Consider the following 71,738-nt stretch of genomic DNA (forward strand, 5'->3'; position numbering starts at 1 on the left):
GGAGGACCGCGGAGTGGACAGCCGGTACCGCGCGCTCCCCTTTCCCTTGTTCTAAACTGGGCTGGAGAAGTTCATAGGATTTGCTCCGTCTGTACCGCGTGCGCTGTGAGCGTTTTCATCAGGGCAGCAGCAGGTGCGAAGGAGCGCGCTGGCGCCCTCTGGCGGCGATCCTAGGGGGCGTCCGCGCCGTGCCTACCCCCCGGCCTCCGGGAGCCTCGAGCCCCAGCGCAACTGTGATTCTGCCAGTTACAGCGATCATCATAGCGAAATGAAAATGCTCCGATTATTTGTTTATAAATAAAACCGTTCCTCCTGGAAAATGTGCCAGGATGACATTTTGTGAAGTCCTGTTTCCAGTCTTCGTGAATTAAAATTCTAGATGGGAAACTACCAGACGGGAGAAGATAATTGAAAAGGATAGTTCAAAGGACTTCTGACTTGTCCAAGAAGAGACGCAATTCCAGGTTAATCTTCAGAGTGAGTCAAAGCAACGTAAGTATGATCTTTTTCTATGAAAGGCAAAGAATAAAATGTGGCAGAGGGTTTCTTCAACTCCTTACCTTCCCAGTTCTGTAGAATCACCTTACAAAAATAGAGGGGCAGCTGTGGGGTGGCGGAACGAACACGGTTTTTAGAAGCAGGGGCTTGGGTTTGAGTTCTAAATGTGCAGCGTACTGGGGCACTTAACTTCTCTGAGGCTTAGGTGCCTCATTTCCAAAGGGCATGAGAATATCTCCTTTTTTTTTTTTTTTTCCTTTTTTTGAGACGGAATCCCGCTCTGTCGCCCAGGCTGGAGTGCAGTGGCGCGATCTCGGCTCACTGCAAGCTCCGCCTCCCGGGTTCCCGCCATTCTCCTGCCTCAGCCTCCCCAGTAGCTGGGACTACAGGCGCCCGCCACCACGCCCGGCTGATTTTTTGTATTTTTAGTAGAGATGGGGTTTCACCGTGTTAGCCAGGATGGTCTAGATCTCCTGACCTCATGATCCGCCCGCCTCGGGCTCCCAAAGTGCTGGGATTACAGGCGTGAGCCACCGCACCCGCCCTAGAATATCTTTTTATAAGGGGAGTTCAGGCTGGGCTCCTGGGCTCAAGCCTGTAATCCCAGCACTTTGGGAGGCAGAGGCGGGCGGATTGCTTGAGCTTAGGGGTTTGAGACCTGCCTGGGCAACGTAGGGAGACCCCATCTCTATGAAAAATTAAAAAAACTAGCTAAGCAAGGTGGGGAGCACCTGTAGTCCCAGCTACTCGGGACGCTGAGATGGGAAGATGGCTTTGATCCCAGGAGTCTGCAGTGAGCTATGATCTCACCACTGCAATCCAGCCTGGGCATCAGAGTGAGACCTTGTCTCAACAGAAAAAAAAAAAAAAAAAAAAGAGTTCAAACTCCAACCACAACTACCATGGACTGTATCTGTGCCCATAGCCATTGCCTTTCCCTGTTACCATGGATGACCTGTATGACCTGATCGCACTTCCCAGCCAGCTCCTGGGGTCCCATTCCATCTGGGCCATCGCGGATATTGCTCCAGCAATTCTTCCTCTCTCTTCCGCATCATCAATTTCACCTCTATAACTAGATATTTCCATTAGCACACAGACATGGTAGGATTTTTCTTATCTCAAAAAAAGCCTCTTGGCCCCACCTCCCCTGCAGGCAGCACTGATTTCTCTCTTCACTTAGGTAGCAAAACGCCTCTACTGTCCATGCTCGCTGTCTCCACTTCTCCCATTCTCCCGTGACCAACTTCATTCAACTTGGGTTCCACCCATTCGCTGGGGCTGCTTTTCCCGAGGAAGCCAATGGCCTCTACGGTGCTGAATTCAGGGATTGGTTCCCAAAGTACTGGGATTACAGGCGTGGAGTCTCTGTGCCCAGCCTATTTGGGGAAATTTGAATATGCCTGGGTATTAGACAATGTTGAAAATCGCATTAATTGTATTATTTTTCATTGTGGTTCTATATGATTATGCTTCAATTGTGATTATGTATTAAAATAACCATTTTAGCCAGGCGCGGTGGCTCACGCCTGTAATCCCAGCACTTTGGGAGGCCAAGGTGGGTGGATCATGAGGTCAAGAGATCAAGACTATCCTGGCCAACATGGTGAAACCCCGTCTCTACTAAAAATACAAAAATTAGCTGGGCATGGTGGCGCACAACTGTAGTCCCAGCTACTCGGGAGGCTGAGGCAGGAGAATCACTTGAACCCAGGAGGCAGAGGCTGCAGTGAGCTGAGATCGTGCCACTGCACTCCAGCCTAGGTAACAGCGAGACTCTGTCTCAAAAAAACAAAAACAAAAACAAACCCATTTTATTGTATATAATTTTTTAATATACAGATACTGTATATAAAATTAACTTTAGAGGTAAATATCATAATGTCTACAATTTATTTTAAAATAATTCAGCACAGGCTGGGCACAGTGGCTCATGCCTATAATCCCAGCATTTTGGGAGGCCGAGGTGGGTGGATCACTTGAGGTCAGGAGTTCGAGACCAGCCTGGCCAACAGGGCGAAACCCCATCTCTACTACAAATACAAAAATTAGCCGGGCGTGGTGGCGGGTGCCTGTAATCCCAGCTACTTGGGAGGCTGAGGCAGGAGAATCACTTGAACCTGGGAGGTGGAGATTGCAGTGAGCTGAGATCCTGCCACTACAGCCCCGTCTGGGTGCCAGAGCGAGACTCTGTCTCAAAAACAAAAAACAAAAAACAAAAAAACTTCAGGACAGAAAGAAATACATTTTCATGCTGTTTCCTAAAAAAAAAAAAATACATGAAGCGAAACTGGCAATACATTAACAATTATGGAATTGGGTGATGCATATACGGGTGTTTGTTATACTACTCTACTTTTCTGTATGTTTGAATATCGTAGTAATTTAAAAGTATCTGGAAGTGCGCTCTGAGCTTTGGTGGAAAACCATTTGCAGGAGACTTTTTTTTTTTTTGAGATAGTCTCACTCGTTGCCCAGGCTGGAGTGCTCTGGCGTGATCTCGGCTCACTGCAGTCTTAACCTCCCTGGCCCAAGTGATCCTCCTGCCTCATCCTCCTGAGTAGCTGGGATCACAGGCACATGCCACCATGCCTGGCTAATTTTTGTATTTTTTGTAGAGACGCGGTTTTGCCATGTTGCTCAGGCTGGTCTCGAACTCCTGAGCTCAAGTGATCTGCCTGCCTGGGCTTCCGTAAGTGCTGGGATTACAGGCGTGAGTCACCGCCTGGCCTGCAGCAGCTCCTTAAAGTGCTGTTGATTGGAAGCAACCTGCTCCACCCATGGCTGCCCACCCAGTGGGAGCCCCCGGGGACTGCTGGCAGGTCAGGTCCCTACGGCTCACGTGGACTCAGTCACTCCCAGGCTCCATGCAAGGAAGCATCACCAACAGCCTGGTGAGAACTGTGCTGCCTCCACGCGGCTCTTGCGGTGGCTTCTGAAAGATAAAGGGCACACCTGGGGTGGGGGGAGGGGGGAGGAATAGCATAGGAGATATACCTAATGTAAATGACGAGTTAATGGGTGCAGCACACCAACACGGCACATGTATACATATGTAACAAACCTGCACGTTGTGCACATGTACCCTAGAACTTAAAGTATAATTAAAAAAAAAAGGCACACCTGAAATGCCAGCTGCTTCCCTGAGACAGGCGGCTCCCTCAGCCAGCTCAGCTGTTCTAGCAAAAAGGCGTTTGATTCTGGGCCAAGCCCAGAATAGGGAGTGTCTCCTCATACTATGCCTCTGGCTTCCTGGAGTACAGATTTATGGCTTTTGAATGTGGGAGGAGAAAAAAAAAATCCTTAAATCTAAGTCAAAAGCCTGCTAGAACTACTCTCTACAGCTAAACAGAAATGAGCTACAAACTCCTGTCGTGCGGCTTAAACGGAGAAACTTGTGAAGGGATCTGGTTTTGGGTTACTGACATGCTCGAAGGTGCTCATGAGTGGTGGTTTTCCTGTCTTCAAAGTAAATTTTAGGAACAATAAGTTCACTGTGATCATTATCTCTAGGTTATGGGGTTATGGATGGATTTTTTTTTTTTTTTTTGAGATGGAGTCTCACCCTGTCGCCCAGGCTGGAGTGCAGTGGCGTGATCTCAGCTCACTGCAACCTCTGCCTCCCAGGTTCAAGTGATTCTCCTGCCTCAGCCTCCCCAGTAGCTGGGACTACAGGTGCCTGCCACCACGCCTGGCTAATTTTTGTATTTAGTAGAGACGAGGTTTCACCATATTGGCCAGGCTGGTCTCAAACTCCTGACCTCAGGTGATCTGCCCATCTCAGCCTACCAAAGTGCTGGGATTACAGGCATGAGCCACAGCGCCCAGCCAATTTTTGTATTTTTAGTAGAGACAGGGTTTCACCATATTGCCCAGGCTGGTCTCGAATTCCTGACCTTGTGATCTGCCTGCCTTGGCCTCCCAAAGTGCTGGGATTACAGGCATGAACCACTGCGCCCGGCCGGATTTTTCTTACTTATACTTTCCTGTATTTTTTACATATTTGGCCATAACCACGTACCCTTCATAGAGTAAGAGAAAGCAAAGTAAGGTGTTTTGTCCATGCTTATAGACCCAGGCAAACTGAAGCAGAAGGGGACTTTGTTGTTTGACAGCAGGGTGGGCTTCAGGTACAGCTGGACCTGGGGGTCCCAGTGATGAGCATGGATCTGGTTTCTTTCTCTCTCTTCATCCTTCAGGTCTCACCTCTTGATTGGGCTGTAGTTTTGGGCAGATGCTTCCCTCCTGGTCCCAATACAGCTGTGGTAGCTTCAGACTCATGTCCTTCCAATTTCAAGTCTAGTGGCAACAATTTCTATCCTGTGATTCCTGACAAACTGTTCTTTGCGTCTCTTTGGCTCCAGTTGGCTCATAGATCTGCCTAAAATTGAAGCACTGTGGCAAGGCAGCTGGCAGAACTGCTTGACTCACACCCGTCTCACATGCGTCACTCCTGAGATGGAGTTGGAACCCTCTGTCCCAAGCACACGGGCTAAGAGTAGGAGAAGGATAGTTTCCTGGAGGGAATTTGGTGTCCAGCTGTCAAAACAGGGGGAATAGACAGGTAGCAAGAAAATCACAAATGCTGCCTTCCTACCTACTTCCAGAAAGGATTTGCAGTAATGCAGGGAGAAGAAAACTGAGGCTAAGGAAAACTGCTGTAATTAACCCAGAGTTTAGCGCTGAGCTTCCTGGTAGCCAAGGCAAAAGGGAAAGACTTGTTCACAAAATGCTAACGCACCAGGATTAAACAGGAAGAATCAACACTTCTGATAAAAAATTTCCTATGACTCCAAGGCTCAGGGCTGTTTTCTACTTCTGCTTTATTCTTTCCTTCTCAATCTTTCTTTCCTTTCTTTATTTTCTTTCCTTTCCTCCCTTTCCTCCCTTCCCTCCCTCCCTCCCTCCCTCTCCCCTTCCCTCCCTCCGCCTCCCCTCCCCTCCTCTCCCCTCCCTTCCCCTCCCCTCCCCTCCCCTCCTCTCCCCTCCCCTTCCCTTCCCTTTTTTGAGTTGCAGTTTCCCTCTTGTTATGATTTCGGCTCACTGCAACCTCCGCCACCTGGGTTCAAGTGATTCTCCTGCCTCAGCCTCCCAACTAGCTGGGATTTCAGGCATGCGCCACCATGCCCAGCTAATTTTGTGGGTTTTTTTTTTTTTTTAGTAGAGACGGGGTTTCACCCTGTTGGTCAGGCTAGTCTGGAACTCCTGACCTCAAGTGATCCACCCGCCTCAGCCTCCTAAAATGCCGGGATTACAGGCATGAGCCACCGCACCAGGCCCTCCTTCTCAATATTTCTTAGTTTTCATTTTTTTCCTTTCATAGACAATCTTCATTCCCTTTTTTTCTCATGTCACTGAGATGAGTCCTTATCCCATGTCTCTGTCTAGAGCCAATATGTGGCCTGCTGACCTCTCTTCACAGTTGGATGGGGAGCCATCAGAACTTCCAGGGTTTGGACTAGCTCTGTGAGAACACGCTATTAGATACTCCTGGAGGGAGGTGGTTAAACTTAAAGGAGGTTCAAAATTCATTGCCAGGACCGGGCGTGGTGGCTCACGCTTGTAATCTCAGCACTTTGGGAAGCTGAGGCAGGTGGATCACCTGAGGTCAGGAATTCGAGCCCAGCCTGACCAATATGGCGAAACCCCGTTTCTACTAAAAATACAAAAATTAGCCGGGTGTGGTGGCACATGCCTGTAATCCCAGCTACTCGGGAGGCTGAGGCAGGAGAATCGCTTGAATCGGGGAGGCGGAGGTTGCAATAGCCAAGATCGCACCATTGCACTCCAGACTGGGCAACAAGAGCAAAACTCCCTCTCAAAAAAAAAAAAAAAGAAAGAAAAAAAAGAAAAAAAAATCATTGCCAGTGGAGGATCTGCCAGAAACAAGGCTCAAGAGACCTAGGGTTCAGTCCTGTTTCCCTTTCAAAGTCAGCCGCCCTCCCTGGACTCTTTAACTGAGAAAGGAATGAACTGGATCAGCTGTTGACCCCAACATTGCCACATGACTCTGCAAAACACCCATCACACTGTGGGAACGTGAAATTCTCACTAACGCCCATTTCACAGTGTCTTTTGCATCAAAAAGGTTTGCAGAGATTTTTCTTTCCAGATCACATAGTTTCTCACAGATCCTGAGTGTTTCACACTCAATTCTTTTTCCTGCGTTGAAAACCAGAGGAAGCACATCTGCCCAAGGCCGCTGCAGGCCTGGGCTTGGGTCTCGGTTGCCAGAGCAACCAGCAGCTGCAGGTGTGCAGGGCCGGCCCGCAAGCCGCTTATTTGCCTGGCGGGGAGACCTGCTGACAGATGCTATGGCCGCTTGGGGAAAAGAACATGTTGAGCCGGTGATCCCTTCTCACCCACTCCGAGACTTTTAAGTTTACAAAGTAGCTACAGGGGATTGTCAATCCCCAAAAGTGGGAGGGAGAGGGGACCTTTTGGCCTTACTCCTGTTTGGGACATTTTCTTTCCTAGATTTTGTCCTATTTACACCTTTTTAATTGCCAGCATTTTTCTGGAAAAGCCAGAGAGGAGAATAATTTGACTGTGGGAAGGAAATTATTTGTAAACCTTCCTGTAGAATCTGTCCAGTCTCTCTTTGGTGTTACTCTTGTAGTCCGGATTTTAGTATTTTAATGTGGAGTTTTATAGTCTATTGAGTATCTCTCCTTTTTGCTACAGGAACGTGTGCCAGTGGGCAGCAACCTGGGGAAGGCTGGTTAAAATGCAGATTCTGGGCTGGGCGCTGTGGCTCATGCCTGTAATCCCAGCATTTTGGGAGGCTGAGGTGGGCAGATCACCTGAAGTCAGGAGTTTGAGACCAGCCTGGCCAAGATGGTGAAACTCTGTCTCTACTAAAAATACAAAAATTAGCTGGGCATGATAGTATATGCCTGTGTAATCCCAGCTACTTGAGAGGCGGAGGCAGGAGAATTGCTTGAACCCAGAAGTGGGAGGCTGCAGTGAGCCAAGATCACACCACTGCACTCCAGCCTGGGCGACAGAGCAAGACTCCAAAAAAATGCAGATTCTAGGGCTCGGTCTCAGCATTACTGAGACAGTCTTGTGGGAGTGAGTCCAGAAATCTACATTCTAAATAAACAGGAGGTCATCTGATTTTTTTTTTTTTTTAAGATGGAGTCTCTCTCTGTTTCCCAGGCTGTAGTACAGTGTTGTGATCTTGGCTCACTGCAACCTCCACCTCCTGGGTTCAAGCCATTCTTCCACTTCAGCCTTCCGAGCAGCTGGGATTATAGGCATGCACCACCACACCTGCCTAATTTTTGTACTTTTAGTAGAGACGGGGTTTCGACATGTTGGCCAGGCTGGTCTCGGGTTCCTGACTTCAGGTGATTCACCTGCCTCGGCCTCCCACAGTGTTGGGAGCACAGGTGGGAGCCGCCAGGCCTGGCCACTCATCTGATTTAGTTGGACCCAAGACCAAAGTTTAAAATCATGTTAAGAACTGGGTATATATTGGCCAGTAACCTCGGCATTTTAGGAGGCCAAGGTGAGAGGATCGCTTGAGGCCAGGGGTTTGAGATCAGCCTGGGCAACATAGAGAGACCTCATCTCTCTAAACAATTAAAATAATTAGCCAGGTTTGGTGGCATGAACCTGTAGTCCCAGCTATTTGGGAGGCTGAGACCAGAGGATCAATCGGGCTCAGGAGTTCCAGGCTGCAGTGAGCTAGGACTGCGCCACTGCACTCCAGCCTGGGTGACAGAGCAAGACTCTGTCTTAAAAGAAAACAAAAACAAAACAAAAACACAAACTGATGGAAAATGAAAGGAGAATGACACTAATATTGTTCACGCCACCAAGCTTGCCTGCCCACTCCTGCAGGTGGGCGCTTCCCTGGGCACATGTTTCTTGCCTGTCCGAAGTCCTTCTCCCTGACTTTGGGAATAGCACCCCAATTTAATTTTGGAGAGTCATCCATTCAGCCCCCACTCCACGTGGAGCCAGTGGTGGGAGGAAAATCACTGTGCCTGCAACCCACCCAAGCCAACTCCTCTGTCCCAGAGGTCATTCCTTCTCTTTTCTCCCCGTTTCCTCCCCCTCTCCCTCTCTTTTTCCTTCCCTTCATCTTTACCTCCCTCCCTTCCTTCCTTTCCTCCTCCTTCCTCCCTCCCTAGAGTTTGGGTCCATCTCTGTTGAGTGTCACCAGAGAGCTCTGATCCCATAGGTGCACAGTCTGCGGGGTGCTGTGTCTCGCTGAAGTGGGCTGTCCCTCTCCCAAGTGAGGACCATTGCGCAGCCTTAATTATTTCAGTCTTTCATTGGGGAATAGGGTCTCATAAGAATTTACCCAGGACATATTGAGACTCTGCCTCTAAAAAACAAACAAACAGAAAATAAAACTCCCAAAAACTATTGGCAGAGGTAGAAATAAAAAGTCTATTGAACAACAACAACAAAAATAGACCAGGTGTGATGACTCACGCTTGTGATCCCAGTACTTTGGGAAGTTAAGGTGGGAGGGTCCCTTGGGACCAGGAGTTCAAGACCAGCCTGGACAACACAGTGAGACCCCCATCTCTACAAAAAAAAAATTTTTTTTTTTTGAGACGAAGTCTTGCTCTTGTCGCTCGGGCTGGAGTGGAATGGCACAATCTTGGCTCATTGCAACCTCCGCTTCCTGGGTTCCAGCAATTCTCCTGCCTCAGCCTCCCAAGTAGCTGGGATTACAGGTGCCTGCCACCACGCCTGGCTAACTTTTTGTATTTTTAGTAGAGACGCGATTTCGCCATGTTGGCCAGGCTGGCCTTGAACTCCTGACCTCAGGTGATCCACCAGCCTCGGCCTCCCAAAGTGTTGGGATTCTACAGGCGTGAGCCACCGCGCCCGGCCAAAAAATTTTTAAAAAATGATTAGCCAGGCATGATGGCATGTGCCTGTAGTCCCAGCTACTGGAGAGACGAGCAGGAGGATGTCTTGAGCCCGCCAGTTTGAGGTTACAGTGAGCTATGATTGCATAACCTGGGCAACAAAATGGGATCCTGCCTCAAAAAACAACAACAAACCCCCAGAAAACAAAATAAACCCTTTCCTTGGTTCTGTCTACGGAGGTGACATTTATCTCCTACTCTGAATGATGGCTCCCTAAGACCCCTCATGGAGCCCAAGAGCATCCAAAAGAGGATCAAAAACTTCATCTGACACCAGTTAGACCAGTTCCTGGTCCACTACATCAAGAAACTGGAAGTGCTGCTGATGGGCAGTGAGTCTGACTGTGCAGGGACCGCTCGCCGTGCCTCCTCCAAGAACCAAGAACCGCAAAGCTGTTTCAGGAAGAGGAGCCCAGCTGCCGTCAGAGTCAGCAATCCCAATGCTGGGCTGCCCCACCAAGAAAATGAATGGGCAGCCATGTGTACATTTTATTTGTGTTTAAATAAAGCCATAAAATCTGAAAGAAAAAAAACAAACCAACCAGGCGCAGTGGCTCATGCCTGTACTGTAATCCCAGCACTTTGAGAGGCTGAGGGGGGTGGATCACCTGAAGTCAGGAGTTCGAGACCAGCCTGGCCAACATGGTGAAGCCCCCATCTCTACTAAAAATACATAAATTAGCTGGGCATGGTGGCGGGCACCTGTAGTCCCAGCTGCTCAAGAGGCTGAGGCAGGAGAATAGCTTGAACTTGGGAAGTGGAGGTTGCAGTGAGCCCAGATTGCATCACTGCACTCCAGCCTGGGTGTCAAGAGCGAGACTGTGTCTCAAACAAAAACGAAAACAAAAACAAACAAAAAGAGTGAAGAGTATGCTCGGGCTGTCTAGCATTGTAGAAGGGCACCTCCACTTTGGAGAACTTTCTTTTGGCTGCCTTGTCTCTCTCTTCTCTCCTAAGTGGACCAAGGGACAGGCTTCCATGGCTTTCTTCCAAGCTAGAAACACCAGCAGGTCACTACTCATGTTGTGTATTTAGAAACCTTATTTAAAAAATTGGATTGCAAAGTAGAGAGTAGCTCAAAGGATGAAGCGGTTTTTTCCCCAATGATTTTTGTGAGTCTATTACCAATGGCCTAATTTTGCTTTAATCAAAGGTTTTTATGATGCTAACTGATGATGTCTAAACACAAATAAAGGTTTTGTTTTGTTTTGTTTCTGAGAATAGTGGCTTAAAAAATACTAACATGGAAAAATAATGGATGATTTTGCTGATAGCAGTACTGTTTGCAGATTTGTTTGCAGTACTGTTTGCAGATTTGTTTGCAGTACTGTTTGCAGATTTGTTTGCAGTACTGTTTGCAGTTTTATGGTGAAATAAAATAATTTAGCAGCTAAGGCGAGTTTGTGCCTTGCCTTAGCACATGGTCACTTACGAACTGTGCGGTGTGGGTCTACACCTAGAACTTTCCCTCAGAACAGAGATTTAACAATTAGATGACACTCAGGAAGCTTCCTTTAAACAAGCAAATATTTCCAGTTGACAACAGGAATGTAAACACGACTCCAATCAGTGAATATGCTGAAAGCTCTTTCCTATCTGAGGTATTAGCTGTGCTCAGTGGAGAGGGTAACATTTCTTCCTTTGTCTCCTCACATACTCATCTCCAATTAAATTACTTACCATCAATTCATAGACCTTTAGGGCTAAGCTAATTTTTAAACACTGACAAAAATTCTACAAAGAGCATCCATAAAACAGGTTGGGAGAGTGTCCTCAGAAGTTGAACCTAGAACCATGTCCTGGGTAGTATTCTCTGCATTGCCTTGTGGGGTCGTGTGTGGGAAAACATTCTTTTTTGTTTATTTTTTGAGATGGAGTCTCACTCTGTCTCCCAGGCTGGAGGAGTGCAGAGGCGCGATCTCGGCTCACTGCAGCTTCCGCCTCCCTGGTTCAAGCGATTCTCCTGCCTCAGCCTCCCGAGTAGCTAGGATTACAGGTGCCCACTACCACACCCAGCTAATTTTTGTATTTTTAGTAGAGATGAGTTTCACCACGTTGGTCAGGGTGGTCTCGAACTCCTGACCTCAGGTGATCTGCCCACCTCCGCCTCCCAAAGTGCTGAGATTACAGGCGTGAGCCACCGTGCCTGGCCACACGTGGAAAAAACATTCTGATCTGGCTGGGCGCGGTGGCTCACGCCTGTAATCCCAGCACTTTGGGAGGCCGAGGCGGGCGGATCACGAGGTCAGGAGATCGAGACCACCCTGGCTAACACGGTGAAACCCCATCTGTACTAAAAATACAAACAAACAAACAAAAAAAACAACAACAAAGAAAACATTAGCCGGGCGTGGTGGCGGGCCCCTGTAGTCCCAGCTACTGGGGAGGCTGAGGCAGGAGAATGGCGCTAACCTGGGAGGAGGAGCTTGCAGTGAGCCAAGATCGCGCCACTGCACTCCAGCCTGGGCGACAGAGTGAGACTCCGTCTCAAACAAAAACAAAAACAAAAAACCAAAACATTCTGATCCATGAACCTTTGGATTTCTCTGGGAGGAAACAGGTCTCTGCTCCTTAATAATAAGCACTTCGCACTTATTATGGGGCTCTTGGGAGAAGGCAAGAGGGAGAGACGGAGGATGTTGGTCTCCATGCAGGATCACGGCTGCCGGGCACGGTGGCTCACGCCTGTAATCCCAGCACTTTGGGAGGCCGAGGCGGGCAGGTTGCCTGAGCTCAGGAGTTCGAGACCAGCCTAGACAACAGGGTGAAACCCCGTCTCTACTAAAATATAAAAAATTAGCTGGGCACGGTGGCGTGTGCCTGTAGTCCCAGCTACTCGGGAGGCTGAGGCAGGAGAATTGCTTGAATCCAGGAGGCAGAGGATGCAGTGAGCTGAGCGCCGCCTGGACGACAGAGTGAGACTCCATCTCCAAAAAACAAACAAACAATAAAAAAGATCACGGCTTCTCTGGAACAACAGCTCAAGCTGTGTGTGTGATAGTTAACTTTATGTGTCAACTGGGAGGGTGTTTTTGTATGAGATCAACATTACAGCCAGGCATGGTGGTGCACACCTGTAATCCTAGCTACTTGGGAGGCTGAAGTGGGAGGATTGCTTGGGGCCAAGAGTTTGAGGCTGCATTGAACTATGATTGTGCCACTGCACTCCAGCCTGAGCAACATAGCAGGATCTCATTTTATATTTAAAAAAATCCCAAAACATATTGGTAAACTCTGAGTAAAGCAGAGGCCCTCTCTAATGTCGGTGGGGCTCATCCAATCAGTTGAAGATCTAAGTAGAACAAAAAGACTGGCCTTCCCAAGCGAGGGAAGTTATCCGGCAGAACGCCCTGGGACTTCTCTGCACCTTCCGCTCTCCTGGGTCTGGACTGTGCTGGCCCACGCCTTGGGTTTAGGACCTGCCAGCCTCCACAATCACGAGCCCATTCCTCAACGTGAATCTCTTCCTCTCTCTACACACATCCTGTTGGTTTTGTTTCCCTGGAGAACTGTAATACAGCATGTCCCGCTGATCCTGGCTTATTTGTACCAGATCTTAGACTTTCAGTCAAGGGGCCCTCATAGATAAACTGCTCCAATCTTCCAGGAAACCCCTATACCAAAAACTCATGCTGCTCGGCCCGCCTCTCAGCGCCTTCTTGGTGTGCTTGGGCGCCATCTAGTGCCTACCACAGGCACTGCGATGACCTACCCGCCTCACTTTCACCTCTATCATCACCGGTTTAATTCTCTAAGCACATATTAGACCTCCATATTCGTGTGCATCATTCGCTCTTCTGTTCGCTCAACAAACATTTAGCGAAGGTTTGTTTATGCACAAGGCATTGCCACAGATGCAAGACCGCCCAGCAGGTGGATTCTCCCCTTTGTGGAACTCACAGATCAGCTGGAGACAGGGAATAAATGCAGATTACAGTCAGGTGAGAGCAGGGCCACGTGGAAAGCATGATAGGGAGCTCAGGAGCTAAGGGGGTGAGCAAGGGGGACTGCGGGGAGGGCCACTGTCGATGCAGTGTTTACTGCGTTCCAGGCGTGGAGTGGGCTCTGGACACACAGGGGTGACGATCACTCCCTGTAGCAGCATCCAGCCTGCTGGGGCCTCCTCTGCCCTGCTTGCATTCGGATTGCGCTCTAGGACAGTTCGTGATGGTCCCCAGGCCACAGCACCGAGAATGACTTCCTTGCATTTGCCAGAGTGTGGCAGTGGTTCTTCAAAAATCAGGCTCTGCACTTTGAAGCTCCAGGCGAGACACTTGGGCTGCAGCTCCTGAGGGCTGCCTTGCTGGGAAGGGGTGGGGACGTCCCGCCGGGGATCAAGGTGAAGGTGGGTGTGCGGCCGGATCCCTGCTTGTTTCCTGCTCCCTAGGGCCTAACTCCTCACCCCTCACTCTGCTGAGAATTGATGAGGAGGAAACAAGGGGAAGGCTTTGGGTCCTCGTACCCCTGTTGTCCAGGCTCCCGCCCCGTTCGGACCACCAGCGCTTCCCGGCTCCCCGTCATGCTTCCCCATGGGACTCCAGTCAGCAAGGATCCCGCTGAGTTCACACGTGCTCAGGGAGTGGCCCTGAGACTTGGGTGCTCCTTCCCATGAGGCTGACTGTGCTGGCGAAGCCACTGTAAGCCAGTAGTAATGATCACTCCGAGCCTACTGTGTGCTAGATGCTGAGTGCTGTTACGTAAGTCACCTCTAACCCTTCTTCTTTTTTTTTTTTTTTGAGACAGAGTTTCACTCTTGTTGCCCAGGCTGGAGTGCTGTGGCACAATCTCGGCTCACTGCAACCTCCACCTCGCGGGTTCAAGTGATTCTCCTGCCTCAGCCTCCTGAGTAGCTGGGATTACAGGCATGTGCCACCATGCCCGGCTAATTTTGTATTTTTAGTAGAGATGGGGTTTCTCCATGTTGGTCAGACTGGTCTTGAACTCCCGACCTCAGGTAATCTGCCCGCCGCGGCCTCCCAAAGTGCTAGGATTACAGGCGTGAGCCACCGCGCCCGGGCAGTCACCTCTAACGCTTCTAAACCTTTCTAGGTGGTGTTCTTGTTTCACACGGATGTGGCAATTGGCTCAGAGGGTTGAGGTCATTAACAGGAGAAGTGAGGCGGGGGCGGTGGCTCAGGCCTGTAATCCCAGCACTTTGGGAGGCCAAGGCAGGTGGATCACTTGAAGTCAGGAGTTTAAGACCAGCCTGGTCAACATAGTGAAACCCCATCTCTACTAAAAATACAAAAGTTAGCCGGGCGTGGTGGCGCGCGCCTGTAGTCCCAGCTGCTCGGGAGGCTGAGGCAGGAGAATCGCTTGAACCCGGGAGGCGGAGGTTGCAAGATCACACCACTGCACTCCAGCCTGGGGGACAGAGCGAGACTCCGTCTCAAAAAAACAAAACCAAACAAAAAAACCCCAGCAGAAGTGAGCATGGAGCTGACTGAGGTTGGCCTGGTTCCAAGTCCCTGTCCTCATATACCCATTCCTGCTGCCCAAGCAGGCAGTTGTGGTGGATGGGAGAAGGCAGGGGGGTTCCTTGCGAGCTTATGGCTTCTCTCTCTCTCTCTCTCTTTTGAGATAGGGTCTTTCTCTGTTACCCAGGCTGGAGTGCAGGGGCGCCATCATAGATTGTTGCAGCCTCCAACACCTGGTCTCAAGTGATCCTCCCACCTCAGCCTCTCGAGTAGCTGGGACTACAGGCATGCACCACCATGCCCGGCTAATTTTTAGATTTTTTGTAGAGATGGGATCTTGCTATGTTGTCCGGGCTGGTCTTGAACTCCTGGCCTCAAACAATCCTCCCGCCTTGACCTCCGAGGTGCTGGGATTACAGGCGTGAGCTACCATGCCTGTATTGCATCTCTTTTTTTTTTTTGAGACAGAGTCTTGCTCTTGTCAACCAGGCTGGAGTGCAATGGCGCAATCTCAGCTCACTGCAGCCTCCACCTCTCGGATTTAAGCGATTCTCCTGCCTCAGCCTCCTGAGTAGCTGGGTTTACAGGCACGTGTCACCGTGCCCGGCTAATTTTTGTATTTTTAGTAGAGACGGGTTTCACCATGTTGATCAGGCTCATCTTGAACTCCTGACCTCAGGTGATCCACCGCCTCGGCCTCCCAAAGTGCTGAGATTACAGGTGTGAGCCACTGCGCCTGGCCACGTCTCTCTCTAGAGACCTCTCCACCCTGGGGACAAGCCTGAGTCTTGGCCCTAAGGAGGGGCTTGCACTGCCTCACCCACCCATTCCTTCGACAGACTCTGACTCCATGCCAGTCACTGAGGCCTAACCTGGGTTGAGGGAGACCCAGGATTCTTCTTTCTGAGAATCTTGCCATCTATGGGGGATGTCACCATTATCCAGCCCTAGTCTGTCATTCACAGGTGAGAAGACTGCAGTCAGGGAGGTCGGGGGTGCTGAGCCCTGGTTTCCTGCTGTGGGGTGCATCACTGTCATTCCCCCTGGGATGAAGTGGCATCTGGAATGCCGCCTTTGAGCTGTACTTCTGCCTTCCCATGTTTATTCCTAAGCTCTGCCCAGTGCTTCTCACAGAGTGGGCATCTCTTAGACGTTCCAAAATTGTGGACGATTGCGCAACACAGTCTCCTCTGGAAGGGCCATGTGGACCGTGGGAATCGAGTGACGTCTGGTCTTCAGTGTGGGAGCCTCCTGGTTACAGGTGGCCTCCACCTCTTAGCAAGACAGGAGCTGCGTGTGTCTTCCGATGCCCAGATCCTGCTGGGATAGCAGCGCTCCCTGTTCCACGAAATCCTCTGGCGAATCAGACAGTGGGTCCTTGATAAAATCAGTAACACGTGCCCCAGCTCTCCCCGCCGGGACCGCAGTAAATCTTCACATTTTTGCTACATCACTGCTTCTCTGACAGCTCAAGATGTTTTTCTGCTTCTGAGGATCCCTTTATTAAAAGCCTTGGAGTCCCACGGACGTGTTAAGCAGCGCTCCCTCTGGCGCCTCCCTGCCTTGCCATTTTCCCAGCTCAGCTTCTGCCTCTCTGCGTCTCCCACAAGCTTTCCACATCACTCATTCTGACATTTGAAAGTTTCCAAGCTTGTTCTGAAATGCTACAAACACTGCCATTGTTATGTGCCAGGCTTGGAATGCTGAGAATCCCAGGACGCTGGAGATGGGGCCTCGAGCCTTGCAGGGGAGCTGAGCAGCTGCACAGGGCCTGGGGATGTGGGCTGAGGACGAAGGCTGCTCCTGTTCCTCTGTGGACCGCACCAGGTCCAGTGGCTGCTGCCTTCCTGGCCTTCCTCCATTCCCACTGCACCAGGCCGTGGTTCTGTGCTTCCCACAGACTCACTCCAGCCACTCCGTTTACTGAGGAAAATCACCCCTCTTTCCCACATTGCATGGTTTCTTCTGCTTGGAGATAGGTCTGCTTGCTTGTGACAGGTTCTTTAGTTTTCAGGAGACGATATCAGAGAAAACAAACCTTGACGTGTTTGGGTTTTGGGTGTCCAGCCCTGAGGTCTGTCTTCCTACAGCTTTTTTTTTTGAGACGGAGTCTCACTCTGTTGCCCAGGCTGGAGTGCAGGGGTGCAATCTTAGCTCACTGCAACCTCTGCCTCCCGAGTTCAAGCGATTCTCCTGACTCAGCCTCTTGAGTAGCTGGGACTACAGGCACATGCCTCCATGCCTGGCTAATTTTTGTATTTTTAGTAGAGACGGGGTTTCACCATGTTGGCCAGGCTTGTCTCGAACTCCTGACCTCAGGTGATCCACCCTCCTCAGCCTCCCAAAGTGCTGGGATTACAGGTGTGAGCCACTGTGCCTGGCCTGTCTTCCTATAGTTCTTATGCTGGCTGAAGTGCTGTTTTCATTAAGATTCATATCCAGTTGGCTTTGCCCACAGGTGCTATTTTTGCAGGTACGCAGCGCTCTTGCAGGCCACTGGGACCTGCTGGTGTCTGGAGTGCCGCCTTCCAGCTGTGCCGCTTTCTGTGCCGCTTTCTCACAGAGTGGGCCCCTTTTAGTTTCCAGCACTCTGAATGATGGCGCAAACACTGCTGTACCCCAAATCTTCGGTGGCACACCACACTCCAATTCTGCTTTAGCCGCACAGGTTTCAGCAAGACACCCTGCCGGTTTCATTTTTACTAGTTGTTCTCAGACTTTTGGATTCGTAGGCTAGAAAACTGAAAACAACAGGGTAGACATAGGTAATCAAGTGTGATTTTGCCTAGTGAAGACATAAACAAAACCAAACAAAATGATGTCTACAATCACAGGCACTCTCATGTCCTACAACAAAGCAGATTTAAACGCCAGAAAAGTAGGAGGAAGAGAATAAAACCAGAGTGAAAGACAGCGCTTGCCAGGAAAGGACAGATCTCACGCTGACAATTTCACTGCGGAGGGATGGAAACGTGGCCGAAGCCCAGCAGCTGTTAGTGAGCCAGCATTTCATTCATTCATTATTTATTTTTAGAGACAGGGTCTCACTGTGTTGCCCAGGATGGGGTTCAGTGGTGCCATCACAGCTCCACTGCAGCCTCAGACTCCTGGGCTCAAGTGATCCTCGTGCCTCAGCCTCCCGAGTAGCTAGGACTACAGGCATGCGCCACCACACCCAGCTGATTTTTTTTGTTTGTTTGTAGAGATGGGATCTCACTATGGTGACCAGGCTGGTCTTGAACTCCTGGCCTCAGGCAATCCTCCTGTCTTGGCCTCCCAAAGTGCTGGGATTACAGGCATGAGCCACCTCACTCAGCTGAGCTAGCATTTCTGAATCTTGGGTCTATGATGGAAGCGGAAGGCGGCACTCCAGACCCCAGCAGGTCCCAGTGGCCTGCAAGAGCGCTGCGTACCTGCAAAAATAGCACCTGTGGCCAAAGCTAATTGGATATGAATCTTAATGAAAACAGCACTTCAGCCAGCATAAGAACTATGCCACTGCGCCTCAAACTTTAACGTGTGCGTAAATTTCCTGTGGAGTCTTGCTAAAATGAAGATTCTGAATCCTTAGGTCTAGACTGGACCCAGGATTCTGCCTTTTCACAGCCTCCCAGGCGAGGCTGGCGTTGCAGCTCCTTGCTCCATGCTCTGAGTTGCAAGGTCTACTCTACACGATGCCAAAAGCAATCTTGTGGTTCAGTCATGTGAGTGAAGAAAAAAGATTAGGTAAAATGATTATTTTGTATCATGCAGACAAAAAAATCATTTATCAGCTAGATTCTCTGCTATTTCATACACATGGCCAGAGCTGACAGAGATTGCCAGTGGACTACTGGAGATTAAAGGTGGTGATGAGTGAGGACCCTCTTGACCGCTTGTGTCTGTAAGGATGGTGAGTGCTGAACAGCCCCCAGCCTCCAGCTCCAAGCCCAGCACTAGCTTGACCAAAAGTGACCAGGGGTTTAACAGCCGGCTTCCTGAACTCTACTGGTCTACCAGCCACCTGCACCCCTCTCCCACTCCCCCCAACAAACTCAAAACCCAATAAAACAAAAACCAAACGGATGTGTATTGGGAATCAAATGTGGCAGGAAGGGCCCCTGGCAGAGGCAGTACTCTGAGGAGAGGAAGCCATGATTGGGTCAGCCTTAAACATTCCTACCATTCTGCCAGTGTCCAGGCTGCTGATGAAATCCTGGGCAGGTGCAATGATGCACAGGTGTCCTGGGGTGAGGTTGCATGTGTGTTAGGTTGGGTTGAAGACTGAGGAACAGAAGGGGCGGGTCAAATGGTTGTGTGAGAGCGTTGGCAGGCTGTGTTGACTGAGACCCGCAGTGAGAGGTAAGTTTTTGTGGTTTATAAATTTTAATTTCAATTTTTTTTTGAGATAGGGTCTCTCTTAGTCACCTAGGCTGGAGTGCAATGGGGCAATCACCACTCACTGCAGCCTTAATCTCCCAGGCTCAAGTGATCCTCCCACCTCAGCCTCCCAAGTAGCTGGGATTATAGGTGCGCAATATCATGCCTGGCTAATTAAAAAATTTCTTTTTGTAGAGACGAGGTCTCATTATGTTGCCCAGGCTGGTCTCAAATCCCTAGGCTCAAGCGATTCTCCTGCCTCAGCCTCCCAAAGTGTCGGGATTCTAGGTGTGAGCCACCACGCCTGGCCGAGGGGGTGTTTGACATCTTCACTCAGCACACACATTTACAGGGTTGATATCCATTTGTACAAAACAATACTTAGTTTTACTGCATGTGACATATTCTAATTAAAAAAAAAAATTCTAGGCCAGGCCTGATGGCTCACACCTGTAATCTCAGCACTTTGGGAGGCCGAGGCGGGTGGATCACCTGAGGTCAGGAGTTCGAGACCAGCCTGGCCACATGGCAAAACCCTGTCTCTACAAAAATACAAAAATTAGCTGGGCGTGGTTGTAGGCACCTGTGATCCCAGCTACTCGGGAGACTGAGGCAGGAGAATTGCTTGAACCCAGGAGTCGGAGGTTGCATTGAACCAAGATCGCGCCACTCCAGCCTGGGTGACAGAGCAAGACTCTGTCTCAAAAAAGAAAAAAAAAATCTAAAATGCTGGTTCTGATCTATTAAATTGATTTCAGGTCCCACGACTGGGCTGTGACCCAAAGTGTGACAAATGCAAATTTTGGAGGCCTTTTCTCATATTGGTAATATGTGAGTCTTTGATCTCTTACTGTGGGAACTCAGGTGACCTCAAATCTAAGAAACCTAATTTACGAAATATACACTTAAAATTATGATTTCTTTAAATTCTACCCTGGAAACGCGTAGTGAAGGGATTTTTGCCATCTATTTCTTTGGTAAATCTCAGAGCATCTAAAAAAAAGATTAAGTGGACAAATGAGTAAATTAGCCTATCTACAAATATGTAAGTCCTTGGATGGAAGTTTTTAGGACAAATAAATTTAAAGAAAAGCATTAGATGTTATTGGTAGGTATAGTCCAAGTAGATATGAATAAGAAAATAGTTTTGAAATTAAAATTTATAGTATTATTGGTAGGTGTAGTCCATGATATTTCTGAAATTTAATTTTATAGCAACAGGAAAACATGAATGATTTACAAACAACTTTTGAATATATCAACAATGGAAGTGATAAAAACATTAAAATTTACTGAGTCATTATATGATATGCTGTATTGAACATTTTATTTATTTATTTATTTATTTATTTGGGATAGAGTCTTGCTCTGTTGCCCAGGCTGGAGTGTAGTGGCGCGATCTCGGCTCACTGCAAGCTCCACCTCCCGGGTTCATGCCATTCTCCTGCCTCAGCCTCCCTAGTAGTGGGACTACAGGCGCCTGCCACCACGCCCGGTTAATTTTTTGTATTTTTAGTAGAGACGGGGTTTCACCGTGTTAGCCAGGATGGTCTCAATCTCCTGACCTCATGATCCGCCTGCCTCGGCCTCCCAAGATGCTGGGATTACAGGTGTAAGCCACCACGCCTGACTGAACATTTTACTTTTAATTTAAGTTTTTTTTTTTTTTTTTTTTTTTTTGAGACAGGGTCTTACTGTCACCCATTCTAAAGTGCAGTGACCTGATCAAGGCTAACTGCAACCTCAACCTCCCGGGCTCCAGCAATCCTCCCACCTCAGCCTCCCATGTAGCTGGGATTACAGGCGCAGGCCACCATGCCCGGCTAATTTTTGTATTTTTTGGTAGAGACAGGGTTTCACTATGTTGCTCAGGCTGGTCTCGAACTCCTGACCTCAGGTCAACTCTGTGGGCATGGGGGACATTTCTGAGAGCCATGGGCAGGGCAGATCCCTCCAAAAGTGCCCACAAGACTGCAGAACACTTTGTTCAAATAAAGTCTTAACCTAAACGCGAAACATGAAAGAAGAATGAATGAATTGTTCTGGTAAACTGAGATGGGGGCCAAAGTCCATCCAGTTAGCTCCTCCCCTCCCCTGGGGTCTGAGGAGCTGTGGTTTTGAAAACCATGGATCTGGTTGAGCGTGGTGGCTCATGCCTGCAATCCCAGTGCTTTGGGAGGCCGAGGTGGGTAGATCACCTGAGGTCAGGAGCTCGAGATCAGCCTGGCCAACATGGTGAAACCCCGAATCTACTAAAAATACAAAAAATTAGCCAAATGTGATGGCAGGTGCCTGTAATCCCAGCTACTCTGGAGGCTGAGGCAGGAGAACCGCTTGAACCTAGGAGGCAGAGGTTGCAGTGAGCCAAGACCATGTCACTGCACTCCAGCCTTGGTGACAGAGTGAGACTCCATCTCAAAAAAATACAAAAAACAAAAAACAAAAAAGAAAACCATGGATCTGGCCAGATGCAGTGGCTCACGCCTGTAACCTCAGCACTCTGGGAGGCCAAGGAGGGCGGATCTGAGGTCAGGAGTTCAGGACCAGCCTGGCCAATATGGTGAAACCTGTCTCTACTAAAAATACAAAAATTAGCCGGGAATGGCGGCGTGTGCCTGTAGTCCCAGCTACTCGGGAGGCTGAGGCAGGAGAATCACTTGAACCCAGGAGGCAGAAGTTGCAGTGAGAGAGATTACGCCACTGCACCCCAGCCTGGAAGACAGTGAGACTCTGTCTCAAAAAAAAGAAAACTGTGGATCTCGTTCTAGCCTCTGTTTTTACACCTGATAAACATGAGGCTGAGAGAGTGAGGCTACCTCCTCAGAGGTGCACAGTGACTTAGTGTCAGCATTTGGACCCACTCTAGGGTCCTGGGCTCCTTGTAGAATGTTCTCCCTCCTCCTTGTCCACCTCCTCCTCATTTGCGGTTATCCAGACACACAACTGCTGAGAAAGTCTTTTGTTTCCTTCTTTATTTATTTTGAGGCAGAGTCTCGCTCTGTCACCCAGGCTGGAGTGCAGTGGCATGATCTCAGCTCACTGCAGCCTCCACCTCCCAAGTTCAAGCCATTCTCCTGCCTCAGTCTCCCCAGTAGCTGGGATTACAGGTGTGCACCACTACCCTGGCTAATTTTTATATTTATTTATTTATTTGAGATGGAGTCTTGCTCTGTTGCCCAGGCTGGAGTGCAGTGGCATGATCTCAGCTCACTGCAACCTCTGCCTCCTGGGTTCAAGTGATTCTCCTGCCTCAGCCTCCTGAATAGCTGGGACTACAGGTATGCGCCACCAAGCCCAGCTAATTTTTGTATTTTTAGTAGAGACAGGGTTTTACCATATTGGCCAGGCTGGTCTCGAATTCCTGACCGTATGATCCACCCACCTCGGCCTCTCAAAGTGCTGGGATTACAGGCGTGAGCCAGCGTGCCCAGCCTTGTATTTCTTAGGTGAATAGATTTTGATTTGCAGAATTCAAAAAGGAATGCGAGTGAAGTAGGTGAAACAATAAATTTAGCTTGGAGGATCCTATGAGCCTTCCCCCTGGTGTGCTGGTCACAGCTAGTTTTGCCCAGCACCCTTTTGTCCTCTTTGTCCTCTGCTCTCCTTTGAACATCAATCAACAAGGGCCTGATGGCATTGACAGGCTTGCCCTGGTGACTGACCACGTCTCGGGTTGAAAATGTGCTTTGGCGCCTTTTAAAGGACGATGGCATTTGTCCCAGTGTGTTCCAGTGAAGCGCCTCGCAGGACCTTGATAAACTTGACTGTCCGTATCCATCAAGGTGCTTGTGCATTATTCCTACAATTGGGGAGATACCTTACCCACCTCCTTGCAGATCGTTCTAGGGAAAGGTGTTTGGTCATCTGTCTGGGAGGCTGAAGACTGGCCCTTGCCACAGGCAGGGTGCTGAGAGCTGCCCCTCTGCCCAGCCTCGTGCTCCTCTGCTGAGGGGTCAGCTCAGGTTGTCTGGAGGCACTGCCCTGCGCCTGCTCCTCAAGCCGCTTGATGGCACTGTTAGAACTGGAGAAGGGAGGCGGCTTCTGAAACAGTTTCCTCTGTTCTGATCGGCTCCAAACTGTCATTTCCACCCACCTCCTTCCTAACTGAACAGAACAAAATCACTTCACAGCCTGTTGCTGCTGCTCTGCTCCCCCAGCCCCGCCCCGCCATCCGGGCAAAGATCTAGTAGCCCCTGTGCCCTCTTTCCCGCACTCATGCACCCAGGCTTCCATCCTGTCTCTCTAGAGCTTTATCATCCTGTGTGTTTTGGGGGCCTCTGCGGTGCCAGGGGCTCTGCAGGCAGAGAGAAGGCCAGGAAAACCTTATAAGAACCCGGGAATCTAAAAGAGAAAGCAGAAGTGCCTGACATCCTTCTGGCCACATGACTTGTTTTCTAGAAGAAAGAAGAAAATAGCAGTGGGAGAAGGTGCTTGGGAGGAATGGAAGGAATGTGCAGAGAGGGCAGGAAATGGGGTCTCTCAGGCGGAATCTTGGCATTAGGTTGCAAGGCTTAATGTGTTCTGTTCTTGGCTTCCCAGCTGCCACTGTGTCTAAATCCCTCTCGCAGGGTCAAGGGTGGGTGGAGGCGTGGTCTGAAGGGACGCTTGCCTTCATCTACTTGCTTTGGCCTCTTCTGGTTCTCAGTTCTGTCTCTCTCTCTCTCTGTAGCTCTGTCACCCAGGCTGGAGTGCAGCAGTGCCATCATAACTCATTGCAACCTTAAACTCCTGGGCTTAAGCAGTCCTCCTGCCAGGAGTTTACTACTGGTACATGCCATTACACCCGGCTAATATTTAGTTTTTTCGGAGGGATGGGGTCTCACTAGATTGCCCAGGCTGGTAACTTCTGGGTTGAAGCTAGATCCTCTCACCTCAATCTCCCAAAGTGCTGGGATTACAGGCATGAGCCACCACATCTGGCCTCTCTTTCTTTTTTTTTGCAGTGGGGGGGGGGGGGTGGGGGTGGCTGGTGGGGAGGAGGACAGAGTCTCACTCTGTAACCCAGGCTGGAGTGCAGTGGCACGATCTCGGCTCACTGCAACCTCCGCCTCCCGAGTTCAAGCCATTCTCCTGCCTCAGCCTCCTGAGTAGCTGGGATTACGGACACGTATCACCATGCCCAGCTAATTTTTTTATTTTTAGTAGAGAAGGGGTTTCACCATGTTGGCCAGGCTGGTCTCGAATTCCTGACCTCAGGTGATCCACCTGCCTTGGCCTCCCAAGGTGCTGGGATTACAGGCACGAGCCACTGCGCTTGGCCCTCTCTTTATTTATTTATTTATTTATTTATTTATTTATTTATTTATTTATTTTTGAAATGGAGTCTCACTCTGTTGCCCAGGCTGGAGTGCAGTGGCATGATCTCAGCTCACTGGAACCTCCGCCTTCCGGGTTCAAGTGATTCTCCTGCCTCAGCCTCCTTGTTGTATTTTTAGTAGAGAAGGAGTTCCACCATGTTGGCCAGGCTGGTCTTAATTCCTGACCTCAGGTGATCCACCTGCCTCGGCCTCCCAAAGTGCTGGGATTTTGGGCATGAGCCACTGTGCCTGGCCCTCTCTTTTTTTATTTTTATTTTTAAATGGAGTCTCGCTCTGTTGCCCAGGCTGGAGTGCAGTGGTGTGATCTTGGCTCACTGGAACCTCTGCCTCCTGGGTTCAAGTGATTCCCCTGCCTCAGCCTCCTGAATAGCTGGGACTACAGGCACGCATCATCACGCCCAGCTAATTGTTGTATTTTTAGTAGAGAAGGGGTTTGGTCTTGAATTCCTGATCTCAGGTGATCCACCTGCCTCAGTCTCCCAAAGTGCTGGGATTACAGGCATGAGTTTTCTTTTCTTTTCTTTTTTTTTTTTTTTGACACAGAGTCTGTCTCTGTCACCCAGGCTGGAGTGCAGTGGTGCTATCTCAGCTCACTGCAACCTCCACCTCCTGGGTTCAAGCAATTCTCCTGCCTCAGCCTCCCTAGTAGCTGGGATTACAGGCGTGCGCCACCATGCCCAGCTAATTTTTGTATTTTAGTAGAGATGGGGTTTTACCATGTTGGCCAGGCTGGTCTCCAACTCCTGACCTCAAGCAGTCCACCCACCTTGGCCTCCCAAAGTGCTGGGATTACAGGCATGAGCTACTGCGCCCAGCCCCTTTTTTTTTTTTTCCAAAATTTATTGTGTATACTTAAGGTATACAATGTGATGTTATGAGGTACATGTACATATAGTAAAACAGTTACTAGAGTGGAGCAAATGAACATAGCCATCATCTCTCATAGGTACGTATTTTTTCCCTGTGGTAAGAGCAGCTACAATCAACTATAATCTACTCATTTAGCAAAGATGTTGGATACAGTACACTGTTAACTAAGTGTGTCTTCATATTGTACATCAGATCTTTCCACTTGTTCATCCTGCATAGTTGCTGCTTTGTGTCCTTCCGCATTCACCTCCCCATTTCCTCTGCCTCACCCCCAATACTGGTAACAACTGTCTTATTCTCCATCTCTGTGTATTTGGCTTTTTTTTAAAAAAAGATTCCACCTGTAAGCAAGGCTGTGCAGTATTTGTCTTTCTGTGTCTGGCTTATTTCACTCAGCATAATACCCTTCCTATCCTCCCTCCATGTTCATTCTTGTTGTGGATCTCCTTTTTTTTTTTTTTTTTTTTTTTGAGACAGAGACTTGCTCTGTCACCCAGGCTGGAGTGCAATGGCACAATCTTGGGTCACTGCAACCTCTGCCTCCTGGGTTCAAGAGATTCTTGTACCTCAGCCTCCCGAGTAGCTGGGATTATAGGCATGCACCACCACGCCTGGCTATTTTTTTGTATTTTTAGTAGAAATGGGGTTTCACCATGTTGCCCAGGATGGTCTTGAACTCCTGGCCTCAAGCGATCTGCCTGCCTTGACCTCCCAAACTGCTGGGATTGCAGGTGTGAGCCACCACACCCACTCTTCCTTGCTTTCCTTGCCTGCTTGCCTGCCTTCCTCTTCCTTCCTTCCTTCCTTCCTTCTTTCCTTCTCTTTCTTTCTTTCTTTTTCTTTCCTTCCTTCCTTCCTTCCCTCCCTCCCTCCCTCCCTCCCTCTTTCTTTCTTTCTCTTTCTCTCTCTCTCTCTCTCTCTTTCTTTCTTTTTTTCGCTCTTGTTGCCCAGGCTAGAGTACAATGGTCCCATCTCGGCTCACTGCAACTTCCGCCTCCCGGGTTCAAGCGATTCTCCTGCCTCAGCCTTCCTGAGTAGCTGGAATTACAGGCATGCACCACCATGTCTGGCTAATTTTGTATTTTTAGTAGAGACAGGGTTTCTCCATATTGGTCAGGCTGGTCTTGAACTCCCAACCTCAGGTGATCCGCCCACCTCGGCCTCCCAAAGTGCTGGGATTACAGGCATAAGCCACCGCACCCAGCCTCTTTCTTTCTTTCTTTGTTTCTTTGTTTCTTTCTTTCTTTCTTTCTTTCTTTTTCTTTCTTTCTTTCTCTCTCTCTCTTTCTTTCTTTTCCTGGCTGCCTGCCTCCCTTCCCTTCTCTTTCCTTCCTTTCTTTCTCTCTTTCTTCATTCCTTCTTTCCCCATTCCTGTTGAGTGCACACATTTTCTTTACTCATTTGTCCATAATGGACATCTAGGTTGCTTCCCTATCTTGCCTGTTGTGAACACAGGAGTGCAGCTACCTCTCCTAGGTGGTGATTTTCTCTCTTTTGGGTATATAACCAAAAGGAAGATTGCTGGATCATGTGGTAGTTCTATTTTTAATTTATTTAGGTGGTTCCCAGTTCTTGCTGCCACTTCCTTTTCCTTGGAGAGATGAGTAGGAGACAGGCTGAGGATACCCGTGAGCTGCTTAAGAAGAGAGCCCCGCTGCCCACAGCTTGCATCCTAAATCTCAGGCCCCGCAGCTCTATGCCCTACTTACCTCCCCTGGCTCCCCTTCCTCCAGAGGAAGGAGAAAATGGGAGGGCTTTGCTATGAGAAAAGCATTTTCCCCAAACAATTACCAGGAAATACTGTCTCGATTGCTATTCCTGACATGTGCTGCCCTCTTGGCAGAGTTACTGGAAGGCTTATTACACCTTGCAAATGCTGATGGGGCACAGTTCCCAGAGTTGGAAAGGCTCACCCAGCGCAGGCCGCCAAGGCCTCTTGGTTTCCTCCCACAGGTGCCAGGTGTGTGCTCCACACCCCTCTGTTGGCCAACCTTGACCTTGAGCAGAGGCCCCGGCCAGCTCTCCCAGCCTGCTTGCAGGTGGGAGGCCATTCTCTGCTGACTCAGGCCCAGACTGGGGCAGGTGCATGCCTTCAACCCCGTGAGTAATACCGGCTTCTCATCTTCAAAGGGCCTTCCCAAGATTAACCAATTAGTCACCCCCAGGAGAGCTACAAAGCAGGTTATTATTGTCTTTATTAAGCCCATGGTGGAGGAGGGAAGTAAGTGGAGTCCCTATCCCAGGTCAGTGAGAAAACTGGCAGATGAGTGTGTGGATTTGGGCACAGGAGATGACAGCCACTCGGGATTTCTCAGGGTGTTGGGGTGGGGGACGAACCAAAGGCAGGTAAAGTAGAGGCTGGAGCTTCTCACTGGTCGGGGTGGGAGAGACCACAGGGAGTATGTGGGGAAGGACTGAGAGGCTTAGGCTGATGGAAAAAGGCATCTTACTGAAACCAGAGCCAGTGGATGAAGAGACAGTTTGGCCTCAACTGACCCACAGAGGCCTCTGCCCTATGTTCTAAAGGATTCGGAAAACCGCTGATTGTGCTTGAGTCACTCTGCCTCTCTGAGACACCCAGATATTTGTGAAATGAGCCTTGGAACACTTTCCTTTTTGTATCTGTTTGAGGACTTTGATGGACTAAAAATGATCACAACACACGTCATTCAAGCACGTTGCAAATAAAAAGTGTACTATGAAAGCTTAGAAGGGAAGAGGTGGACATTGTTCTGGTTCACTCTGAGCCACAGGTGTGTCTCCTTCAGGTGCACGATGCAGAAAGTTAGAGGGTTTTAAAAGGTAAATCCAAGGCCTGGTGACAGAGTGAGAACCGATGCACCTTCTGGAAGCCAGACAGCAGAGTGAGCCTTCAGTCAGTCCTGTCTGCAGCTGCTTTTTATAAACTTGGCATAAATATGTGCTTGGGAACGCCAGGACAGTGTGTCTGGAATATATTTTCTACCATTAGAAAACACACACATACATCACACATAACACACATGCACACAACACACATACATACAACACACACATACATGCACACATAGCACACACAAACACAACACACACAACATGCATGAACACACACAACACACATGCACATACACAACACATGCACATGCAACACATGTACACACATACTCATACACATGACACACATAACATATACATAACATGCACACATAACACGTACATACAAATACACAACACACAAGACACATACTCATATACACATAATACATATGCACACACAACACACACATAACATACACATACACACATAGCACACACATAACATACATACACACCACACATAACCAACATGCACATAACGCACACACATACACATAACACAAACACAACACATATGCACACACACAACACACACAACACACATACTTATACACACATAACACATATGCACACACATAACATATAACATGCAACCATAGCACACACATAACCTACACACATACACACAACAAACACACATACAGATATAACACACATACACACATACTCATACACACATAACACACAAGCACACACATAACATACATACACACCACACATAACAGACATGCACATAACGCATACCATACACACATAACACACAAACACAACACACACAACACATATGCACACACACACCACACACATACAACACACACAACACACATACTCATACACACATAACACATGCACACACATAACATGTAACATGCAACCATAGCACACACATAACCTACACACACATACACACAACACACACATACACATATGACACACATACGCACATACTCAAACACACATAACACACAAGCACACACATAACATACACATACACACATAGCACACACATAACATACATACACACCACACATAACAGACATGCACATAACGCACACCATACACGCACACATAACACACAAACAACACACACAACACATATGCACACACACAACACACACATACAACACACACACAACACACATACTCATACACACATAACACATATGCACACACATAACATATAACATGCAACCATAGCACATACATAACCTACACACACATACACACAACACACACACATATAACACACATACACACATACTCATACACATAACACACAAGCACACACACATAACATACACATACACACATAGCACACAACACATTCATACACAGATACACACATACACATATGCACATACACATAACACACACATACACACATGCACACATGCTCAGAAACAACAGAAATCATGCATGGTACTGAGTGGCTTCACTTGTGTTTTTTCCTGTTTTGCTGCCAATTTTAGAAGGCCGTAAGTCATAGTTGTTGTTAAACTTTGTCAGTTAAAATGTAACACTAAGAACAAAGTCATCTGAGCTGCTGTAGTCAGATGGCTTTTAGAGAGAATTCATGGTGGAAGGCGCGCTTTCTCGTGCTCCGTGACAGCTGCTAAGTCACGTGCCGTGGGTCTCGGGCATTTTCTGGTGTGTGTTACACACGGTGCCCACAGGGTAGTCCTGACTCTTCTGGGCCCTGGGCTCAGCATTTATGCCGCAGCTCCAGAGGGCCGCTTACCAGAGGAAAGGAGATGTGATGAGTCAAACTGTCCCCATGTACTCGGTGTGACCCAGGAACCGAGTGTGGTCTCCTTAGGGGTGATGTGTTACAAGTTCCCCACTTCTGTTTCTCCTAGAAATGACTGCATCCACTTTCTCATAAACCTTGACCCAGCAGAATTCAGAAATTAAGAGGCCCAAAGGGAGTGCCTGGCTTGGTTTGAGGCTGGAACAGCACAACTTCCTCACCCCGACTTGGGAGAATGGAAAAGCCAGGAATGGCAAGCAGCCTTTGTGCTTGGAGACCTCTAAGCTGTACTGTTTGGTTTGCTGTGAGACTGGAAGCCTTTCGAGGGCAGGGCTCTGTGTTTTTCCTGAGGAGTTCTAGTGCTAAGACAAGGCCAGGAACACAATGAGCCAACAGGCCTTTACAAATGCTTGTGCCTTAAAACACATGGAAGACAAGACCCCAGCAGGCCTGCTGGGAGCACAGCCTTCAGTTTGGTGAGGTGGTGGGAGGGTCCTTCCTCTTTCCAGCCCTCCTTTTCTGCCTGCTCTTCCATCTGCTCTTCTTCCTCATCTCATTACCCACTCTAGTGAAGCTTGGGGGCTTTGAGGGGAGCAGGGGGAGCCAGGGTGGGAAAAGGGAGGCTTTCTCAGTGACCAGGTCCCCACACTTTGAGGCTGGGTGTAATCTTTGTGGGGTAAAACTAGAATTTGGACCAGTGCTCTGAAAACTAGAGCATTGCTTCCATCTGTGATCTGATCAGGGAATTATGGGCAGGGCTGACAGATCTGATGTCAAGCTCTGCCCTTGCTGTTCGAGCTACTTTCAGGATAAAGCACTGCTGTCTCTGTCTTTGATTCTCCATTTGTCGGAAGGGCACTCGTACCCCATCTGCTGCATGTGGGGGGACACTCTCTATGCATACCGTCCAGTGCCTCGATAGGAAGTGGAAAGGCCTATTCACTGCCCAGGTACCAGGCCCTCCAGGCCCCAGTGTTTTGTGAATTTGGAAGGGTTTGTGGCACTGGTTTTGAAGTGGGTCATGTTATGTTTCTGCTGGCATGCTCGGTGTTGCCATGTTTCTCTTTTTGGGCCTTCTTTCTTCCTTTAGAACAAGAGGGTTTTGTTGTCGTTGTTTTTGTTGTCGTTGTTGTTTTAGATGGAGTCTCGATCTGTTGCCCAGGCTGGAGTGTGGTTGCGTGGTCTCGGCTCACTGCAAACTCCGCCTCTCGGGTTCAAGTGATTCTTCTGCCTCAGCCTCCCAAGTAGCTGGGATTACAGGTGCTCTCCACTGCGCATATATATATATATATGTATATATTTTTAGTAGAGATGGAGTTTTGCCATGTTGGCCAGGCTGGTCTCGAACTCCTGATCTCAAGTAATCCACCTGCCTCGGCCTCCCAAAGTGCTGGGATTACAGGTGTGAGCCACCATGCCTGGCTTTTTTTTTTTTTAATCTCTTCAATAAATACATATTTCAAAGCTACTGTGCTCACGGCACTGTGCCCAGTCTGCGTACTTTCGTGAGCAAGACAAGCCCCGTCTTCATGGAGTTTTCATTCTAGTGGGGAGTGACAGACATAGGCCAACTCACCCTGCAAATAACTTTCACTTCCAGTGATGACTCCAGCAATGAAGGAATGGTGCAGATTGCTAAGGTGTCCAGCAGGGAAGCCGACTTAGTCTGTGGGAGTGGGTAGAGGGCCCCTGGGATTGCCACCTCACCTCTCGGGGCCTTACCTGTGAAATAGGCGCACCACCATTTGCTTCATAGGGCGACCACGAGTAACGGGTAAAATAATGCACTTTGACTCGTGCTGGCTACCCTCATGATTCCTTCCTAATAAAATCTCCAGTGACTAGTCTCTCATATCTACTGTTTCTCTTCTCTTTTGAATAATGTGATTTCACAATTCAACCTTGCCTGGACAAACAGGAAAACCCATTCCAAATTCCAAGCTGGCTTTAGAAACATTTTCTTGGAGGGTGGTGGGAAGTGGGGTGGGGGTTTGGGAAGGGATGCTCTCCCAGCTCCTTCGTTGCTGTCTCGTTGCCAACTCCAGTTCCCCGGCTTGTGAAGAGCGCGCGTGGGGGGACACGCTCTGATCCTCATACTCCGGGTGCCGCCCACCTGAGACCGCTCTGTCCTCTGGCCACAGCTTCCCAATACTCTGTCTACAGGGAAATATTTTAAAGACTCAGGAAGTGAACTCATTTAAAAAAATGTCCTCCCCCTACTTTTCCAAAACAGTGCAGCCGTCCTGGAAGAAAGCGAACAAAACAAGTGTGACTGTTTAGAAAACGATTGGAAAACCCATTCTGAACAGTATGAGTTTGCATGGCTCTCCTGGGCGGATGTGTCACCCTCGGCTGGGCTTACTCCGGCGTCTGTGTGGAGAGGAGGCAGGGCTGCCCACGCAGTCTTCTCAGAAGAGGCAGCTGATGGCTGAGTGGGGCCTGGGGACCAGTTCCCCTCAAACAACCGCGGGCACCTCACCCTTGCAGACCTCGAACACACAGACAGACACGGATGTGAGTCCACATATGTGTGTGAGGCCGCGTCCAGCTGAAATTAGTACAATGACCTAATCGCTGCCAAGGCGTGGACAACTGCTCTGCATGTGGTGACTATTTTGGGTTTCTAGGTGTTCGCATGTGATTTGTGGCATTCGCAGTGTTGTTATTAATAACACCGTTGGCTGTGTGGAGGCTGAGGATGAAGCCTTTTCAATTCAGCCATCTGGTCAGAATGCTTCTCCTTTGATGAGGGAAAAAACCTTTGCTGTGTTTCAACTGGAACGCTGCCTCCCAATTAAGGTGACAGCAGATCGCCGAGTCGCCCTGTCTTTGCAGGAAGAGCCAGCCAGGCTCTAAATGCCACTCTGTCCGGGAGGGAGAACGCCTTTCCTATTGATTGTGGTTTGGTATGCAGTTCAGGCACTGGCTCGAAGGGACGCTGGGCCAGGAAAGCCAGCGTGCAGTGTTTACTGGGTTGGCTGCCTTGGCGCTCAGGTTTTCCATTGTCAGGCAGTGACAGTGCTGCTCAGACGCTCTCAGGAGACGTTCCCCTGCTTTCATAACAACGAAGGGCTTTTTTGTTTTCTGACTCATCTTCAGAAGATCTCCCCCACTTCGTTTGAAAGTAAATATAATTAGTAACAGGCAGACATACTGTATATAGCCAGCCCTGCCTATGCAAGAGAGTTATAATTAAACATGCATGCTGTCTGCTGTTCACTGTCTGCTAAAGGCCTTGCTGAAGTCACCTGTAGGGAGAGGGGTTTATCTTGAAGCAGCAGCCTGGGGTGAATGCTGCAGAGAGACAGAGGTCTGTCCCACCTTTGAGTCGAATGTCCAGTCTGAAGCTTAGATTGAGCTGTTGACTAAAGGGGAGGTGTGTCCATCGGCCCTTGGCCTGCCTTCGCCTGGGTTCTTCTCCATTCTCCACCTTGGGCAGCCCTGGGTGACCCTGTGTGGTCAAGGTTGGGGCCGGCCCCTCTTGGAGACAGAGTGATGGTGGCCAAGTATGGTTGTCATAGTAACGAAGTGGCTGCTGCCACTGCTGTCGGCTCAGGAGGCACCTGCCTGCTTGCAGGTTACGATCTGCCCTCCCCAGGCTGGGGAGCCAAGACTAATTGCCTTTGTTCCCAGCTCCCTGCCTGGGATGCTGGCAGCAAAATCTCAGCCCCGCCCGGCAGGGCAGGAGCTCAGGTATGTTATCCCCAGGTGACCCTCGGCCCTTCTTCTTGGCTAAGGGTAGGCTGGGTGTTTGGAGGCCACTGTCCAGGCCCGTAGAGAGCTCAGATTCTGCTGAAACCAGTGGCTCAGGCAGCCCCAGGAACACACACACACTTTGTGGGAAGATTCTGGGACCACGGCACGGACAGCGGGCTTTGTGACACAGGCTTGGAGACACAGGAGAAGCTGCTGTGCCTCCTGCTCCTCCGGGGGGTGCGGCGGTGTCCGGATGACTAGTTGGCACAGTCCTTCCTTGGCCTGGATCAAATGCAACAGGCATCATCTGAGCCCCGGGCACCTTTCCCCAAGTTGCTCAAAGTGTTTTCCGAGCAAACAGTTGTTTCATAACACCCGTGAGAAGTAGGTGGGGTGACAAAGCATTCTTTGTCCCTGTCTTGCAGATGGGGGAATTGAAAAGCTTGCCGGTCCTGGTGGTGAGGGCAAGAAAGGGAGAAGGTGCTCTCCTGCCCAGGGCTCTGGGTGTGGAGCACCGGGGCCAACTCGTGCCCCGTCACCAACTCCTGTGGAAATTGGTGCAGCTCCAGCAGAGAAGGAGGCCAAAAGTGGAAGAGGCCCAGGGCTTCTCCCTTAGCACTGGAGGCCTCAGATGCAATGGCAGGAGCTCGGCCGTGGGCCCCACTGTCTGAGGTGTTGAAACTGGCCATTGGCAACTCGAGAGGTGTTGGTGCTCTCCTGCTCAGCTTGCTTGAAGTTACTGGACTCTTGGAGGGGGTCAACAGATGCTTTTTAAGCACCCTGTTCTGGCCCAGGAATTGTTCCATTCCAGTGGTAAATGAGGGGGATGTGGCCCCGCCTTTATGGTGTTCATAGGAGACATAGGAGACAGTCAATACATAAAATTAAGAAGAAATCATTTCAGAGAGTGACATGCTATAAGGACACTAAAAATGCATAATGGGACAGAGATTGGCTAGAGGGGAGGGTAGGAGAGGAGGAACAACTTTTTTATTTTATTTTATTTTATTTTATTTTATTTTTGAGATGGAGTCTCACTCTGTTGCCCAGGCTGGAGTGCAGTGGCATGATTTCGGCTCACTGCAACCTCTACCTCCCAGGTTCAGCAATTCTCCTGCCTCAGCCTCTTGAGTAGCTGGGATTATAGGCGCCCACCACCATGCCTGGCTAATGTATTTTTAGTAGAGACGGGGTTTCACCATGTTGCTCAGGCAGGTCTTGGACTCCTCACCTCAGGTGATCCACCCCCCTTGGTCTCCCAAAGTGTTAGGATTACAGGTGTGAACCACTGCTCCTGGCTATTTTATTTTTTGAGACAGGGTCTCACTCTGTCTCCTAGGCTGGAGTGCAGTGGTGTGATCATAGCTCACTGCAGCCTCAGACTCCTGGGCTCAAGTGATCCTCCTGGCTCAACTTCCTGAATAGCTGGGACTACAGGTGTGCACCACCATGCCTGGCTAATTTTTAAAAATATTTTTGTAGAGATGGGGTTTTGCTGTGTTGCCCAAGCTGGGAACTCCTGGGCTCAAAGGATCCTCCCACCTGAGCCTCCCAAAGTGCTGGGATTACAGATATGAACCACTGTGCCTGGCTGAGCAAAAATTTTAGATAGGGAATCAGAGAAGGTGTCTGCACGAGCAGCTCCGCAAAGGGCAGAAGGACCCAGACCAGAGGACCAGCATTCCAGCGGGAGGAAACAACTGCGGAAAAGCCCTGAGAGGGGAATGAGGGTGGCCTGTCCAAAGCTTGGGGGAGGACGCTGCTCTTGGATGGTAGCAAGAGAGGATGTGAGGGTGGTGAGCAGGGGTGTGGTCCTGTAGGGAGGACCTTGTGGGTTGTGGGGCCGTGTGTGATTCTGGATGCTAGGGGAGGTGATACATAATTCAGGATTTCTTGGGAAGATGGTGCTGACATTCTTTTCTTATGGATTGGATGTGGAGCATGACAGAGGGATGAGTTAAGGACAGTCTCTAGGTGTTTGCTGGAGGTGGAAGATGGAGCTCTTGATTGCGATGGGGAAGGCTGGGGAAGACCACATGTAGAAGGGAGTGAAGAGGGTGGTCTTAGGGATGGCCAGTTTGAAAACCCTGCTTCTAAATGGCTGTGCGTGCAGCCTGGGCATCTGCATTTCATAAACTCTCCCTCTCAGATCATGGAGAAGAAAGGGAGAAGAATGAACTGCACTTTTTGTTTTGTTTTAGACAGAGTCTCTGTCTGTCACCCAGGCTGTAATGTAGTGGCGGGATCTTGACTCACTGCAATCTCCACCTTCCGGGTTCAAGCAATTCTCCTGCCTCAGCCTCCTGAGTAGCTGGTATTACAGGCATGCATCACGATGCCTGGCTAGTTTTTTGTATTTTTAGTAGAGACGGGGTTTCACCATGTTGGCCAGGCTGGTCTTGAACTCCTGACCTCAAGTGATCCACCCACCTCAGCCTCCCAAAGTGCTGGGGTTACAGGCGTGAGCCACCACGTCAGGCCTGCATTTGGTTTTGAATTCGCCCAAGCTTCCCTGGGCTCAAACTCCATGATTTTCTTTTTTTGTTTTTTTTTGTGATGGAGTCTCGCTCTGTTACCCAGGCTGGAGTGCAGTGGCACGATCTCTGCTCACTGCAGCCTCCGCCTCCTGGGTTCCAGGGATTCTTGTGTCTCAGCCTCCCAAGTAGTTGGGACTACAGGCACGAGCCACTACGCCCAGCTAATTTTTGTATTTCTAGTAGAGACTGGGTTTCACCGTGTTGGCCAGGCTGTCTCGAACTCCTGACCTCAGGTAATCCACCCACCTCGGCCTCCCAAAGTGCTAGGATTACAGGCGTGAGCCACCGTGCCCAGCCTAAACTCCATGATTTTCAAGGACAAGACTCCTGCTTCCAGAGCTGGAGGAGGTCTGCTAATGGTGCTTTGCCATCGAGGAAAGGAGACCAGCCGGGGTGGGTGCATGGAGTGCGGTGAACACCCTCCTGCCAACTGGCCTGCTGTCCCTTCCTATCCAGCCGCCTGCCATTCACATCCAGATCCTTGGTGATTTGCCCTTGAGCATCATTATTAGCCTGATCTTTTTTTTTTTTTTTGAAACAGAGTCTCACTCTTGTCGCCCAGGCGTGAGCCACCGCACCTGGCCATTATTAGCCTGATCCTATTACCTGTGAATGAAGAAGGACCGAAGTCCTGCCTCTCTTTGGTTTGATAAAATGGAATGGTAAAAGTTTAGCAATTGGCCAGGCGCAATGGCTCACGCCTGTAGTCCCAACACTTTGGGAGGCCAAAGTGGGCAGATCATGAGGTCAGGAGTTCGAGACCAGCCTGACCAACACGGTGAAACCCCATCTCCATGAAAAATACAAAAATTAGCCAGGCATGGTGGCAGGTGCCTGTAATCTCAGCTGTTCGGGAGGCTGAGGCAGGAGAATCACTTGAACCTGGGAGGTGGAGGTTGCAGTGAGCCAAGATAGTGCCACTGCACTCCAGCCTGGGCAACAGAGCAAAACTTGGTCTCAAAAAAAAAAAAAAAAAAAAGTTTAGCAATTAATTCTAAAAAGAGGCATTTTGAAAAGGATGGGCCCAGTTGGGCACGGTGGCTCACGCCTGTAATCCCAGCACTTTGGGAGGCCGAGGCAGGTGGATCATGAGGTCAGGAGTTTGAGACCAGCCTGACCAACATGGTGAAAGCCCATCTCTACTAAAAAAATACAAAAATTAGCCAGGCGTGGTGGCACGCGCCTGTAATCCCAGCTACTCAGGAGGCTGAGGCAGGAGAATCACTTGAACCCAGGAGATGGAGGTTGCAGGGAGCCATGATTGCACTATTGCATTCTAGCCTGGGCGACAGAGTGAGACTCTGTCTCAAAAAAAAAACAAAAAAGATGGGCCCATGTGAGCAGCAAGAGCTGTCCATCAAAGGGAGTTCCACTAGGCAGGAGGGCAGGGATTCTTTTTGGCCACTAACTTGGCATGCAGCTTTGAAAAACTTGCTAATTCTTCCTTTAGTATATACATTGGAAGCTATAAGATGACTTACATCAGTGACAGTGGCCTGAGCCCACTGTTTTTGTTTTTGTTTTTTTAAGACAGAGTCTCACTCTGTCACCCAGGCTGGAGTGCAGTAGCACGATCTCAGCTCACGGCAACCTCCGCCTCTTGGGTTCAAGCGATTCTCCTGCCTCAGCCTCCCGAGTAGCTGGGATTACAGGCATCTGAGTCCACTGTTGAACCCACCTACTGTATCTCATTGCAGGCTCAAATAATAGCCATTAATGCAATGTAGGTTCCAATCCCAAGTCTCCAAGCAATGATTTTGGGGCAGAGGTTGTACTATACATACACCTATGGATATTTCTTGGCATCTTATTACAATGCTTTGCAATGTGGCATGGGGTTTGTTTCTCAGATTTTACACAGGAAGTTTAGTTACTGATATATAGGTTGAGCATTCCAAACCAAAAACCCGAAATCCTCCAGAAATTGAAACTTTTTGAGCATCAGCCTGATGCTCAGAGGAAATGTTCATTGGAGCATTACGGATTTTGGATTTTGGGATTTGGGATGCTCAACTGATAAGCATATTATGCAAATATTCCAAAATCCAAAAAAATGCAAACTCCAAAACACTGTGATTCCCAAGCTGTTTATTATTTTTTGAGATGGAGCCTTGCACCGTTACCCAGGCTGGAGTGCAGTGGTGTGATCTCGGCTCACTGCAACCGCCATCTCCTGGGTTCAAGTGATTCTTGTGCCTCAACCACCTGAGTAGCTGGGATTACAGATATGCGCCACTACGCCCGGCTAATTTTTGTATTTTTAGTAGAGACAGGGTTTTGCCCTGTTGCCCAGGCTGGTCTTGAACTCCTGGCCTCAAGTGATCCTCCTGCCTGGGCCTCCCAAATTGCTGGGATTACAGGCATGAGCCACTGTGCCTAGCCCCCTAGGTATTTAAATGAGAAGCATATTCAACCTGTACTAAAAACATTGTGTTATGTCTTTCCATGTCCCAGAAATGGATTCAGGGACATCATTTCTATTCCTCATAGAAATGAGCCATCTTTAGGTGTCTGGGCTTGGTGACTCATGCCTGTGATCCCAGCACTTTGGAAGGTTGAGGCAGGAGGATCCCTTGAGCCCAGCAGTTTGAGACCAGCCTGGGCAGCACAGTAAGACCCCATCTCTACAAAAGATAAAATTATATCACTTCTCAGCCTTTTAGCTAAGATCAAGTACAAAAAATAAAATTATTAGCCAGGTGTGGTGGTATGCACCTGCAGTCCCAGCTCCTCAGGAGGCTGAGGTGGGAGGATCACCTGAGCCCAGGAGATTGAGGCTTCAGTGAACCGTGATTGTGCCACTGCACTCCAGCCTGGGTGACAGAGCAAGACCCTGTCTCAAGAAACAAACAAACAAACAAACAAACAAAAAACTCCTTGGGTAATGACCCAGCGGTCACCCATAGTGACCAGTTTTTCCTTGGGACTGAACCACTGTCATTTGTCTGGTGCTTTATAACAGCTTACAAAATACTTCTGCAGCCACTTTCTCATTTGCTTTTCCCCAGTGCTTGTAGCATTATTGGCGATGTATAGATGCAGAAGCTAAGAGAGGTTAAGTCATTTGCCCAAAGTTACGGAGCAAGGGGAGACCTGGACCTAAGCTCCAGTCCTTGGCCTTTGCTCTCAGACTTTCCCAAGTCCCTGCTGTGGGGCCTTTGGTGGCAGCGGGCCAAGGCAGTTCCGGGCACCTGGGCTGATTGTGTGACTGTGAGTTTGGTAAGCCGAGCCTGGCAGGTGTTTGCAATTCCCTGAGCTGGCTCCTGGGAATGCATTCTGTGCCGTGCAGGGCCGTGTTGCAACGTGACTAATGGATGAGAATGTTGAGGAGGAAAGCCATTACTTCACCAATGTGAATCAAGGTCATTCGTCACCTCGGGAAGCACACGGAGCTGCGACGTTCAGGAGGGAGGCACGCTGCTCCCAAGCCAAACCACGATGTGGCCCGGCACCAGTCCCATGCAGCAGGGAGAAGGGGAGTTTCTGGAAGCGAGGATGAGCTGGGCAGCCAGGCCCAGGGCCCTGGCCGTGCATGCATCAGCCCCTCCTGAGAAAAAGAGCTCAAGTACTACATGGGGTCTTACCCATGAGTGGGGCAACGGTGCAGTTTCCAGGAGGCGTTGGCAGGAGCTGACTGGCCACTGACACTGGCTGGGATCTCTAGGGGACGGGGACTGGAGGCTCAGCGGCCTCTGACCGTCTAGCGTCATCTGAGGAAATCAGGCCAATCGTGAGCCACCAGAGTGTCCTCACCGAGACGGCCTCTCTCCCTAGTATAACAAGCCACATTTGCTGCCTTTCTGGGAGAGTTAGAAGCAAGTCACGTGGGTGACTTCTTTTCAAAGTTCTCTGCCTCAGAGGAGGAAGCCCCATGGGTGGAGGCCAGGCCTGAGGCCATCCTGCTCTGGGCCAGAGCGTGCCTGTGTCTGATGAGCGAGGACATGCCTCGTCTGGCTGAGCCTTCCATTTCACACCACCAGCTCGAACCCCCCATCACGGCTTCCTTTTGGGCTCCCCTCCTCAGGGGACCGAGCCTGAAATGTGCTTGCCCTTCATCCCTAAGGCCTGTGTCCCTTCCTCAGAGAGGACTAAGCCCCTCTCCCAGTCTTGATGTTCTCCGAGGCCCTTCTTATTCACAGAACCTCTCTGGCTTATTTATTTGCTTGCTTGCTTCTGATGTCTTCTCTTACTGAAAGGTAAGTTATGTGGGAGATGGAATCATGCCAGCTTTGGTTCACCATTACATCCTCCACACTTTTCTATTCCGATTTATTTATTTATTTTAGAGTCCGAGTCTTGCTCTGTCGCTCAGGCTGGAGTGCAGTGGCACAATCATAGCTCACTGCAGCCTCAAACTTCTGGACTTAAGTGATCCTCCTGCTTCAGCCTCCTGAGTAACTAAGACTACAGGTGTGCATCACCATGCTTGGCTAATTTAAAAAAATTGTTTTAATACAACAGTTAGCTGGGCGTGGTAGTGTGAACCTGCAGTGCCAGCCACTGTGGAGGCTGAGGTGGGAGGATCACTTGAGCCCAGGAGATTTAGTCTGCAATGAGCTGAGATCATACCACTGCATTCCAGCCTGGCAACAGAGTAAGACCCTGTCTCAATTTTTTTTTTTGTAGACGTGGGGTCTCACTATATTGCCCAGGTTGGTCTTGAACTCCTGGACTCAAGGGATTCCTCTGCCTCAGCCTCTAGTGTCACTGGGATTACAGGTGTGAGCCACTGGACCTCGCTCCCCTGAAAAGTTTTTGTGGAGCCTGGCACCAGGGGAACCCAATATCTATCCTTTGAATGAATGAATAAATGTAAGGAAATAAATGAAGAGGAGGCGGGGGTCAGAAGGGGCATGTTTTATATGAGTAGATACCATGCAAAGGTCCTCCTGGGTGCCATCACCAGTGCGGGGCAGCCTGCGAGCCCCTTGAGGGAGGTCTCCCTGACACACTGCCCACTCCTCCTGGGACCGAGCAGGAGTCACATCCAAGGGCTGGGTCATTATCTGATGAATGAGTGGGTTGTGCGGATGAGTAAACAGGGACTGACCCAGAGGTCAGGTGTAACTCAGCCTCAGAAACTGCATGTGTCAATAGGAATCGAAGGGCCGAGGAATGTGTTTTTCGTTGATGTCAACTTGCTGCAAAGGACCACACCTGCTTCTCGACCCAGGAACGTGGGAAAGGGAAAGGCATGGCTTGTTTTGGTGGAGATGGAGATGCTGGTAACAGTGGAGGAATGCCCTCCTTCTGATTCACAGTGGGGAGGTGCTCTGGGCCCCTGCCACTGCCCAAGGACTTCAGGTAAGTCAGCTCGTGGCCCCTAGCCCTTCCCCGCCAGACGCCCTGGCAGACGGCTTGTTCTGACAAGTATGCGCTTTCTGGATGGAACAGCCTCCCTTTTGTCCAAACCCTTCCTTTGAATTTAAAATGCACAAAGAACTTTTCGAAGAGGAAAAGAATGGGATCAGGAAGAGGAGGCTGTGTCTCATTTGGACACTCAAGCCCTCAGCTCCTGCCCAAGAGTTTCTGTAATTTGCTCCCACATCACGTCATGACTTTTGGCTCCCAGCCAGGTGCGGTGGCATCTGTGGCTTCATCCTTCTGGGAAGTCGGGGTCATATTCCCTTGAGTCTTCTCCCTTTCCTCTCCCCAGCTTTTGGTTGTCCTGCTGAGAGGATGCGGCATTTGAGCAGTAGCTTCTGGAGCCCAGAGTGAAGCCCCACCCAGGCACCCTGACAGGACCACAGGAATGCTCCCGGCACAGCAAGCAGGACTCTTGAGAAGCTCAGCCTCCACGCTCCTTGTAGATGTTCAGTTCAAACTCCACAGTTTGTGTGACTCACTGAAGGGCTTGGTTTGGCTCTCGCTGACGAGTCTGTCATCGGTGCCAGGTGACACGCTTTTCCCCTCCTCCCGTCTAGTCCTCTCTCTTGCCCCAGGGCTTCTGGTGGGGAAGTTTAACCTCCTCTTCATAAGCAGTGGGAGGGCTACTGTGCTGCCCTCTGGCCCAAGCTCTGGTATTCCCTTTGCGGTGGTGGGTGCTCTCATTCCTTTGCAATGTGCCCTGCAGTGTGAACCCAGGGGATCCATGAGACAGGGAACTCACGTCTGTTTTCTTCATTTGGTGTAGCATGCCATTGGGCGTTTGCCAGACAGGGCCTATCATGTGGGCCCTACACCTATTCACACACCTGCCATTTGCCTTCAGAATCCTGTTCCCAGTGGGTAATGGGTTTAAAAGCCCATAGCTGAGTTTATCCACATTGGATCCGACCCACATTCCAATGCTCTTGTAAGTCTCCAGTTGGTCAAATGAGCAGTTTGATCCCTTGATCCTTCAAAATACTGGATATATTTATTTTTTCTTGCCTTTTGATCTTTCAAGCTTGAAATTTCTCGGCACATAAAAGTCTTCAAAATGCCCTCAAACTTCTGTCTCCAAAGGCAATTTTTTTTCACTTTTTCATTTTTTTGTAGAGATAGTCTCACTATGTTGCCCAGGCTGGTCTTGAACTCCTGGCCTCAAGTGATCCTTCTCCCTTGGCTTCCCAAAGTGCTGGGATTACAGGTGTGAGCCTCTGTGCCCAGCCACCAAAGGCATTTTTACTTGACTCTGTACAGTGGAGCTGCTTCTCTATTTGGAGGTTGAAGTTTGTGTCAAGTTCTTGAGTTTGTAAGAATAGGACATGAAAGCAGAGAGCCTTTTAATCAGATGAGCAGCTATCTATGTTATGTTTTCACAGATTTTGATTCTTCTTTTCTTTTTTTTTTTTTTGAGATGGAGTCTTGCTCATCCGCCCAGGCTGGAGTGCAGTGGCGCGATCTTGGCTCACTGCAACCTCCGCCCCCCAAGTTCAAGTGAGTCTCCTGCCTCAGTCTCCCAAGTAGCTAGCTGGGACTACATGCGCATGCCACCACACCTGGCTAATTTTTGTATTTTTGTATATATTAGTAGTAGAAACAGGGTAGGCTGGGCACTGTGGCTCAAGCCTGTGATCCCAGCACTTTGGGAGGCTGAGGTGGGTGGATCACAAGGTCAGGAGATCGAGACCATCCTGGCCAACATGGTGAAACCCCGGCTCTACTAAAAATACAAAAATTAGCTGGACGTGGTGACATATGCCTATAATCCTAGCTACTCAGGAGGCTGAGGCAGGAGAATCACTTGAACCGGGGAGTCAGAGGTTGCAGTGAGCCGGGATTGCATCACTGCACTCCAGCCTGGCAACAGAGAGAGACTCCATCTAAAAAAAATAAAAAAGAAAAGAAAACAGGGTTTCAGGGTTTCACTATGTTGGCCAGGATATTCTCGATCTCGTGACCTCATGATCCACCCGTCTCAGCCTCCTAAAGTGCTGGGATTATAGGCGTGAGCCACCGCACCTGGTTGATTTTGATTATTCTAAGTAGGGATAGTCGAAGTCTTCATAGTGTTTGACATTTCATGTATTTATCAGCTGAAACTGATTGTTTTCATGGTTTTGAGGAATCTCAGTGAAATAATTCAGTGTTGCCAGATCCAGGGAATCTTTTCTCCCCAAGGCATTTGCTGTATAATCAATAAATGTATGTATCATATGGAAAGGTATGATTAGAGTACACTTAGAATTAGTTTATTTCTCTAAAGATGCTTTTACCTTAGCTGGGCGTGGTGGTACGCACCTGTAGTCCCAGCTACTTGGGAAGCTGAGGTGGGAGGATTACTTGAGCCTGGGAATTTGAGGCTGCAGTGAGCTATGATCACACCATTGCATTCCAGCCTGGGCCACAGACCCTGTCTCAAAGAAAAAAAAAAAGAGATTTTTATTTTTTTATTTTTTTTCTTTTGAGATGGAGTCTAGCTCTGTCACCCAGGCTGGAGTGCCGTGGTGTGATATGGGCTCGCTGCAACTTCTGCCTCCCAAGTTCAAGCGATTCTTCTGCCTCAGCCTCCTGAGTAGCTGGGATTATAGGCATGCACTACCACCCCCTGCTAAGTTTTTTGTATTTTTAGTAGATAACCGGGTTTCACCATGTTAGCCAGGCTGGCCTCAAACTCCTGACCTCAAGTGATCCACCCGCATCGACCTCACAAAGTGCTTGGATTACAGGTGTGAGCTACTGTGCCAGGCCAGAAAAAATAAAATAAAATAAAGACGAATTTACCTGGTCATTTAAAAAACAACCTAATGAGCTAGGCAATTTTCATTAAGCTTATTTTCATAGGGAGAACAAAACACAGTTCTCAACTTCTTGTCCCCCTTTGTCCCTACTTCCCTGATTACCTCCTCTCCTACTTGTCTTTCTCTTCTTCTCTCCAGGAGCTGAGAACAGCCCCCTTCCTATTTGAGGCTGGCCTGTCCATGCGCACCCTTGGCCTCACATCAGTGGAGGATCACCCATCCCTTCCTCGTGCTGGAAACCCAATGGCTGTATTCCATAAGCCTGCAGGACTCTTGCTCTTCTCCTTATTTAACTACACCAGCTTAGGAGTAGCCTACATGCTCCATCTTCATTTCCTTACCCCATCTACTCCACAGTCTACCATTCTCTTGCTGAGGTTACTTACCTGGCCTCTTTCCTCTACACTCTTTTCCACACTCACTTGTCCAGGTGCACATTAATACCTACACCTGACTATCCTACAGATAACTCGAATTCAAGATGGTGGGGAATAAACTCACCATCTTACTCTATATGTCTGCCTGTCCTTCAGTATTTCTCATGTGGGATAAGGGTGCTATGATTCACCCACTTGTCCAAGACAGAACACCTCGATGTCATTCTTTTTTTAAATTTTTAATTTTTTTTTGAGAGAGAGTTTCGCTGTTATCACCCAGGCTGGAGTGCAATGGCGCGATCTCAGCTCACTGCAACCTCTGCCTCCCCTTTTCAAGCGATTCTCCTGCCTCAGCCTCCTGAGTAGCTGGGATTACAGGCACCCACCACAATGCCTGGCTAATTTTTGTTTGTTTGTTTGTTTGTTTTTGTTTTCGAGACAGAGTTTTGCTTTTGTTGCCCAGGCTGGAGTGCAATGGCATGATCTCGGCTCACCGCAACCTCTGCCTCCCGGGCTCAAGCGATTCTCCTGCCTCAACCTCCTGAGTAGCTGGGATTACAGGCATGTGCCACCATGCCTGGCTAATTTTGTATTTTTAGTAGAGATGGGATTTCTCCATGTTGATCAAGCTGGTCTCGAACTCCCAATCTCAGGTGATCCACCCGCCTTGGCCTCTGAAAGTGCTGGGATTACAGGTGTGAGCCACCGTGCCCAGCCAATTTTTTGTGTTTTTAATAGAGAGGGGGTTTCACTACGTTGGCCAGGCTGGTCTCAAACTCCTGACCTCAGGTGATCCACCCTCCTCGGCCTCCCAAAATGCTGGGACTGCAGGTGTGAGCCACCGCACCTGGTCTGGATGTCACTCTTGACTCCACTTTGCTGCCTTATTCTATCACTGAGTTCCACCTGCACGGTTCCCTTGGCCAGGGATAACGCCGTTTTTCACCCTCCTGACAGCTCCCATTCTTCCTGCAAATCCTCACCTGATGTCACTATGGCTGCAAAGCTTCCCCAACTTCCTCCCTAAGAGAGACACCGTGGCACTTTTTTTTTTTTTTTTTGAGACAGAGTCTCGCTCTGTCACCCAGGCTGGAGTGCAGTGGTGTGATCTTGGCTCACTGCAACCTCCGCCTCCTGGGTTCAAGTGATTCTCCTGCCTCAGCCTCCCGAGTAGCTGGGACTACAGGTGCACGGCACCACGCCCGGCTAATTTTTGTATTTTTAGTAGAGACGGGGTTTCACTATGTTGACCAAAATGGTCTCCATCTCCTGAACTCTAGGAGGCGGGCCCGATCCGCCCGCCTCGACCTCCCAAAGTGCTGGGATTATAGGCATGAGCCGCTGCGCCCGGCCCAGTTGTACTTTTTTGACATATGTATGTCTTCTCTTATTTTCCCCATTACTCTATTGCCATTCTTTGTTTTTCTGCTGCTCTCACTTGCTGGATATAAACATCCTGAGAGCAAGAACTGCTTTGGCACAATTCAGATTCTAGCACAGTGCATAGCACATAGTAGACCCTCAATACATGTGTGGAAGTGAACCCTCCAATATTCCAGGTAAGTACAAAGGGGCCTGGTTATTAGGGCCTCTCCATGGCTAGTGATGGTCAAAGAGAAAAATCGGGCAGGAATCCAAGAAGCACGGTAGCCCTCTTTTCCCCTTTTCTAGGCATCTGGCTGTGCCTGCATTTCCTTTTGTGGCCAAAACATCAGAGCTTGAGGTTCAGCTTTGTCAGTTCCTGACGCTCTGAAACTCTGACCCTCTGAGTTTCATTTTGCCAAAGGACAAGATCCTAGAGGATAATGCAGTCTCGAGCATTCTGTGACCCTCAGACTCCAGGGCCCTCCTCATGCCCACCCTCTCTCAGCGGTGTGCATGAGTGTGGCATGTGCAAGTGTGTGCAGTGTGCCCTGGGTGTGCACATGCTGTTTGCAAAGGCAGACCAAGGTGTCTAGAATGCCGTTTCAGTTGGCCATGGCTAGATGCATCCACAGCGGTGTTTCTTTACTGGGGCGATGGCTGAGAAAGGAAATTGCATTGTTTTGGGGCTGTCTCAGGAAGGACATTTGATACATCCACAAAGTTTAGCCTTCCAAGTGGCCTCCACTTTCAGCCAGTGCATTGGTTGGCAACTCCTGGGTAGGAGTCCGGGTTACTGGGGGAGGGAAGGGGAGGGTCTGTAGGAGGATCGGGGTCCGAGAGAGCTGTAGAGCCAGCAGGCTGCCCTTCTGTGCTGTTCCAGGTGAGAACTGCCATCATCACACACTGGGAGGTTCAGTCATGGCTGTTAGCCGGGGCACAAGCCAACAGATGTATCAGCAACCTGAGATGGCATGGCACCTGGGTGTGCAGCCAGGAAGGGGTGTGCATGTGGAGGAAGGGACTCGGGCCCAGCTCGGCTGCGGGCCTCCACAGTACCTGTTGGGGGTGGGGCTGGTCTTGAGTAACCCCTGAATGGACTTTACCCTGAAGCCGGTTTGTGTAACTCCCGTAATTAGCTAACTAGGTTAGTCATTGCTTACGCCCTCCTGAGTCCTCAACCTTTTTTTATTTTTTCAGGACGATCTCTATAAACAGGTCATACAATATGCCACACGTTTTCTGCCAAATTCCTCTGCAGATACTTGACTCCGTTTTGCGTATTCAGGTGGCTCCAAGGCAGGCCACCTTCTCTTGCTGAGTGTCCTGACCTAGGGGTGATTTCACCGGTGGCTGCAGCCTTTCCCGCCCAACCTGGTTTTACTTAAGGGATAGACTGTGTTATTTTTTATTTTTTGAGACAGAGTTTCGCTCTGTCACCCAAGCTGGAGTGCAGGGGCATGATCTCGGATCACTGCAACCTCTGCCTCCCGGGTTCAAGTGATTCTCCTGCCTCAGCCTCCTGAGTAGCTGGGACTACAGGCACCCGCCACCATGCCCGGCTAATTTTTGTATTTTTAGTAGAGACGGGGTTTCACCTTATTGGCCAGGCTGGTCTTGAACTTCTGACCTTGTGATCTGCCCACCTCGGCCTCCCAAAGTGCTGGGATTATAGGCGTGAGCGACCGTGCCCAGCCTAGACTGTGTTATTTTGCTCACCCATGTATACCTTTATTCACTCCCTCCTGCCCCAAATGTTATTGAACATCGACTAAGCCAGGCACTCTGCAAACTGTATCAATCTAACTGAGGCTCCATCCCCACCCTGGAGAGCTTGTAAGCTAAGCACTATTAAAGGAGTTCGTGTATGAACCAAATCCTGGAGTCCTCCCGCACAGTTATTGATGCAGAGTTGCTCAGCATCTTTCATAGAGAAAATGCAGTCACGTCCAATCTGTCATCAATAATATGAAATACTTATTTTGCTTATATTCAATATCATCAGAGGATCATTCAGAACAGGTGCTACCTAGATTTAAGACTCTTGGTGCTGTCATTATAATCAAAAGCACCTAACGACAGCCCACACATGCTAATGCAAACATAATAATATTAGTGCTTTTGGTTAAAACACGGCTCAGTGAAAGATTTCTGCAGGCCAGAGGTAGTATGCAAGTGAAACTTTCTTTTTAAACCCTTTGAGTAGCCCAGTGAAACAAGAATACTGTAATAAAGGTTATGTGCAGACTGGAAACTTATCCCAGGGGTTTCTCCCACAATACACCTCACCTGGGTAAACATACATTTGCATATCAATGCATGGATTACAGACTTTTCCTTTTCTGAGAAAGAGAAGGTACCCTGTTACACACACAGGAGACCAACAGCCAGGAGCTTTCAAGTCCCATGCAATCTGAGAACCGAGGACTCAGGTCTTCAGAGCCCCAGAGGGCAGTCCTCTATAGCAATCTCTCTCTTCTTTCTCTTAGTGCATGGGGATTCTGTTTTGTAACTCGCGCCACCTTCAGAGATGGCCTACTCCCATCTGGGAGGCTGTGCTGGCTTCTGCAGGAGCCAGCCAGATTTTGAAATTGCATTTGGAGCCAGTCACTGTAGAAAGGCTGGTTCTTGGAGGGGAAGAAAGGCGGCTTTGATAGTTATTGATGAGCTCACCAGGTAGGAATGGGACCTTTCAAATAGGGCAAATTAAATCCCAGGCCTTGAGCTTGGGGCCTGGGATTTGCTGCTGCCGCATTGCAAAGAGCAGGTGGGCAGGCTCTGGGAGTATCAGATGCACAAAGTACAGGTGAACAGGTAACCAGATCGGGATCTCTGCAGGTGCCCTGAGGCTGGGAAACAGCACTGGTGGGGTGGAGAGGCAGCCTGCAACGCGGTGTCCCTCTTGCCTGAAGCAGCCAACAGGTTAACCCAGGTCTGTTCCTGCAGGACTGACATGCGCTGGTTCCAGCCGATGAAAGCAGATGCAAATCAGTGCAATTTCCTCTGCAGCAATAATTAACCCACGGGAACCTTGCTGGAGCAGGTAGTTTCAGGAGAATGGCACTGAAGATGTTGGAGAGAGATTAGCATTTTTCAGCTCTCATCGCAGTGATTTGCGCTGCATTTTAGTGTGTATTCAGTTCCAACTCATTACCATTAAAAAAAACCCCTCATACATTAAATTGCTAGGCAGGGGGAATCGACTTTGTTTAGGTAGATAGAGAGCCTGGGATGCTAGTGGACATTGCTGGAGAACTGGCCGTGAAAGTGTGTCCTCAGTTTCCTGATTTGTCATGGGAGGAACTTGGCCTCTCCAACCTCTAGAACCAGTCCAGCTGGCAACCTACTATTCTGTTTCTTTCCTTCCTTCCTTCCTTCCTTCCTTCCTTCCTTCCTTCCTTCCTTCCTTCCTTCCTTCCTTTTTATTTGAGACGGAGTCTTGCTCTGTCTCCCAGGCTGGAGTGCAGTGGCGCGATCTCAGCTCCAGCAACCTCTGCCTCCCGGGTTCAAGCAATTCTCCTGCCTCAACCTCCTGAGTAGCTGGGATTACAGGTGCATGCTACCATGCCCGGCTAATTTTTGTATTTTTTTTAGTACAGATGGGGTTTCACCATGTTGGCCAGGCTGGTCTCAAACTCCTGACCTTGTGATCCGCCTGCCTAGGCCTCCCAAAGTGCTGGGATTACAGGCGTGAGCCACTGCCCCAGGCCTGTTTGCTTTTATGAATTGGAGGACTGCCCGGGCCCAGGGAAGCCGCTATTCATCTGCCTAAGCTGTAGCTGTTGGATGACGCAGGATCCTCATCTCAAGTTGCTTTGAGGACAAGACCACTTTCTTGGGCCCCTCTGCACGTGGGCAGTCCTTCCATGATGACAGCTGCCCTGTCATGGTGGGATTACTTTGGAGGGTGGATGTGGCCCAGGGAAGTGTGTACTCTCAGTGGGCAGGCCCTCTGTTTTGATCATTTTGTAGCCCAGCACCTAACACAAGGTGCTCGTGACTCAAGACCTTATGTAAAGAGGGAGGGACGAACACAAGGAAGAAAGTTCCCCAGAAATCCTTCCTTACACCTGAACCGGTTCCTTCCTATATGTCCTCAGCTTGAGTCATTTTCTGTAGCTCCCTCTTATTTCCATCAGATACTTGGATACATTTTAAATTGTATCCCCCGAATATCAGTGAGAGAAATCACATCCATGATCTACACTGCATTGACCAGGCCATCCAGACGGAGAGCGGGGATGGCTTGTCTCCCAGGGCAGTGGTGCCACGTGCCAGCCTAGAGGCCTCGGTTTACCTGCATGCACCACGGTCCCTTGAGAATCTGTGCCCTTCCCCTCCTGGTAGGGGATGCTTGGAAGGGGTCAATCTGAGGCCCTTGCTTTCATGAAGGGCCTTGAGACCCACAGCCAGGCTTCTAGAAATCTAGAATTGACCCTGGTTTCCAGAATGACCAGTTTGCATTTCCTTTATCTGCACAAAGAGGCGGATTTCTTGGGGGTCTTCTGGGTGTGAGCGTAGTGAGTGTGAATGCATCAAGGTGCCTAAAAATACAAGGACAGATGCCAAATATAAGCATTTTTACCTTGAAGCTGCCTTGAATTGAGTTTCGCAGGAAAAGTGTATTAAAATAATTCTTAAAAACTTGGAGCTCTTAAATGTTTCTATTTCTGGGGGGTGGGGGATGGGGATAACTGTCTCCACTGCCTGCCTGCCTTCTTTCCTTCCTTCCTTTTTTCTCTCTCTTTCTCCTTTCTTCCTTCCTTCCCTCCTTCCTTTCTTCCTTCCTTCCTCCCTCCCTTCCTTCTCCTTCCTTCCTCTTTCTTTCCTCTTTCTCTCTTTCTTTCTTTTCTTTCTTTATTTCTCTCTCTTTCTTTCTTCTTTCTTTCTCTCTCTCTCTCTCTCCTTCCTTCCTTCTCTCTCTCTTTCTTTTTTTTATAAAGTATTTTAAAAATCAGCCTGGCCAACATGGTGAAACCCTGTCTCTATTAAAAATACAAAAATTAGCCGGGCATGGTGGCAGGTGCTTGTAATCCCAGCTACTCAGGAGGCTGAGGCAGGAGAATCGCTTGAACCCAGGAGGCGGAGGTTGCAGTGAGCTGAGATTGCGCCACTGCATTCCAGCCTGGGAGACAGAGCGAGACTCCATCCCAAAAAAAAAAAAAATGTTAAATGCAGTTTCATTAGGAGACCCCTTAGAGCCGGATTGTGAGCACAAATGGAGGTGCTGGTTCCAACATGGAAGGGCAATTCCTGGTTATGAGGGTATCATCCAGACAACCCACAATAAACCTTAATTTTTTTCGTACTACTAACAAAAGGCAAAGATAAAATGAAAAAAAAAAATCCATAAGAAAGAATGTGGAGTGATCTGAGCATGTGCTTGAGAAGCAGCAGCACATGCTCTGAAAATCAGGACTGCATTTCTGGCTCTGTCTTGTAAGGGTATGTGGCTTTGGGCAAATTACTTGACTTTGTCAAGCCTCAGTTTCCTCATGAGGAGTAAAACCAGGATTATAATAGCATATCCCTCCCAGGCTTGCTGTGAGGAATAACTCAGAATTACATAAAGTGTGTCATAGAATGTCCTGTATTTAGGAAGCACCAAGGCATGGGCGGGAGATGAGATGCCCAGCCCTGAATGATCACAGGACCTCAAGCTGAAGAGGACCTCAGAGGCCATGTAAGCCAGCTTGATGGATAGACCTCAGGGGCCAGGAAGGCTCAGGGTCTGCCAGGGGGCCCAGAGAAAGCTGGCGGAGGTGCTGAAACCAAGCACCGTGGCTCCACACTCTCCCCAGGTGGCACGAAGCAAGCCTCGTGTCTTCTCTTCATTACAGTCTGCCTCTTTGTGCAGGAAGATCACCTGTGTTTGAAATGCATTTTGCTAAATAGGCATCGTAGAAATTCTGATGCTTTGGTGACTCCTCAAATTCAAGACCACCTCTGTAGCATATGACCCCCTCCAGCAATGTAGGAAGACAAAACTGGCAGCTGTGAGACACGGTTTCCATGCCATGATGTGCGAATACAGGACCAATGTCATTTACACAACCCGCTTCTTTTTTTTTTTTTTAGACGGCGTCTCACTCTGTCACCAGGTTGAAGTGCAGTGGCGCGGTCTTGGCTCACTGCAACCTCTGCCTCCGGCTACACAACCCGCTTCTGACCTTTAGAGCTTGCTGGACTGCTTGCCTTCCTTCTCACTTCCACTGCCACCACCAGCAGCTAGCTTTCTTTTGGGGGCCATTTTTACACAGAAAAGCAAGTGTGTACCCCTTTATGCATATTACTGTGTTGCAAAAAGGACCAGAGTATAGCAAGGCTTTGGGGAGGGGAGGAGTCTGGGTGGTTAGTTAGGTTCACCCTCTAGTTGTGTGGCTTCCGTCTCCTGCCTGATTCCAGCGGGGCCACAGCTGAATGACAGACTTTCACACTTGTAGGTGACTGTCCGCAGAGCTTAGGTTATGCTGCAGTAATAAGCAAGCCCCAAATCTCAGTGGCTTAAAAAAGCAAAGGGTTTTTCTACTGGTGATGTACATCTAGCGCAGGTCAGCAGGCGGCGCTGGTCATGGCAGGGACCCAGGTGGTTGGAGGTTCCATCTTGACTCATCCTTCCATGATTGCAGGGATGGGACTAAAGGGAAAGTGCTGAATCACACCCTGGCTCTTAACACATCCACCTGTGAGTGACACCTATCACTTCTGCCAGCATCTCATTGGCCAAGACTTGTCTCACGGCCACACCTTACTTTGAAGGGAACAGGGAAGTAAGTACATGCCTACCACATGCCCAACAAAAGAACAGAAGGGAAGAAGAAGTGGAATATTTGTTCGTTTATTTATTTATTTTTTGAGACAGGGTCTCACTTTGCTGTCCAGGGGCTGGAGTGCAGTGGCTTGATCATAACTAACTGCAGCCTCGAACTCCTGGGCTCAAGTGATCCTCCCATCTCAGCCTCTTGTGTAGCTAGGTCTACAGGTGCACACTGCCATGCCTGACTAATTTTTATACAATATTTTAATAGAGAAGGGGTCTTGCTGTGTTGCCCAGCCTGGTCTTAAACTTTTTTTTTAATAGCTAGTCAGGTGTGGTTATTTTGGGAGACAATGTTAAATCAGCTTAACAATAACCTACAACACTTGGACCAACTATGTCTCAAATTGCTGACCTCAAGCAAGCCTCCTGTCTTGGACTCCCAAAGGGCTGGAATTATAGGCCTGAGTCACCACATCTGGCCATATTTATTCTTAAAAAACCCCTAACTCTTTATGAAATTTTAATTGATGCATAATAAAATATGCATATTTAAAGTCTACAGTTTGATAAGCTTGACACACACATATGCCCATGAAACCACCACCCCCACAATCACAATAATGAATATTCCATCACTGCTGGAAGTTTCCTTGGGATCCTTTGCCATCTCCACACCTGTGACATCCGTACTCCTCAATCCCCAGACAAACACTGATCTGCTTTCTGCTGCTGTATAGATTAGTTTGCATTTTCTAGAATTTGATATAAATGGAATCACACAGCATGTTCTCTTTTGGCCTGGCTTCTTTCACTCAGCATAATTATTTTGAGATTCATCCATGTAGAAGAGGAATATTTGTGATATCTACCACAGCAGACTTTTGGATTAATGGACTTTATTCTTTCCAACAAGATAACTGATGTGGGTTGAATTCTGTCCCCCTCCACTCCCAATTCATATGTTGAAGTCTTAATCCCCTGTACCTAAAAATGTGACCCTGTTTGGAGATGGGATCTTTATTTTTATTTTATTTTATTTTATTTTATTTATATATGTATATTTTTGAGACGGAGTCTCACTCTGTCTCCCAGGCTGGAGTGCAGTGGTGTGATCTCAGCTCACGGCAACCTCCGTCTCCTGGGTTCAAGTGATTCTCCTGCCTCAGCCTCCTGCGTAGCTGGGATTACAGGCGCATGCCACCATGCCTGGCTAAGTTTTGTATTTTTAGTAGAGATGGGGTTTTGCCATGTTGGCCAGGCTGGTCTCGAACTCCTGACCTCAAGTGATGCACCCTCCTCGACCTCCCAAAGTGCTGAGATTACAGACGTGAGCCACCGCACCTGGCCTGGAGATGGGGTCTTTAAAGAGGTAACTAAGTTACAATGAGGTCGTGAGGGTAGGTCCTAATCCAACGTGATGGGTGTCCTTATAGTAAGGGGACATTTGGCCACAGGCGGCTGTGAAGGGAGAACTTCATGTGAACGTGTAGACCTGCACGCCGAGGAGGGGCCTGGAACAGATCCGTCCTTCACAGCCTCGGAAGGAACCGACCTGCTGGCACCTCGATCTCAAATTCCTGCCTCCAGAACTGGGCGACAAGGCGTTTCTGTTGTTGAAGCCACCCAGGCTGTGGCACTTTGTTATGGCAGCCCTAGTGAAAGAATGCAGTCACTTTTATTTCCAAGGGAAGCCGAGTTAAATGGGCTCCCTCAAGAGATCTTCCTGCAATATTTGGGACGTGTCTGTGTGTGCGTGGACAGGGCCGTCTGCAGGCGGACCAGCGTGCGGCGCTGGCAGGCACCTCCTGTGTCACCCTTCAGGCATCCAGGGAAGGAAGCAGATAAAATGAAGCTCTTCATGCCCCAAGTTCCATTTCTTCTTTGGAATGCTCGAAGGCTTCCCAGCTGTTCCGTGTTCAGGCCTGGCTTTCGAGAGGCTTCAGGCCGGAGGGGGGAAGGTGGCTGAAGCTGGTCCTGGGTCTCTTCGAGCCCCTCAAAGAACTCTCTGGGTGCATTAGAAACCGTCCTTGTGCTGCTGGCAGCAGTTGCCATGCTGCTGAAGAATGGTGGCAAAGCCCAAATGGAAAAGGAGGCTTCTGTACTCGTGGCTTCCAACCCCAAAGAACAGAAAGCCAGGGCCCTCATTCTCCTCTGAACTGTTATCTGGATGGTTCACCAGGAGCACAGCTCCTGTGTTCCTCGCTCGCTCCCCCTGAAGGCCCTGAAGACCACATGATGTTGCCTGCCACTGTGGGAGTGACACGCTCCCCTGGTCTCAGCCTGGACGGGTCCTGACAGGTGCAGTGAGAGAACAAAGCGTCATTCTGAGGGTGAGGAATTTCACTCAGCAGCAAACATGTGTTGCGTGTCTGCTTCGTCTCAGACACCGTACGATATGCCATTACATTTACTCCATTTCATCCTTGTGACAATCCTGTGAGATAGGAATTCCCATGTCCACCTAAGAGATGAGGAAACCGAGGCTCAGAGGGACAGGGAACATACAACTGGTGAGGGGCCAAGATGGTTCTAGAACATACATCTTTTAGCATCAAGGAGAGTACATAGGAATCACCTAGTATGTTACTGGGAGGTCCAGACACTCAAATGTGAATTTGCTTCTCTCTCTGGAGAGCTACCAGATTTAGCAAATAAAAGGGCAAGACGTTTAGTTAAATTGGAATAGAATTTCATGTAAACAATGAATACTTTTTTTTTTGAGACAGAGTCTCGCTCTGTTGTCTAGGCTAGAGTTCAATGGCAGGATCACAGTGCACTGCAGACTCCATCTCTTGGGCTCAAGTTATCCTCCCACCTCAGCCTCCCAAGTAGCTAGAACTACCAGGTGTGCACCACCATGCCCAGCTAATTGTTTCATTTCTGTAGAGATGGGGTCTCACTATGTTGCCCAGGCTGGTCTCAAACCCCTGGCTTCAGCAATCCTCCCACGTTGGCCTCCCAAAGTGCTGGGATTATGGGTGTGAGCCACCATGCCTGGCCAACAAATATATATTTTTTGGGTATATGTTCCATGCGATATTTGGGATGTATTTATACAGAAAGGGTATTCATTGTTTATCTGAAGTTCACATTTAACTGGGTGTCCTGTGTTTATCTGGCAGTGCTGCTTCCAGGTGAAGCTTGTAGTTGGTTTAGTGCTGAAGGAGCCTTCATTTGCTGAGGCTGGGACTATATTCAGCTTTACTCATGAACTCTGCGGGCTCTCCAAAACTCTTTCTGAAATCAGCCTCACTATCCACAGTTGAGGTTACCAGGACTGTCAACCTGAGGAGAATCAGCTCTTCCACACTGAGCCCTGAAGATCACATGGCAGAGTGAGCTGGAGCGAGGTACCAGCAGACCTCTTAGGCAGGGCATGCACCCCCCCAGTGTCCCACGTCCCCACTGTTCCCTGTGGCTATATCCGTTCCACTTGACTTACTTTTACTCCTTGTCCAGGTCCTTGTGGCATTGTTCTTTCTTTTTTGAGACAGTCTCACTCTGTCACCCAGGTTGGACTGCAGTGGCACAATCTCGGCTCACTGCAACCTCCGCCTCCTGGGTTCAAGCGATTCTCCTGCCTCAGTCTCCTGAGCAGATGGGATTATAGGCGCCTGCCACCACGCCCGGATAATTTTTGTATTTTTAGTAGATACAGGGTTTCACCATGTTGGCCAGGCTGGTCTCAAACTCCTGACCTCAGGTGATCCACCCACCTCAGTCTCCCAGAGTGTTGGGATTACAGGCGTAAGCCACTGTGCCTGGCTGACATTGCGTTTTCAACTCTTAATCTACACCATATGTCAGAGCATTTCCTTCTTCTTGCAATGACAGCAAAAATACTGAGGCTTCAATTACTTACCCTCCTCTATTTCTGTTTTATTCTCTCTCCCTGTCACCATTTCCATGCACTGATGCCCACGCACAGGTTGTAGGAACCAACTAGTATGTTGCTGGGAGGTCCAGACACTCAAATGTGAACTTGCTTCTCTCCCTAGAGAGCTACCAGATTTAGCAAATAAACAGGCAAGATGCTCAGCTAAATTTGAATTGAATTTCATATAAACAATGAATACTTTTGTTTTCTTGAGACAGCGTCTTGCTCCATTGTCCAGCTAGAGTGCAGTGGCGAGATGATGGCTCACTACAGCCTCCGTCTCTGGCGCTCAAGTTAAGAGCCCTCCCCCATGGCTCAGCCTGCCCTGAGGCCAGTCCTCGTACATAGCACATGGCCGCCTTCAAGACATCTCCAAGAAGCCCTCGCTGAGAAGTCCCCTGGTGCACACACAAAATCACGTTGCCATTTAGTTGAATTTCTTCATTGTACAGGTTAAGAAATGGAAAATGTGACTCTCAAGGATTATACACAACTAAAACTGTGTGAAACTGCGATGAGTACCCGGGCAACAGGGAAGTAGGAATTTCTCACCAATCCACGTGCCAGGATCCAGCCTCAACGCTTGTGAGGATCCAGCCTCAACGCTCTGCACATCTCCAGTGTGGAACAGCACCATGCGCCTAATGAGTTCTTCTCTGACTGATTGATTGATTGATTACTAAAACACTCAGCGCTCCTGGCAAAGCAGTTCTCACTCTGTTGAACAAATTATCTTTATGCACTGCAGTCTCTTGAGCTTAGATGAAGGCAAGCTCACTGTAATCTTCAGATCACTTAGCAATGTCTTGGAACCACTGGATATGAGAAAATATCCAGGCATGTGGAATAGGAAGGGGGAAGAAAAGCAGGACTTGGAGGGACTGTGCTAGTGGATTTCAACTCTATATTTTCTAATCTGAACCAGGGGCAGGCAAACTACTGCCTTGTAGGCCAAATCTGGCCAGTGGCCTGTTTTATCACTGATTGATTGATTGACGGGGTCTTGTCTTGCTCTGTCACCCAGGCTGGAGTGCATTGGCTCGATCATTGCTCACTGCAGCCTCGAACTCTTGGACTCAAGCCATCCTCCCACCTCAGCTGCCCAAGTAGCTAGGACTACAGGCGTGCACTGCAATGCCTGGCTAAAAAAAAAAAAAAAAAAAAAAATATATATATATATATATATATATATATATAATTATCATTTTTTTTTTTTGTAGAAATGGCATCTCGCTGTGTTGCCCAGGCTGGTCTTTAACTCCTGGCCCCAAGCAATCCCTGACTTTATGGCACTTGCTCAGCCTGGTGTGACAGTGTCTGTCTCCTGGAGGCCAGGAGCCCCTGGCATGCAGCCAGCATGCCCCATTTATAATCGTAGCCCAGCACATGGAAGGGACCCAAGAGAATGACAGCAACGTTGGCTTTGCCATTTCAACCCTGAACCTCATTTTACTGTTCTATTCGTATTATCTGGGGGACAAAATTTTCCCACATTCCTTTCTGTTGGTGCCACCATCTCTGTGCCTCCGTGTGCTGCTGACCTGCCAAGCCCATGGCCAGCTCAGCACTCGGATTTTATTTGGTCTCTCGGTATGCGTTCCTTTATCAGCATTTCAAAAAGCTTTTGTGTTTTATCCATAATTGATTAAAGGTTTGTAGCTGTGAATAAAAGATTGATTAAAAGCAACAACAGCAAAACAGCTCTTGTTTTTCTTCACCGTCTGCCTTTCCCCAGAAGAGTCTCCCACCTCCAAGCAGACGGTCCTCGATGTGGATCCACACAACCTTACAAGTTTTCCTTAGACCCAAGAAAGGGAGGTGTGGGGAATGATCGTTACTTGCTGATACTTACCGATATTGCAATACCAGCAATAAGAATACCATCTGGACTTTATCTGTGGTTGGTGTGTTTCATTTTGCATTTTATGTGATGGGTGCTGGGATTTGGACAGGCCAAAGCTCCCACCCTCGCGTTTCTCAGTGTACTGGGAAATGACATCACCTATGACAGGGCACTATGATTAGCAAGGGGAGGGGAGGGGCCAGACCTCAGCCCAGGAGTGGGGCTCGGGGCAGGCCCCTAGGGAGAAGCAGTGGCAGCAGCCATAGCTGGGCTTGGTGTCCCGCTCAGACAAGTGGTGCAGCCAGCCGCAGGATTCACACTCACGTCCTCTGGTAGTAAGCTCTGCTCTCTGCCGGCCCTGACTTCAGAGCAGTGCTGAAGCCGGGCAGTCCCGAGGCACAGCCATATGTTTACAGCTTCTATCTTTTTATTTTTTTTAAGATGGAGTTTCACTCTTGTCGCCCAGACTGGAGTGCAATGGCATGATCTAGGCTCACTGCAGCCTCTGCCCCCCTGGGTTCAGGCCATTCTCCTGCCTCAGCCTCCTGAGTAGCTGGGATTACAGGCGCATGCCAACACATCCAGCTAATTTTTTTTTTTTTTTTAGAGATGGAGTCTTACTCTGTCGCCCAGGCTGGAGTGCAGTGGCGCGATCTCGGCTCACTGCAAGCTCTGCCTCCCAGGTTCACACCATTCTCCTGCCTCAGCCTCCAGAGTAGCTGGGACTGCAGGCGCCCGCCACTGTGCCTGGCTAATTTTTTTTTTGTATTTTTAGTAGAGACGGGGTTTCACCGTGTTAGCCAGGATGGTCTCGATCTCCTGACCTCGTGATCCGCCCGCCTCGGACTCCCAAAGTGCTGGGATTACAGGCATGAGCCACCGCGCCCAGCCTAATTTTTGTATTTTTACTAGAGACAGAGTTTCGCCACGTTGGCCAGGCTGGTCTCGAATTCCTGACCTCAGGTGATCCACTCGCCTTGGCCTCCTAAAGTGTTAGGATTGCAGGCGTGAGCTACTGTACCTGGCTTTTTTTTTTTTTTTTTTTTTTTTTGAGACAAAGTCTCTCGCTCTGTTGCCCAGGCTGGAATGCAGTGGTGTGATCTCGGCTGACTGCAACACCGTCTCCTGGGTTTAAGCAATTCTCCTGCCTCGGCCTCCCGAGTAGCTGGGATCACAAGCACCCGCCACCACACCTAATTTTTGTACTTTTAGTAGAGACAGGGTTTCACCATGTTGGCCAGTCTGGTCTTGAACTGCTGACCTCAAGTGATCCGCCCGCCTCGGCCTCCCAAAGCGCTGGGATTACAGGCATGAGCCGCTGCACCCAGCCACATATTCACAGCTTCTATTTGAAGGATCTCAAAACCACAGGGAGTGCAGCAGTGCACGCCAGCCCTCTCCCCCACCTCCCTTTCCCCACACTCACATTCCTTCCCTTATGCCCCAATCACTGGCTTAGTCAGAAAGACCATTTTAACCTGAGAGTAAACGAAGGAAAGGGATACACAGTCTACTGGCTTCTGTCGCCTCACATTTTAATAGAGGCTTCAAGCAACAATTACCTATGGGACATGTCTGAGAGGCACTACGGAAAGGGGCAGAATTATCTACCAGCTTGATCAATGATACATCTCTCAGGACTTTTGCAGGAGAACCAGCTCCGTGCTGCAGGAGCCGTGTGGAGCTGGGCTTTACTGCCAGGGCCTCATCCTGGATGCTGGAAGGAACCAGAAGATTCAAAGTAGAGTCAGGGTCCCGGCCGCCAGTGCAGGGCAGGCCACATGACCATCGACACTGCCACCATTGCCACCAGCCCCAGTGCAGCCCTGGGAAGGAGCTTGTTTTCTCCTCCTGGGGGACTGCTGCTCTGGTAGGAGACCAGAGGCAAGAGGAGTCCATTCCGGGCTGTGGGGTACCTGTCCTGTCTGCCTCACAGAGTGCCGTAAAACAAAGCAGCATCATGCATAAGCCCATGTTGCCAGCAGTTTATCAGAGCCTCAGATGTGTGGTGTAGATCCCATCGCCTCGAGGCTCAGGAGAACCGGCAAGCGTGTAGTGCCCTGGGCGGGGTCCCAGCTGACCATGATCCCCATCTCTGGCATCTTTTTTGTGGGTCTCCCCTTGTTTTTTTTTTTTTCAGACAGAGTCTCGCTCTTGTCGCCCAGGCTGGAGTGTAGTGGCGCGATCTTGGCTCACTGCAACCTCCGCCTCCTGGGTTCAAGCGATTCTCCTGCCTCAGCCTCCTGAGTAGCTGGAATTATAGGCACCCACCACCACCACCACGCCCAGCTAATTTTTGTACTTTTAGTAGAGACAGGTTTTGCCATGTTGGCCAAGCTGGTCTTGAACTCCTGATCTCAGGTGATCTGCCTGCCTCGGCCTCTCAAAATGCTGGGATTACAGGCATGAGCCACCGCACCAGGCCTGGTGTTTTTTTTTTTTTCTTTTTTTGGAGACAGAGTCTCACTCTGTCACCTAAGCCAGAGTGCAATGGCATGATGTCGGCTCACTGCAACCTCCGCTTCCTGGGTTCAAGCGATTCTTGTGTTTCAGCCTCCCAAGTAGCTGGGACTAAAGACATGAGCCACCACGCCCAGCTAATTTTTTTGTATTTTTAGTAGAGGCAGGGTTTTCGTCATGTTGACCAGGCCAGTCTTGAACTCCTGACTTCAGGCGATCCGCCCGCCTTGGCCTCCCAAAGTGCTGGGATTACAGGGGTGAGCCACTGCGCCCGGCTGCCCTTGGTTTTAATGTGGACGCCTTGTGCTTTTTGCTCAGTATTCCTGGCCCCGGTGATCACAGGGGTTGTGAATTATGGATACAGCAGCAACTGTTTTTAATCTCCCATGAAACAAAACCAGTGTGTCTTCTGCCCCGGAGGCCGCGGGTGAGGAAGGGATGGCAGCTGCTGCGATATGGCTGCCTCGGGCTGACGTCAATGCGAGTCATTCCAGGCCAAAGACTCCACTCAGGAAGCTTAAAAGTGATACTGAAAACAGATTTGCATGTTTTCCTTTCACGGGAACTTGGCTCCTCTCAGTTCCACTGAAGATGTTTTCACCCGCCTGTGTGCAACCGGTGTGTGGAACGAGCACAGCTTGCAATGCAATTGGAAGGCGACTTTAGCTTTTGTCCTGTGCTGCCCCTCTGAAGTTTATTCAGCCAGATTCATGTTCCCAGACCCTGGCAGGCTTGGACTTTTCTGCTCCTCTTAGGAAATAGTCTGTCTGATGGTTGCTTTAAATGGAAACAAAACAAAACAAAACAAACAAAAAAAACCAGTCTCCATTTGGAATTTCAATGTCCAGGCCAAGATATTAGTCAAAACTTCAAACCACTCTTCTTGCTCCAGCTGAGGCTGCTTAGGGCTGGAAGTCTGCATGGGAAAGCGATGAGGCTGGCTTCTGTCCTTTCCTGTGGCTCCTTGTGCCCCTTCTCCCAAGGTTGGAGCTGGGTGAGTGGTTTTAGGGCCCAGGACAGCTCTCACCCGAGTAGGTGCATGGGCAGCTGGCTGTGCATCCTTTGGGTCTGGCTGTGGTTGAAAGCTGCCCTTTCTCCTGCCGGGGCTCCCATGTGGGTCTGCACTTCCTGGAGTCTCTTACTGGTGATCATTTGAGACTCTTTGCTTTGGTCCCTTGGGTTTACCTCGAGCTTTTTGCTGCTAGGGTTTCTGCCCCTCCAGGTGGTCTTATAAGTCAGGCCCCTAGCAGACCCCATGCTGGTTCCCTCTCTGTGTGGCTTCAGCTGGTTCTGACCCTCTTGTGTGGCTTGCCCCCGCAAGCTCTGGGAGGGAGGCCAACCCCAACCCAGTGCTTGCTCCTGGTTCTGGCATCAAAGCAGGCAGGGCCAGACATGGTGGCTCACTCCTGTAAACCCAGCACTTCGGGAAGCTGAGGAGGGAGGATCACTTGAGGCCGAGAATTCAAGACCAGCAACATAGTGAGACCCCATGTCATTACAAAAATAAATATTATTATTTTTGAGACGGAGTCTCACTCTGTTGCCCAGGCTGGAGTACAGCGGTGCGATCTCAGCTCACTGCAACCTCCACCTCCTGGGTTCAAGCAATCCTCTTACCTCAGCCTCCTGAGTAGCTGGGATTACAGGCATACGCCACCATGCCCAGCTAATTTTTGTACTTTTAGTGGAGACGGGGTTTTGCCATGTTGGCCAGGCTGGTCTTGAACTTCTGACCTCAAGTGATCAGCCTGCCTCTGCCTCCCAAAGTGCTGAGATTACAGCCTTGAGCCACTGTGCCCAGTCCACACACACAAAAATTTATTTAAAAAAACCAGGCAGGGCCAGGTGTGGTGGCTCATGCCCAAAATCCCAGCACTTTGGGAGGCTGAGGCTTGTGGATCACCTAAGGTCAGGATTTCGAGACCAGGGTGATCAACATGGTGAAACTCCGTCTCTACTAAAATACAATATTAGCTGGGCGTGGTGGCACATGCCTGTAATCCCAACTACTTAGGAGGCTGAGGCAGGAGAATTGCTCGAACCCAGGAGGCTGAGGCAGGAGAATTGCTTGAACCCAGGAGGCAGAGGTTGCAGTGAGCCGAGATTGTGCCATTGCACTCCAGCATGGGCAACAAGAGTGAAACTCTGTCTCATAAATAAATAAATAAATAAATAATTAAAAAAGCAGGCAGTAGTCATCCTGTACATTAGTTGCCTGTGGTTCTCTAACAAATTACGACAAATTACGATGCTTAACACAGAAATTTATTCTTTCACAGTCCTGGAGGACAGAAGTCTAAAACCACGATCAGGGGGCTGAAATCAAGGTGTGGGCACAGCCCTGCTCCTTCCGCGGCTGTCGAGAGAATCCCCAGCTTGCTGATTCCGGCTCGTGGTGTCTGCCGACAACCTTTGGCCTGTGGCCGCATCACTCAGTCCCCACCTCTGCGTCACATCACCGTCTCCTCTGCATTGGGCAAACCTCCCTTTACCCCTCTCTTGTAGGGAAATGGCTAATTGCATTTAGGGTTCATGTAATCTCATTTAGGGCTAATCCCGGATAATCTCCCCATCCAGAGATCCTTCATTTAATCACATTGGCAAAGACCCTCTTTCCAAATAAGGCCACATTTATAGGCTCCAGGGGTTAGGCCTGACACGGTTGGGGCTTTCATCAGCCTCCTGCAGCCTGACACCCACCGTCTGGATTTCCTGGATGGTAAGGGCTCTGGCCTTCTCTGCCATCAGTGAGAGGGAATCCCAGGGTGAGCTCTCTGAGAAGCTTTGTGGAAACCCACGAATTTGAGGTGAGGGGAGGCCCCCACTTCCCTTCAGGAAGCACAGCTTTCTCCACAGAGACACCCCTCAGGCAATCTTCTCTTCAAAATCATGTCTCTCAACTGGCCCACTCTTTATATTTTTTGGTGGGGGCGGTGAGAAGGCTCACAGGTTGTGGATCAGGTTCTAGACTATTTCCCGTCCCATTGAAAGTAGCTTGGAACCCAAAGCATCACTTTGAACACTCTGCTACCTTTGCTGTGGAGTTCATAGTGGTTGATGCTGTCCAGGGCTGTGTGGGCTCTAAGGCTGTGCAAACTGTGAGGGCTGAAATCTGCCTGATGAGCCTGGTGCCCCAGCCACGGGGTGCCTCATTTGTGGGGAGCATGGGCCCCTCTCGTGAGCAGAGGGGCTGCCTGTGGTTCCCTCTGGGCTCTATCCTGGACGCTGATCTCGTCCCCTTCTCACACAGCCCAAGGACCTGCCAGTGGGTGGCTGGTGATGGAGATGCTGCAACGTGACCACGGAATGCTAGTGATGAATGATGCAAACTCACTTCATCCTCTGGATTTTCAGTGTGCAACTGCTGTGCTGATGTAGCAATCTCCTACTCTGTGGGTTAGCAGATTGTCATTCAATAAGGAGTCAATGCTTGTGTAAACCAAGCAGAGATGGACAAGCTGGTTTAGAAAGAAAATGTACTTCTCATCTTGCAAAATGTGGCCCAGCTTTTAGGGGGGGATAAAAAACAGATTTGTTTGGAAGGTTCCGGAATGTTCAGATAATAAATCCTTTTATCTACTTCTTCCACCTTAGCAGCGAAGACAAGTGGCCTGTCTGTTGACTGCCAAAATAGGGAATGAAAAATCAGAAGACCTGGCTACATTCTAAAGATGTGGGCATGCTGGTTCACAGGAAACCCATTTGTTCACAGGGTTACCTGTGAAAACTGCAGTTCATAGAAGAAACTGACAAATATCAGTAAAGATATCATTCAAAATGACAAAGTCATCACAGGCCGAGATTGTTTAGGGATCTATCAGCACGGCTTGATTATTTTTTTCTTTACTAAAACAGTTCTATCCCCCGTTTTGCCACTCCCAAACCCGCACCAATGACTTGAAAGAAAATTTGTGTCTTCTCGTATTCACTCCCAACTCATCTTATTTTTGATTCTTGGGTCCATAATGTCACTGGCTCAGATGAGTGAGCCTAAGTCTCTCTTACATGGATAGTCCTGGGGGCAACTGGGGAAGATTTGGGACAGCCTTGGGGGCCAAGCTTTCTCTAGGATTATCAGCCTGAAGACTGTTCCCTGCAAGGGTTGCTGTAACAAAGTACCACAGACTAGGGGGCTTAAATAACAGAAACTGAATCTCTCCTATTCCTGGAGACTGGAAGTCCAAGATCAAGGTGTCAGCAGGATCAGCTCCCCCTGCAGCCTCTCTCCTTGGCTTGCGGATGGTCCTATTCTCCCTGTGTCCTCATGTGGTTGTCCCCTGTGTGTGTCTGTGTCTTTTTTTTTTTTTTTTTTTTGAGACAGAGTCTCGCTCTGTCTCCCAGGCTGGAGTGCAGTGGTGTGATCTCTGCTCACTGCAACCTCCGTCTCCTGGGTTCAAGCGATTCTCCTGCCTCAGCCTCCTGAGTAGCTGGAGTGCAGTGGTGTGATCTCTGCTCACTGCAACCTCCGTCTCCTGGGTTCAAGCGATTCTCCTGCCTCAGCCTCCTGAGTAGCTGGGATTACAGGTGCCCGCCACCATGCCCAGCTAATTTTTGTATTTTTAGTAGAGACGGGGTTTCGCCATGTTGGCCAGGGTGGTCTCGAACTACTGACCTTGTAATCTGCCTGCCTTGGCTTCCCAAAGTGCTGGGATTACAGGCGTGAGACACTGCGCCCAGCTGTCTGTGTCATAATTTCCTTTTCTTATGTCAGTCAAATTGTATTAGGACCCACAGTAATGACCTCACTAAATCTTAACTACTCACTAAATCTTAAAACTACCCTTTTAAAGACCCTGTTTCCAAATATACTTACATTGTTAAGTACTGGGGGTAAGGACTTCAACGTATGAATTTTTTGGAGTGGGGAGCCTAGTTTAACCCCTAACAACAGGTCCCAGGCAGTTTTTTTTTTTTGAAACCGAGTTTCACTCTTTTTGCCCAGGGTGGAGTGCAATGGCGCTATCTCAGCTCACTGCAGCCTCTGTCTCCCGGGTTCAAGTGATTCTCCTGCCTCAGAGTAGCTGGGATTACGGGTGTGCACCACCATGCCTGGCTAATTTTGTATTTTTAGCAGAGATGGGGTTTCACCATGTTGGCCAGGGTAGTCTCGAACTCCAGACCTCAGGTGATCTGCTTGCCTCGGCCTCCCAAAGTGTTGGGATTACAGGTGTGAGCCACTGTGCCTGGCCCCCAGGCACTTTACATGCATGATTTCAAGTAATCCTCCCAGTGATACCATAATGTAGATACTACTGTCCCCTTCTACATATATAATGAAAACAAGTCCCCCAAAGAATCGGCAACCTGGCCAACACCACACAGTTAGTAAATGGCAGAGACATGAGTCAAACCAGGTCTGTGTGCCCCAAGTCTGTGTGTGCTCTTCCGATTGCACTGTGCTGTCTGCTGTGGTGGTGGCTGCATGGTGTGAGATGTGGGAAGTAAGGAGGAGAAGGTGTTATATTATAAGTTGGCACTAAAAATAAAGCACTGGGGGTCACATGCCCATGCATAGCCAGCCCGGGACTTTCCTTCCCAGTCTCCTCTCCAATGCCCTATCGTATCCCCTTTCCCCTAGGTTGGCCCTTGTATTCACATCTAATCTCATTGTAGCTATTGGCAGCACCTGGAGAGGTTCCCTCTTCCTAGAAAGGAGGGGCCTCTGCAGGAATGGTGGGTGTAGAGAAGCAAAGAAGGATGCTCATGGCCATGGAGAGTCCCGTCCCTAACTCAGGCCTGGTGTGGGAAACAACCTGGCGGCTGGAGGACAGTCAAAAGAAAGAAGCCCATGGAAGACCAAGACCTCAGTGAGTGGGAAAAAATGACCACACCCACCTCCTCTCCTGGAATCCAGCCCCAGCCTGGACCAGGGCAGCTGAGTTCATACCACGGTTTCCCAGGTGTCAGGAGCTGTATTGTCCTCCTGCCCCCGGAATTCATAAGTTGAGGCCCTAACGCCTAGCACCTCAGAATGTGTATTTGGAGATAGGATCTTAAAGAGGGAATGAAATTAAAATGAGTCCGTGAGGGTACATCCTAATTCAACATGACTGGTGTCTATCTCAGAAGACCGGATTAGGACAGCCACACGCAGAGGGAAGATCAAGTGAAGACTCAGAACGGAGGCGGCCATCTGCAAGCCAATGAGAAAGTCCTCGGAAGGAGGCATCCCTGCAGTCACCTTGGTCTCAGAATCCCAGCCTCCAGAAATGTGTAGATTAAGCCTCGCAGTCTGTGGCACCTGGTATACAAGCTGGATTCTTCCTTTCCCAAAGTGCTGGGATTACAGGCGTGAGCCACCACACCCGGCCACAACTGACTTTTGTATCCTGATTTTGTGTTCAGAAATCTTGTTATACTCTTATTAACTCTAATAAGTTAATAATATATGTATATTATTTAGGGGAATTCCTTTGTAGACATTATGTCACCTGTAATATTAACGGGTTGTCTCTTCCTAAACCTCCTGTTATTTCTTCTTCTTGCCTTATTCCATTGTCTGACATCCTGTGAGACCTTTAGCATAATGTTGAAAGGAGTGGGGTTATCAGGCATCCTCATCTTGTTGAAGGCTCAGAGGGAAAGCCTTCAACATTTCAGTTTCTGATGTTTGCTATAGGCTTATTATTGTTATTATTATTTTGTAGATCTCCTTTATCAGGTTAAGGAAAATATTTTTCTATTCCTAGTTTACTAATTTTTTTTTTTTTCTAATCATGAATGGATATTGAATCCTAGGAAACATTTTTCCTACATCTATAGGGATAACCAAGATTTCTTTCTTCTTTAATTTTTTAAAGGAGAAAATTTTTTTTTTTAGTTAATTTGTTTTTTTAAAGTTAAAGCAGGCTGGCTGTGGTGGCTCACGCCTGAATTCCTAGCACTTTGGGAGGCTGAGGCTGGTGGATCATTTGAGGTCAGGAGTTCAAGACCAGCCTGGCCAACATGGTGAAACCCTGTCTCTACTAAAACTATTAAAAAAATTAGCCAGGCATGGTGGCGGGCACCTGTAATCCTAGCTACTTGGGAGGGTAACGCAGGAGAATTGCTTGAACCCGGGAGGTGGAGGTTTCAGTGAGCTGAGATTGTGCCATTCCACTCCGGCCTGGGCAACAAGAGTGAAACTCCATCTGAAAAAAAAAAAAAAAAAAGAACAAAAGTTAAAGCAAACTTGCATTTTAAAATGTAACCTGTCTTGGTTATTCCATATTAGCTTTTTTATACACTGCTAGATTTAACTTGATAATTTTTAAAAAAGAATTTTCAGTCTAAATTTATGAGCAAGTTTGGCCTGCAATTTGGAGATCTTCCCTTGTCCTTCCAGATGTGCTTGCTCCTCTTACTCCACCTTGCCCACTGCCCAGCAGGGCTGGCCCATGTGAATTTCTTCACTGAGGTCCTGTACCCTCTGGTTGACAGCTGGATCAGGCCAGTGGGGAACCCTGGCAGGAGACTGGAGGAAGGGAGGATACTATGTTCATTTCAGGCTGGTTATATTTTTTGAGACATGAGTTGCTGGCTCTAACCACTCTCTCTTCTTCTGAGGTCTGGTAAGCTTTCTCTTCCCTGGTTCCTATCTCAAGAACAAGATCTCTTGTTGTTCCCCTTCAACCACACATTGTAAATAAATCTTCTCCAAATTATCCTATTTCATTACAATTTTTTATGTTGTTTTTTTAGAGACAGGGATCTCACTATGTTGACCAGTCTGGTCTCAAACTCCTGGCCCCAGTAATCCTCCTGCCTTGGCCTCCTGAGTAACTGAGATTACAGGTGCAAGCCACTGTGCCTGACTTAAATTATCCTATTTCCATATATTATTTCTGTTGGTATGGTCACTGATGAAGCTTATAACTTCCCTTTCTTATAATATTATTGTTGGGTTTCACAATCAAGACTATGATAGTTTCATAAAAGGGGTTGGAGACTGCTTCTTCTCTATGTATACTCTGGAATAGTATGTGTTTCTTGGTAGAACGGGTTAAAACTTTGGTAGGATTTGTTGGCTCTTTAGTGTTGCATCTTGGCCTTTATTTATTTATTTATTTATTTATTTTTTGAGACAGAGTCTGGCTCTGTCACCCAGGCTGGAGTGCAGTGGTGCAATCTCGGCTCGCTGCAACCTCCCCCTCCCGGGTTCAAGTGATTCTCCTGCCTCAGCCTCCCAAATAGCTGGGACTACAGGCATGTGCCACCATGCCCAGCTAATTTTGTATTTTTAGTAGAGATGGGGTTTCTCCATGTTGATCAGGCTGGTCTCGAACTCCCGACCTCAGGTGATCCGTCTGCCTCAGCCTCCTAAAGTGCTGGGATTACAGGCGTGAGCCACCAGGCCTGGCACATCTGGGGCTTTAGTGTTGCATCTAAAAACTCATCACCAAATCCAAGGTCATCTACGTTTTCTCCTACGTTATCTTCTAGGAATTTTATAGTTGTGCATTTGTGCACTTTACATGTAGGCCTATGATTCATTTTGATTTTTTTTTTTTTTTTCGAGACAGAGTCTCACTCTGTCACCCAGGCTGGGCTGCAGTGGTGAGATCTCGGCTCACTGCAACCTCCACTTCCTGGGTTCAAGCAATTCTCCTGTCTCAGCCTCCTGAGTAGCTGGGACTGTAGGCACACGCTACCAAGCCCAGCCAATTTTTTTGTATTTTTAGTAGAGACAGGATTTTGCCATGTTGGCCAGGCTGGTCTCGAACTCCTGACCTCAAGTGATCCACCTGCCTTGGCCTCCCAAAGTGCTGGGATGAGCCATCTTGCCTGACTGTATTATTTCTTTTCTTCTGTTTACTTCAGAATTAATTTGCTATTTTTTCTAGTTTTCTAAAAAGGAAGCTTAGATTATTGATTTTAGATCTTTCTTCTTTTCTAATATATGTATTCAAGGCTATAAATCTTCCTCTATGCACTGCTTTTGCTGCATCCCACAAAATTTGATAACTCACACTTTCATCTTCATTTAGTTCAAAATATTTTTATTTCTCTTGAGATTATTTAATTGAATTTTAATTTTTTAAAGTGATAAAATTGTGTATTATTGTGTGTAACATGATGTTTTGAAATATATATTTTGAAATATATATATTATATATATATTTCAATATATTATATTTCTAGGTATATTCCACTATATACATACAGTAGAATGGCTAAATTGAGCTAATTAACATACATATGACCTCACAAAATTATCATTTTTTTGGTAAGAACACTTACAATCTACTTCACATTTTCAAGAATTTGATACGTTGTTATTAACTACAGTCACTAGGTTGTACAACAGGTCTCTTGAATTTATTTCTCCTGCCTAACTGAAATTTTGTATCTTTTAACCAACTTCCTCCCCCTACCCCCATATCTCTTGAGATTTCTTCTTTGAGCCGTGTGTTATGTAAAAGTGCAGTATTTAATCTCCAAGTATTTCAAACACTTCCAGCTTTCTTTCCATGACTGGTTTTTAGTTAAATTCCATTTTAGTCTGAGAGCAGACGTTTTATAACTTTTGTTTTTAAAAAATTGTTAAGGTGTGTTTTATGGCCCAGGATGGGATCTATCTTGGTGAATGTTCCATGTGAGCCTGAGAAGAATGTGTATTGTGTTGTTGCTGGAATGAAGTAGTTGATCGATGTCAATTACAGCCAGATGACGGATGGTGTTATTGAATTCCACTATTCCCTTATGATTTTCTGCCTGCTGAGTTTGTCCATTTCCGATAGGAGGTGTTGAAACCTCCAACTATAATAGTAGATTTATCTATTTCTCTCTGCAGTTCTGTCAGTCTTTGTCTCGTATATTTTGATGCTGTTGTTAGGTGCATACACATTAAGAATTATTATGTTTTCTTGGAGAACTGACCCCTTTATCATCATGCAATGCTTCTCTTTATCCCTGATAACTTTCCTTGCTCTGAAATCTGCTCTGCCTGACATTAATGTAGCTACCCCTGCTTTCTTTCGATTAGTGTTAGGATGGTATATTTTTCTTCATCCCTTTGTTTAATTGATTTCCTGTAGTTTCAATACAATATACCTAGTATAGATTTTTTTTTTTTTTTTTTTTTTTGGTATTTATCCAGGTTGGTGTTCTCTGAGTTTCCTAATCTGTGGTTTTGTGTCTGACATTAATTTGGGAAATATTCTCAGTAATTACTGCTTCAAATGTTTCTTCTCCTCCTTCTTCTCCTTCCTTTTTTTTTGAGACAGGGTTTCCTCAGCTGCTGAGGCTGGAGTTTGGTGGGGTGGCTGAGCTCGCTGCAACCTCTGCCTTCTGGGATCAAGTGATCCTCCTACCTCAGCCTCCTGAGTAGCTGGGACTACAAGGGCGTGCCACCACACCTGGCTAATTTTTGTATTTTTTGTGGAGATGGGATTTCACATGTTGGCCAGGCTGGCGTCGAACTCCTGAGCTCAAAAGATACGCCCGCCTCGGCCTCCTGAAGAACTGGGATTATAGGTGTGAGCCACCATGCCCAGCCTCAAGAATGTTTCTTCTGTTTTTTTTTTTTTTTTGCTCTCTTTCCTCTCCTTCTGGTATTCCCATTATGTGTCTGTTACATCTTTTGTAGTTGTACAACAGTTCTAGGATAATCTTCTGTTTTTCAGTCTTCTCTCTCTTTGATTTTTCATTTTGGAAGTTTTTGTTGTCAGATCCTCAAGCTCAGACAGTCTCTCCCCAGTTGAGTCCATTGAAGGAATTCTTC

The 71,738-nt window shown here is 48.7% G+C and overlaps 1 long non-coding RNA gene across 1 annotated transcript; it reads left to right on the top strand.

The window, feature by feature from the left end:
• Positions 1-217: 217 nt before the first annotated feature.
• On the top strand, positions 218-44,870 carry LOC134809907 (uncharacterized). The gene is made up of 4 exons (XR_010156673.1): positions 218-492; positions 41,290-41,496; positions 41,849-42,086; positions 44,496-44,870. It is a non-coding gene; the product is annotated as an uncharacterized LOC134809907 (long non-coding RNA).
• Positions 44,871-71,738: the final 26,868 nt, after the last annotated feature.

Source organism: Pan troglodytes, chromosome 1, assembly GCF_028858775.2.
Source record: "Pan troglodytes isolate AG18354 chromosome 1, NHGRI_mPanTro3-v2.0_pri, whole genome shotgun sequence".
Classification (NCBI taxonomy): Eukaryota; Metazoa; Chordata; class Mammalia; order Primates; family Hominidae; genus Pan; species Pan troglodytes.